Below are 65,079 nucleotides of genomic sequence, written 5' to 3' on the forward strand. Positions count from 1 at the left end.
TAACAATTTGTGGAGCTGGTCAAAACATTAAATTTACTAATCAGTTTATAGAATTAAGTTATATGTATGAAGTTTATTAATGTAAAAAAAATTTTTAATTCTCTAATTTTCAATTTTCTTACATGGACAATACAACACTTAGCCACAATACATTTATCAACTTAGTACAAAATAAAATGACAACTAATAAAGCAATTAATGTAACTTAATTGCATTTATAAGGTCATAATGATAATGGAAAATTCCTTTATTTAAAAAAAAAAAGGCCTCTCCGTGAAAGTAGGGTAAAATGACTGTTTAGAAAAATGGGAGGGATGCTAAAATTAATACATTTCATTAAAATTAAACCCTCTATATGAAAGTTGAAATTGAATCTGGAACCCAGAAGTACTCGGATTCAAGAATCTGAAAATCATTAAAATGGGTTGACGACCTATAAAGAGAGGTTAAGATGATAGCAGGGAAAATTTAGGCAGTCACAGTGACATCCCCAGTGGGCCTTAAGTTAAATTCCTAACAATGGTTATTAGCAGCCCCAAATAAACCAAACCAAAATAAAACCTTTCACATTTCATATAAAATTAGAAAAAAATGTAACAAATAAATATACTAACGTTAAGAATTTCACTTATTTTTAGCTTACATGGCTGAAGTAAGTTTATGATACAACAAAGTCCTAATTTATGTTAACGAGGCATTATGAAGATTAAAGTTCTAGGAGCAAAATTAAGTTTCTTCTGTTCTGACCTTAAGAATTTAAAAACTGCTTTATCATTAAGGCTCCCCCCACAAATGCTATCAATTTCATGGGTTGATATTTTTTAAGACACTTAAAGGGATCGTATGTAGTAGACTATCATAGAAGTCAAAAACAAATGGGTGAAGCCCTCTTTTGGTTGGTTACCCATTAGAAAGTGCTTCTTCATAAAGCAAATACTGCTTTGACTACACAAACTATGTATCACCTGGTATTTTTCAATTAGCATAGTTTACCAATCTACAAATGTGTGTACTGGTTAGTTTAATACTTATGGGTCTACTAGCCACGTATAAAGGAACAAATTACATTTTTATTCAACTGCAGCAGTGACTTTTTGCATACCTTCTGATTTTCTGTTTTGCAGGCATGCCAAGACTATTCAAAGAGAATTTCTAAAATATCCAATAAATTGATCACAAAATAAAAAATATATATAGAAAATTAAAGTGATTAATGACTTTAAAAATGCCACGGTTTTAGTTTCATGTATCACCAGGTTTCATCAGTCAATTCCTATTATATTTTCACGGCCTCTGAGAAGTATAAGCTTACCAGTTTCATCACTTATCTATTACAGTGTATACTAGGTTTATATCTCTGCTCAGAAGGGCAGTTTGAACCAAGACTGTTGTGTAACACAGGTGCTAGCCCTCTTTCACTCTGAGATATTTCATGATCATTACAAAAGTCACCGCTTTCTGGAACACAGAGCTTGGGTCTCTGATGGTATTTCAGTCTGTATGTATCAGTCATGCAGCTATCAACTGAAAAATAGGTAGTTAATGAAATGGTCTCATTTGGACAGATAGAACTAGAGTCTATTTCTGGTTGGCAAAATGTATCAACAACTGTACCCAAGTCTGCCTGAAAATCTTTAGTTGAAAAGCTTGACAGGTAGTTTGGTGTGTTGCCAACATGCTCTTTTATTTGAAATGTTTCCTTAAGTCTTTGATCATTCATATATGTACCTACTTCTGAACCTGGTTCTGAATCCAAATTTAAACTGTGCTTTGGAAGACTAGAAGAATTAGCTTTAAACATCTCTGTAAGTTTTACATTAGGTGTGGGATCATTTTTCTCTGACTGTGGCACACTGGTTATAGCATATTTCTTTGGTGGCAAAGGAGGTGGTGGATTATGGCTAACAAGTTTCGGCATCTGACAACCATCAGACCTGCAGGTTGACTGAACGATATGTTCCCTGGACAGAGAGTTCTCAGAGCAACATTGTTCCATCATAGTTTGCTGCTGGATGAGGGGAGAAGTTTCTGGCTTTACCCCAAGAGATCTCATGTGTGAAGACCACAATGAAGATGATGAGACTACTTCATTACTGTTCATTCTCTTTCCAGGAGAATTATCATCATGAAAAAATAACCCTGTTCTCTCAGAATTTTCTGTATTAAGCCACTCAGAAAATTTGCATTCACTTGGGGTTTCAAGTTTCTGTTCACCTGACTGGTGGATATGCTCTTTTGCTGCATTGTCCTTGAGTATCTGTGGACCTGATGAAGGGAATAACTTTCCATTGGTTTCACGTATCTGTGACCTGCAGCATAAAAACAAGAACAAAGCTAAAAGGCAAAACTGGAGGAAAAACAAACATTTGTCCGTAGTTTAACTTCTCAATATATACCTGATATTATTTTTGTAACATAACAAATGGGAAGATATTTGTAACCATTATCATTTTATACTGACTCCAAAATGTATGCCAAAATACATGAATGCCAGAAACACCTGTCATTACCAAAATTAGATCTTTAATAATTAGAAGCATAATTAAAATTCATTTCAACTTACAAACACTGAAATTACATTTATTTGTAATAAAAAGTAGCATAGACTTAAAATGTTATAAGCAAACACTTCAATACCCTAAAACACTTCTTGACCAACATTACAAATCTTATACCAATAGAGACAACTTTGATATACAATGCTATAAGGATGGTATACAAATTAAAAATAATTTAATCAAGATTACCTTTTTTAGGTAATAATTAACTTCTGAGATGAAGATAAATCATCACATTGCAAATTATTTTTGTCATGAAAATTATTTTTCTCACATGAATTGCATGGAATTCAATTAGAGTGAAATGATGAAAAGAGTAGAGGCTTTGCTAGGTAGATAAGAGCTGCATTCAAATTTCAGCTCCACTGCTTTGAGCAAATTACTTAATAAAAGCCCCTAATTTTCTCTTATTAAATACCACCCACCTCATAAGAATGCTATGAGGATTATAACCATCATGTACTGTACCTGGTACTCTGTAGGCCCTCTATCCTTAGGCCTATATCCTTTTAATGATCCCCGATAATACAGGCATCATAACATTGTAGGCCCATTGTTTTCAGAGTAGTAATATGGATTTTTAGCCTGATAAAGAGTTCCCATAATACATGCATTTAATATGAAAGATTTTAGTGTTTCTAAATATCTTCGATTACCTTTTCATCAAAGGATTTTTTATTTGTAGATGTGACTCTGGGTGGAACTCATGAGATTTATAGCCTACTTCCAAATTCTTCAGTTCTTTTCTAAAGCCTGAGGCTAGGAGAGAGAAAAAATTATTTAAATGATCTTTTTTAATTTACTGCGCATATACTTCTCCATAATTTACGTTTCCTACAAATAGGTAATTCTCTTACAACTAACAAAATTAATTCTTCAAGATTCAGCTCAAATAATATGTCTTTTCTGAATACTTCATACAAAATAAATGGCTGTTTCTATCATTACTTGAAAACGTTAGCAATGTCCAAATAACGCTATTGATGTTTGACTGTGGGGAGCTATGTGTTTCCCCTGTCATATAAGACATAGTCTTTGCTGACAAAATGGTGGGGAAATCCTGCATTTGAAGACAGATGGCTTGGGTTGAAGTCTGGATTCACTACTTATTGGCTAGTAGCTTTAAGCAAACCTCTCAATTCCTTATAATCTCAGTTTCCTCATTTATATGAGGTAATGACACCTATTTTACCTTCCTCACAGGAACATTAGGAACGTCAACTGAATTAAAACATGTGGGAAGGTATTATGATTAACATGTAAAATGTTAAGATCATCACTCTGTAGCTACCATTTTCTGATTGCTGACTCAAGTTGTAAGAGGTTCATAATAATTATTTCATTAACATTATTTTTTACTTGAAAGATAACAGATAGATTCTGGTTATTCAGACTTGGGTATCTGGCAGAAATTTTCTTGAAAATTAAAAAAGTGAACCTGTCATTTCAAGGAAAACAACCAGAGTTATTTATTGCCACTGATAAAATTCAAATTTTTAGATGAAAATAAGAATTTTGGAAAACTTGTATCCACCACCATGAGTTTTAGCTTCCCCAAAATTATAAAGGCTTTCTGCTAATATTTATGGTAATATTAACAAAGGTTTTTTTTAAAAAAACAATATAAAGAAATGTATCAACATTTGGAAGACTTGCATAATTTAGCAAACCAATATTTTCCAAATAAGGATATACTGATGTTAGAAAATCATGCATAAGTAAATCATTCTTTAAATGAATAAATTTTCCATTTTAAAGACTAATACAGTAATTATTAACATATATAGCCCATCAAAACAAAAACTCTTTGAAGTCCTCAATATTTTTTAAAAGTATAAAGATATCCTGAGGTCAAAGCACTGCTTCAGTTGACTGAAAACAGTCTTTAAAAAATCTCAGTCACAACTGTTCTGTGAAATAATTTTCCTTTTTCTATCCAAGGAAGTTGGGTGACCCAAGTGATGCTATATAACTGGGTAACTGACAGCATTTAAACCAGTCCAGAGCTAACTCCAAAGCCGGTGCTCTTTCCACTACCTGCAAGCTCTCTTTCTCATACGCCACTAAAATCCTAGATCGTCATACTGAATCTCCTCCTGACGAAACTAGGCCCACAGAAGATATCAAAATATATGGCTTTAGCTTGAATATTCAATTCCCCATGCTTCTGTAAAATTCTAGTAAGTTTTCAGTATCCTCCCTTGTTTTTAGATGGCATTTTCATCATGTTCATTTACATTTCCTTTCATTCTCATGCTTCTGACTGTACTCCAAGTCTATGAATTGAAGATTGCAAAGAAAACAAAAAGTTATTAAAGCAGGAACTTTATTTTTTAAACAATAACAAAGAACTTTATCTTTGATGGCTTTTATCCCTAAATTGATCTTCTGGGTACATTTTTAAAAACTACTCTGTCAGTCAAAATTCAACTGGAATCTATAGTTGATCTAAAATCTAAATATTATCCTGTGAAAAATCTATATTCGATTATCATCAGCCTCTGCAAGTTAAATCTTGAATTTCCAAGAAACAGTTGTATAATACATAAGAGAATTTAATACCCTATATGCAATATTGCTTACACAGTAAATGTTACCTTCTAATAAAAGCCTAAGATAGTAGAATGAGGGGAACTATAAGTCTGGCATTTATTTGCTTAGGATTTCACACTCCTACATCACTAGATTGCAGTAAGCTCTTTCTATTGGACAGTATGTCCCCTTTTTGTTATTGTTTCCCCTTGCACAACATCTAGCACATAAAAGACATTCAATGAAAGTCTAGAGAATGAATAAGCAATCACATGGAAAACCTAACTGTTTTTCTTCTTTTAAATCATCCCACCCTGTCCACCATGTTCCCAACTCACAGAACCAGGACTAGATAAGTATAAACTGAGACAAATTCTTCTTATCTTTCCCCCTGACCTATCTTGAGTCTATCAAGTGCCACACTTACACAAATCTTAAAAATAAAAGGCAGTATAATTTATTCCAGAGAGTGTTAGTTGCTTGTAAGCCTGACCCACTGCTGAGGTTCAAAAACAGCCTCTCTCTTCAACAGCTACTTTATGATGGGGGGGGGATTAAAAAAAAGTAATGTCAACAAAAAGAACTTTAATAATTTTTCAGCCTGAAAATTTCGGGTTTATTATTCACAAACACCAGAAAAAACACTTAATTCTTAAAAAACTCTTCACTATTATTAACGTATCCAAGAACAGACAGCAGGAGGCAGCAGAGGTCTTATAAACATGTTTGAAATTTTAATAGCACTATGGCAGGCGTTCAACCAAGTGGTTTGACTTCAGAATTCCAACTAACTTAAAAATAGATGTGTTATTTTTCTCTTCTGCTGACATAGACATCTATGTATCTTTACTGGGAATTTTGGCTCCAGGTTCTTTGCAAATCTAAAATAGTCTCATTTTTACACTTGGCACAGAAGACACCTTCACATCAGGCAAGAAGCTTTAATTAATAATGCTAATTTTGATACTTTATTTTTTTAAAAAAAGCCCAACAGTCAAGAAATCAAAACATATATTTCATCTGAAAAGATGACCTATGTTTAAAATAGGCTTAGGTAGCAATAAAACCAAACTGCTGGTCTAGACAATGTAATCTTCACTCTTGTTGTATAGGGAGATTTCAAAATATAACGGTAAAACTACAGTTACAAAGCTTAAACATTCAAGAGCAGTAATCTAATCAATGATCTGATTTACAATAAAATAATTGCTTTTAATAAAATTTGAATACTTGGGAAAAATCACAAAACTTTAACTGGCCTCTTTACCTTCTTTGTTTCATTTTCCTTCTACCTCCGGAGATCTTACTTCATCAATTACTATTCTGTTCTAGTCTTATCTTAGCACCTTTCTCTTGCCCTGTACATCATTAGTTCCTTACCCTCTGTAACATAAATACAAAACTAAGCTCTTGGTTGCTTCTTTAAACAGACATTTCTTTACTTCTCTTTTATTAACTTTTTATTGTACTATAATTTTCTAAGACATTTTATTTGAAAATAATTTTAAAAAGTCCAGAAAAACTGAAAGATTAAAACTAGTACAAAGAATACCTGTATACCCTTTACCCAGATTCACCCATTAACATTTTTTCCTGAACCACTTTAAGTTACAAACATCATGGCCCTTCACTTCTAAATACTTCAGTCCTACCTCAAGCTTGCTTCATTTCTAATGTTCCTCTAACACTGCTTTTCCTCTATCACTAAAGACTTACTAACTGCTAAATCAAATTTTTAATCCTTAAAAAAAAATCCACATTTTTTATCCTTATTCTGCTCAATCTGTGGCAACTTGTCTTCTTGAAGCTCCCCATTTTCCTGGTTTCCCTGTGATAATCTTCTCTCCTTTTCTCATACTTTTTAGCTACTCCTCACACTTTCCCAAAGTTGCTCTTTCTATCCTTAGCTCATCTCTCTTACTCAGCAAACCCCAAGTTTTTTCCTTTGTCTCCAGTTTTCCTGAGTGATGCAGCCCACGTCTATGGCATTCAATTCCCATATATGCGACTGGTTATCAGATATATCATCTCTCCTGAGTTGTAGACATATGTCCTTAACTGCCTGAAAAATCTATTTACCTAGATGATAAACAAATCCAAAAATAAATTTGGCGTCTCCTCTCATCCCCCCAAAGTTGTTTCTTCTTCCTATATTCTTTGATTTGGTAAATGGTGTATCTACTTATGCCAGTCTTAGATAACAGCTATCCCCAGCTTCCTCCTTTTCCTCCCTTTTGTACATCTGTTATAAAAACTGACTCCACTGTCTACACATTCTTATAAATTCTCAAATCTTCTGTGATACTGGTACTGCCTTAGTTTATGCCCCCACTTTTTCTCTCCAGGCTGTTCAAATAGTCATCTAACTAATGTTTCTCTCATTGCTCCAAATTCACCCTCTAGATTGCCACCAGTCTTTCAAAAATGCCAACTGGAATATATTCCTCTCCTTGTCCTCTGGTGCCTTTCCACTTACTGTAGGATTTAAAAATAGCATAAAAGTTTCATCATAATTTGGCTTCTATCTCTACCCTCTATTATCTCACAATTTCCACAAACACACTCAGCCTTGCATAGACCAAACTACCTGTATTATTACAATATGTAATACTTTCTCCCAACCATGTACTTTTGAACATATAAAGTCTGTCCTGAATGTAATTCAAGGCATTTGAAATTCTCCTAATCAGTGACCCAATTTAAAAGAGAAGCTAAAATGATCTAAATGGCACTGTGAAATTTCAACAATGTTCCCAAATAATAGCTTTAGGCAGCAGAACCCATGACATAGGCAGAGAAATCTACGTAATATCTTTGTCAATGAAAAAATACCAAGAAATAATTACGATGGCACTACTATAGATTTTTCATTCTCTGACATAAAACAAATTTGTTTGGATTGTAGTAAAAACTCACTTAAATATCAAACAAAATATGAAAATAAAAAAATTTCTGAAGCTCCTTAACTTTCTAAATCTGTTAGCTACTTACAGAAAGTGATTCTTCAGGCCAATAATATAAGTGTGCCCCCATTTTACAAATAAGTAGGAGAAAATAAAGAAAGTCATCCCAAATCACAAAGAATTAAATTAAATTGTGCCTTACCGAAAACAAAAATCCACACAGGGTATGTTTTTGGCTTGGGAAAAAAAATTCCTATACTACTTTAACATGTTCTCAAAGTGTCGGGGAGGGGAATACATAGAGACACCATCAGGCAGGAACATTAACAAAGATTCTCAAACCAAATACCAGCTTAAAGAACTATGGTAGGCTTTGACATTAATTAAATAAGAAATAATTTTGACATAATGTAATTTATGTGGTTAAATAAGTGGGTTACATAAAACCACAGTAAGAAACCACTGCACACTTATTAGTGATTAGTGATGATAATTATCAAAACAAAACCCCAGAAAACACCAAGTGTTGGTGAAAATATGGAGAAGTTGGAACCCTTGTGCATTGCTGGTGGGAATGTAAAATAGTGTAGCAGCTGTTGAAAACAGTGTGGCGGTTCCTCAAAAAATTAAACACATAATTACCACAGAATCCCGCAATTGCACTTCTGGGTATATACTCAAAAGAAATGAAAGCAGGAATTCTCAGGTATTTGTACACCAATGTTCATAAGAGCATTACTCGCTATAGCCAAAAGACAGGAACCAACCCAAATGTCCATCAACAGATGAATGGATAAACAAAATGTGTTATATCATACAACATAACATTATTCAGCCTTAAAATTTAAGGAATGTAATTCTGACATATACCACAACGTGGATGAACTCTGAAGACATTATGTTAAGTGAAATAAGCCAGTCAAAAAAAACAAGTATTGTATGATTCCATTTATCTGAGGTACCCAGAGTAGTCAAATTCATAGAGACAGAAAGTAGAATGGTAGTTACCAGGGGCTGGGAGAGAGGAGGAAATAGAGAACTGTTTAATGGGCACAGAATTTCAGTCTGAGAAGTTGAAAGAGACCTGGAGGTGGATGGTAGTGATGGTTGTACAACAATGTGAATGTTCTTAATACCACTGAACTGTCACTCAAAAATGGTTAGAATGGCAAATTTTGTTATGTGTATTTTACCACAATAAAAAATGTTTCCACAATAAAAAAATATTTTTAAGTAGGTTACATACATACTCTTTCGTATTAAATGGGGAAAACCACTGCAAAGCTCTTATAGCAATGCATTCTTGACCATCAAAATCTCTATGACGTTGTGTTTTTATTACCATCAGGAAGCAAGCATCGTTTTGTAAAAAGCACTGAACTTGTGGTTATTGTTCAATTTCACCGACTTCTGCTGTTGATTTCTGGCCAGCCCTTTACTGTTTCCTGTAATACTTGCTTACCAGACTTTTATCAGATTTTTAAAAGAGGCAAGACATTTTATATAGGAAAGGAAGGTTATTTCCTTAATATAAGTGTTTCCTTCTGATATTATACCACTTGATAAAAACAAAATGATTTAACATTTAATCATATTCAAAGTCTGTAACCTTAAAATAATCTCCACAAAAGCCTTAAGAATGATAAAGATTAAAAACAAGCTTTAAAATTTGTTCTTCATGGCTTTTTATTATGAAAAATTGTATCTCTTCTAATCCTCTGAATTCTAACATGTGAAAATAATGGTTTTGATTGCAACCTCAATAATCCCCTTGTTCATCCTTTTCCTCGATCTTTCTCCCCCAGATCCTTCAGGTATATCCTCTCATTAGCAGCCCTGAATTCTATATACATTCAAACATCTAATTTTGTTTCTGGGCTGCTTTGTGTGGGTAGTGAATCACCTATAATAATGCCACCCCATTAATATATTTACTGTTTCCAAACTGAACTTTTCCAACAGGCTGCTTATCCATTTTTCTATTCTGTCCCTAACTCCTGTGGCAGACATCAGGACTGTCCACACACATTTCAGTTCACCTTCCAGGCACAGGAAAGACTGTACTTTTCCACACTCTTTGAAATTAGGCTTGTCTATAAGACTTGCCTCGGCCAATGAGATGTGAGTGGAAGTACATGTATCACTTCTGTGTTGAAGTTTTAAGTGACTGTTGTGTCCTCCCTCAATCTCCTCTCCCCACAACACTGCAAGGTTCAGAGAAGCATCTATGGAGATGGAGTCTCATTAGCCTGGGGCACTGAGTGATTTCTAGGAAGAGACTCCATGCGGGCCTCCACTGGTCATATATCATCAGCAAAAATCAAATGTGTGTTGACACACTGAGATTTTGAAGTTGTTACCACTGCGTAGCCTAGAACCTAGCCTATCCTGACTGACACTCCCCTCTCTGCCAGTTCCCTGAAGTAGCTATTCCCATCCTTTCAAAGCCTTTAAAAGCATGAACTCTCTTAACTCCCATCCTCATTACTCATAATCTTATCAGTAACAGGACTATTCCTAGCTTCTTTACTCTTATTACAATTTTTTTTTTAAAGATTTTATTTATTTATTTGAGAGAGAGAATGAGATAGAGAGCATGAGAGGGGGGAGGGTCAGAGGGAGAAGCAGACTCCCCGCTGAGCAGGGAGCCCGATGTGGGACTCGATCCTGGGACTCCAGGATCATGACCTGAGCCGAAGGCAGTCGCTTAACCAACTGAGCCACCCAGGCGCCCCTTATTACCACAATTTATTCTTTATAGCTACTATTATAATATATGTAAATAAAATTTTACCTTCTAAGTAGTTTTTGCTCTGTTGGGAGGAAGAGCTGACACATTCTATATTTAGGTTGTTTGTCTTTACCTGGTCACTAGAAAACAGAAGAAAACATACACCAAATACATCAGCTACTGTGAATTATTATTTTAGTTAGAATCTAAGAAAAAGAAAGGAAATAACATTTGTTAAGCAATTATATGACATGTGTTCTAGGGGATTAATGTGCATTATTTAATTTACATTGCCACAGCAACACTTAAAAGTAGTTATTATCCTCATTTTACAACAGGCTTATAAGGCTGTCAAAGTCAAATTAATTTGCCCAATACTTAAGATCCAAGTCTATCTGGTTGCAGAGTCCTGATCTTTCTACTACCGTAGGCTACCCCTTTCCAAGATGTGTTATGATATTATCCTGCCAAATAAAAGTTTTAAGTCTTTATTGCAATGACTATTTTAATAAAATACAAGCAGTTGATTTTTGCAAATCTGGCTTTTTAATAATGAATGTGATAAAATGCCAGCTAATAACAAATTAAGATGTTTTAGGTGGATTAAAAGCAGAAATTGTGACTAGACTGATGTAAGAAATCAGCCAATTAAGCTGTGGACATGCTTTAGAGGTTACACAGAAAAGGGCAAATGTACTGCTAACAGTAACATACAAATATATTCAGAATTAATTAAAAATTAATTGAACACAGACTTAGTTATTTGGCTGCGTTCTTTTATATTTGCTAAAGGAAAAAATCTCTTTTCAATGGAACTGGCTATGAAAGTAGAAAATATCCCCAGCTCTGAGTTACAGATGGGATAATGAACATTAAATAGACTGAAGAATTAAATAATTAGCTTAATGACTGAGACGCCACCAATTTAAATCGATGCTTTAAAACCTGTAGTATGCATTAATAGTTATCAGTGGCAACAATAACAATGTATTTCTGTACTTTTAAAATTTCCTAAAAATATTTTTGGATCAGGAAATAACTATTAAAAACAGAAACCTGAACTATCAACCTGCAATATCCCAGAGGTCTCTTCACTCTGAAGTCAAGCTCTTTCCATTACACTTAATTGACCCCAGACTTTGAAATTACTTCACATAACAGGAGAGAATGATGGGGGAAAATCATTCATTTAATTTGTGCATTACCTGCAGGATACTGTTTCTTTAACACCACTGATATCCGTTACTGTACCATTTCCATCGATAACAGGTGAATCCAAATTAGCAGATCCATTACTGACATGATCACTACTTTCGTATCCAGACTCGGTCCTTTGCATCTGCCAATTGTCACCATGAACTTTAGTCTCTTTGACGCCTTTATTTTTCTCTGCTCCTTTTCCATTAGATTCAAGGGAACTCCTGCTTCCTATTTCCTGCTTCCTATCATCTTCATATATGGTCATTAAACATTTTTGCTTTGGGTTTTCTTTTGGCCAGTTGTTAAAACTCTGATCTTTGCTACATTTAGGTTTGTTACTGATATTTGATTTATGTCTTGGACTATGCTGTCTTTTGTCACTTTCATTAAAAATACTATCAACATTTAACGTTTCTCTCATAGGTTTCCAACCTCGGGTCCGGCTTTTACTGCTGCCACTATAGCTGCTTCCTTTATCCCTAGAATCTTGGCTGCTGTCTGTATCATATCCAGTGCCACTGTCACTCTTAAGTTTGCCAGTTACTTTCTCTCCTGGGGCAAGAATCTGGGATTTACTTGAACTCAGTATTTGTGCAGAAGCTCGACTCTGATGGGCAACTCGGTCATGTTTACATGGTCCTTTTCCTTGACTATAATAGAGATGTGGGTTTCCATATTGTCTAAAGCCATTTGGGGCAGGAGGTGATCCAGACTTGAAATGTGGAAGGTCTTCATCAACCAAATCTTTAAATAATTAAATAAAGATACAAATGAATACTCTTCAGAGACATTTCTTAGTTACAAGCCAAATACCTTGTTTGAGAAATGTTAAGCAGTAATAAGTGAATAATAATTATAAGATTTATATTATATCACATAGTGATTTGACACTGAAAAGCGTTTTCCTCATTCTCTATGCTTAATGAGAGGCATTTATAAGGTAAGTAGTTATATACTGATTTTAGAAAATGACCTCTAAAGTAGATCATAATTAAAGCTTTAAAAAAAAAAGAAGCCAGTATTCTATCTCACTCATCATTAATGAAAGTCATAATAATAAAAGTATTTTCCATCTCTTATACTGGTAAGGATTTAAAGTTTGTTAAGCCACCTGCTGCTAAGAATGTGAAGAAGCAGACATCTAATCACAGTCAGTGGGAGTGCAGACTGGTTCAGTCTTTTAGGAGAGCAACTGAGCCACATCCATCAAAATTAAGAATAAACACCCCTCAACCCAGCAATTCTGAAATAATTTTATGCTCTGGCTATACACAAAAAAGGACACAAAGGTACATGTAAAAGGATATCACTGCAGCAAAAATCTTAAATCAAGTTTTAAAGTCTAGCAAGTATCATTTAAATTGTGGTATGTCCATAAAGAAGATAAAGCCATAAAGAGTAAGACATGCTCATAATGAACTGCACACTATTAACAGTGAAACAGAGGGAAGGTGAGGGGCTGCTCTTCTCACTTAATTTTATAACCTTCCTTCTTATTTGAATGTACCATATGGGTGAGTTGAATTTATAATTAAAAGGAAAGTTAAAACATTAGAACAAGCACAAGTATTCCACACCACAATTAAATAAGAACCAGAAAAGTTTTATATTTATAGATATAATAGGTGTATTAAAGAAATAATATTGAGATATATAACATAACATGTAAATAAATATATAATAAATATAAATTATATTAAGTTGTATTAAAGTTATAAAATTTAGTTTAAAAATAAGATTTTAGCAACTCCTTTTCAAATGAACACTATAAGCTCTAACTTACCTTTATGTCGGCCCAAATCTTTCCTTTGTCCCCTCTCCAAATCTTTCCTTTGTGAGGAAAGTAAGTTTCTCTGTTCAATGGCTTTTAAAGCACATTCTCTGGAAATGTCTTTTATTTTTTCCCTTTGATCACTGTGACTTAACTTAACTGTAAAAGAAATCATTCTTATAAATGATATAGATCATTTTTCAAATTGCTCAACAAAAGTACATATTGAACTATATAAAAATTTTAAGATGCTACGTATTAAAAACAAAATATAAAGTATACAATGAACTCATTTTTTTATGTTTAACCAAAAAACTCAATGTATTTATCCTGATTATCCTGACACTGGAGATGCATGTTGGCTTTTAAAACTTCTTGTATTGCTCCTAAAGCTAGTGTAAAAGGAAAAAAGAGATCTTGTATTGAAATAATAAAAGCTAAAGGTAACTGAGTGGTCACTATGTGTCAGACACTATTATAAGTCTTAACTCATTTAATTCTTTGAGGTGGGTACAATTACTGCCTCCATGTGGATTAGGAAGCTAAGGCACAGAGAAGTTGAAAACTTGCCCAAGTTCACAGAGCTTGTAAATGTAGAACCAGGATTATGAACCCAAGTTGTCTGGTTCTAATGTCTGTGTTTGTAATCACATACACAGTTGCTGGGCTTAAAAGTAGTTATCTTTTGACAAACAGCTTAATCTAAGAGTATGACAATACAGAGGGTAAAAGGTATAGTTCCATTAAGAACTTTTAAAAGCACTTATTGTAATTCTTTGTTGATGACAATTGTTAATTCTGGATCCTACCACCCTTGATTAAGTGGGTTTCTTTTATGGTTAGACATTATATCATTAATGCATTTTAAAGCCACTTATAAAATCATCCTGAACAACCACCTACTCAGAGTTCAATGTATTTCTAAACCATAACTATACACACCATGCTGCAATGTCTCATTTTGGATCCATGTCACAGAACTTGGTTTGTGAAAATTAAAGTTGTGAGATGACAATAACAAGACAGAGTTGAATAAAAATGAGGTTAAGTATAAAGTACAACTATAATAACTTTGAACTACTAATGTTGCATTAACTAATGGTAAATTTAAATTTAGCACATGTGCCAAATTATTAACTCATGTTTTTCCTCTCCAAGTTAATAATTAACTCCTAGAAGGCCATATTATGACTTTCTTTGGTTAACTGTCCAGATTGCCTCCAGCCTACTACAGCTCTGAGTGTATGGAGAAACCCAGACAGTAGTCGAGTCCAACTGTTCAGATCAAACTGTAAGTCTGCGAGAAATGCGTAAAAGATAAAATTTTGCTATCTAGTTGTTATTTTCTCTTCATGGCCAAGCAAATTTAGTTAAGCACCCTCCTTTTCTATGGTACTTACCAGAAACTGCAGATTCAGTAAAGAGGAAAGGGGGAAACGTAATCACTCAGGGACAATGTGAAAATAACAATTTAAACACATACCTGGTCCTCTACTGCCACTTGTTTGAATGTGGCTCCGATTAAATGATGAAATGTTATCTGTTTGAAATTTCTGATTTTCTCTCTGTTTTGCCTGATCACCAAATCCATTTTCTTTTGAATTATCTGACTTATAAATTGAGGGCTTTTCACATCCTTAAAAGACAAACAAAACTGTATTATTCCCATCCTCCTCCCCACCAGAAGAAAAGAAGTTTGAATCTTTTTTTTAAGCAATTTCTACACCCAATGTGGGGCTCGAGCTCAGAACCCTGAGATCGAGTCACATGTTCCACTGACGAAGCCAGCCAGGCTCCCCTGAATCATTTTTAGTATTGTGGATAACTGCTTATAAACTCGAAGGACTGACATTTTTAAAGGATTTCTATCTGCTTTGTAGTGCATCCAAAAATGGCCTGGCTCCTTTGGACTTTTTCAGTGTATAACTCACTTTAACTCTCAAATTTTTACTGTTAGAAAAGAGCTTCCAGTCAAGTATCCCCTTCTGTGCTTGTGTGACCACAGAAGTGGGTGGCTCCTGAAGGTGCTTTGGAGGCCACTGGTGGGGAAAGGCCTCTTTATAAAGATTAACTCCAAGTAAGAATTTTCCTGAACGCTGCTTTACTGAAATTGAATTTTGAAATTATCCTCAAAATTCATTTTATCTTTACTATATTAATACTTAGGATGACTATGATACTATAAAGAACACTAAAAAGAACTTTTAAAAATTACCCATATTTTCTGCAACGGATTTATAATGTGACCAGTTGATGACCTGCCTAAGTGCATCTTCAGTAGAAACTGCTGTGCCATCTGGGTTTGCGTAAAACAAAAGCAGTGGCTGGAAATGGCATCGGATACATTTGGAGACCACATCCTTCCATCTAGTCCCAACCTTTAAAAAAACCCACAGTGAATAAAAACAAAACAAAATCTTGTAATCAATGTGTTATATATTTGAACAGCAGAGACTAAATTAATTTGTATATTAAAAAGATTTAAAGAATTCAGACGCTAGCAGTTCAACTGTTCATATTATATGATTACTTTTGTCTTAAACTAGTCTAATAAACATCTTTTAAATGTTATCATTAAAAAATTGAGCAAAATCATACACTTACTATACCAAGATTTAGACTAACAAATTTTAAAAAGCTTTTCTACATACATGGTTGATTGATTTTTGACCAAGATTTAAAGGTTAATTTAATGGAGAAATATAAGATTCTATTCAACAAGGTGCTGGAACAACTGGATGGCCATACGAAAAAAATGAACTTTGACACCATTACACATAAAGCACAATTAAACCAGAATGAGTCACACAAAAACTTAAAGCTTATAGGAAAAAACAAGAGAAAATCTTAACAACCTTGGCGAAGGTAAAGATTTCTTAGGACATCAAACGGGGGCGATTGGAGAGCTCAGTTGGTTGAGAATCCAACTCTTGGTTTTGGCTCAGGTTGTGACCTGGGGATCATGGGGTCAAGGGCTCCGCAATGAGTGTGGAGCCTGCTTGAGACTCTTTCTCCCTTTCCTTCTGTCCCTCCCCCCACTTTTGCATGCAAACACACACTCTCAGAAAAATAAAAAAAGGACATCAAACAAACCACAGAAGAAAAAAGTTGTAAAATGGGCTTCAGATCAAAATAAATTAATAACTTCTGCTCTTTAAAGGTTACCCATTAAGAAAATGAAAAAAACAAGCCACAAACATCTAATAAAGAACTGCTGTGCAGAATAAAGAATTCCTGCAATTCATTAATAAGATGATTCAATTTAAAATGGGCAAAACATCTAAAGACACTTCACCAAAAAAATAAAAGAATGGCCAATTAGCACACAAAAAGGTACTCAAAACATTATTAACCATAAGGAAAATGCAAATTAAAACCACACTGAGATAACACTATACATTCATTAAAAGGGCTAAAATTAAAGACTAACAACATAAAACATTGCTGAGAATGTGGAGCAACTGGAACTCTCATACACTAATAGGAATGTGAATTGGTATAATCACTTTGAAGATCATTTTACCAGTTCCCTATAAAGTTTAACTATACTTATCATACAACCCAGAAGTTCCACTTCTGAGTATCTTTTATATATATATTTATATATTTTTTTTAATTGGGGGGAAGGACAGAGGGAAAGAGAGAATCTTAAGCAGGTTCCACATCCTGTGCAGAGCCCAATGTGGGGCTTGATCTCACGAACCTGAGATCATGATGTGAGCCAAAATCAAGAATCTGACGCTTAACTGACTGAGCCACCCAGGTGCCCCCATTTCTGAGTATTAGCTAAGAGCAATGGGGAAAAAAATCATGTTCACACAAAAACTATCCATAATTCAAAAGGTAAATGGATAAATTGTTATATAGCCATGTAATGGAACACAACAATAAAAATGAAGCACTGATAGAACATGAATGAGTCTTAAAAGGCATTATGCTTGACAAAGGAAACCAAACACAGAGAATTGAGACTATGAGACACCATTCTTACAAAACTGTAGAAAGAGCAAGACTAATCTATAGTGAGATCAGTGATTTCCTGGGGCCAAGGGTAGGGTGGGGGGGGGTATTAGCAGTTAAACGGACATGACAGAACTTTCTGGGGGATGAAAGTGTTCTGTATAATAATTGTGTAGGTTACATAGGTATGTACACATTTGTCCATACCTATGTTATGGGTGCATTTTAATGTTTGTAAATTATACCTCTATAAAACTGATTTAAAACAACACAAAACAAAACCCAACCAAATAAAAAACAAATCATTCTAGAATACTGGCTTTGGGGGAGAAGGAAGGGATCTTTAAAAGTGCTAAGGAGCTTTTTCAAACCACACATATTTAGCTGTTTACCCTTCTTACCTTGGAATCTGAGATACTTGAGGAACTAGAGTAATCTCAAAACAAAACAAACCTAAAACTCAGAGTGACTCAAAATTCTTCCTTCAAATTTTGACCATTTAAACTATGTGGACAGAAAGGAGTGCCAAAATGTTACCACACACTGATTCAACATGGAATTTGTTGATAAACTGCTATATAAAAGTACTACATAATTTTAGCAAAGTGTTTATTTTAGAATATAAATACCCCAACTTTTTCATTGGCTTTATTGAGTATAATTTACATGAAATAAAACTACCCAGTTACAGTACACCAATGAATTCTGCCAAATATATACATACAATCATGTATCTTCCCCAATAAACTTCCTTTGTACCCCCTTTGCAGTGACTGACAAGCAATGATTTACTTTCTGTCACTGTTTTTTCCTTTTCATGAATTTTAGATAAGCAGAATCATAGTTTCTTATGTCTCACTTCCTTCATTTACCATATTGCTTTTCAGATTTTTCCACAGTGTTTTCCACAATGTTGCTTTTCAGATTTTTCCACAATGTTCCACAATGTTCATTACTCTTTACTGCTGAGTATTATATTCCTATTATATTCCATTGAATGGTTATACCACAGTTTATCCATTCACCTGTTGATGGACATTTGAGTTGTTGCCAGTTTTGGTTATTATGAACAAAACTACTATAAACATTCAAGTACAAGTTTTGTGTGTACATAATGTTTTTACAGGAGTGGAATTACTAGTATCTATGGAAGTACATGTTTAAATTTGTAAGAATTTGATAAACAGTTTTCTAAAGTGACTGTTCATTTTGCATTTCCATCAGTCTTCTGTGAGAAATCTAGCTATTCCACATCTTCACCAACTCTTGGTATGGTCAGTCTTTTTAATTTTAGCTATCCTACACATAAGTAATAGAATCTCATTGTGAACTGAATTTGTATTTACTTTATACCTAATAATTTACTGAGTATCATTTTTTAAGGGCAGGGACTCAGCTTCCTATGGTTTTCCACTCTTGGATTCTTGCACACTGAGCCCACAGATTTTTTTTTTAAATTCCCAAATTTTTATTTAATAGAAAACTAAACATTTTAGTTATGCCAAAAAAAAAAAAAAAAGCAATTACAACTAATAATGCATGCACACAAAAACCTTGCAATTCTTTTTTTTTTTTCATTTCGTTCTTTCCTTCTTTCACACCTATGGCTGGATTCTCTTTCATCCCAAACTCCAAAAAGACCTTGTTTGACAAACTCAAAGTTGGAAGGCTCTCGTGTCTCTCACCCTCCTCTTCTTTCCATGCTGCTCTCTTCCTATGGTCAGTAGCTGTTTGCCTTCTGCTAGCTGCTTTGGCTACTCAGTTCCTGATGTGTATTATAAAGGTTCACAAACTGCACTTCGTATGACAGGAGAAAGGCGAGGCCCCTGAGGGGATTCTCCTGACTGAGTGAAGCAAGAATGATACTGGGAGTACTCTCTCACCTTGTCAGGCCAGCCCTCCAGACTGCCCTTCATGCATTCCTTATTCACTTAGGATAATACTCTCTAGCTCCATCCATGTCATTGCAAATGGCAAGATTTCATTTTTTATGGCTGAGTAATATTCCATTGCATGCATGCATATCTCTACCCCACTTCTTCTTTGTCCATTCATCAGTCGATGGACATTTGGGCTGTTCCCATAATTTGGCTATTGTTGATAATGCTGCTACAAACATTGTGGTGCATGTATCCCTTTGAATTAGTATTTTTGTATTCTTTGGCTAAATACCTAGTAGTGCGATTGCTGGATCATAGGGTAGTTCTATTTTTAACTTTTTGAGGAACCTCCACACTTTTCCAGAGTGGATGTACCAGTTTGCATTACCACCAACAGTGCAAGAGGGTTCCCCTTTTTCCACATCCTCACCAACATCTGTTGTTTCCTATGTTGTTGATTTTAGCCATTCTGACATGTGGGGGGTGATATCTCATTGTAGTTTTGATTTGTATTTCCCTGCTGATCAGTGATGTTGAGCATCTCTTCATGTGTCTACTGATCATCTGTATGACTTCTTTGGAGAAATGCTCATGTCTTCTGCCCATTTTTTAATTGGATTATTCATTTTTTCAGGTGGTAAGTTTTATAAATTCTTCATACATTTTGGATATTAACCCATTATCAGATATGTCATTTGCAAATATCTTCTCCCATTCTGTAGGCTGCCTTTTAGTTTTATTGACCATTTCCTTTGCTGTACAGCTTTTTATTTATATGAAGTCCCAATAGTTTTGCTTTTGTTTCCCTTGCCTCAGGAGACATATGTAGAAGGAAGTTGCTTTGACTGATGTCAAAGAGGTTACTGCCTGTGTTTTCCTCTAGGATTTTTATGCCTTCAAGTCTATTTAGGTCTTTAATCCATTTTTAATTTTTGTATGGTATAAGTGGTCCAGTTTCATTCTTCTGTATGTTGCTGTCCACTTCTCCCAACACCATTTGTTAAAGAGACTTTTTCCGATTGCATATTCTTTCCTGCTCTGTCAAAGATTAAGCATATAGTTGTGAGTTCCCTTCCAAAGTTTCTATCATGTTGCAGTGATCTATGTCTATTTTTGTGCCAGTACCATATTGTTTTGACCACCACAGCTTTGTAATATAACTTCAAGTATTATAACTTGAAGTCCAGAATTGTGATGTGTCTACTTTGCTTTTCTTTTTCAAAGTTGCTTTGGCTATTTGGGGTCTTTTGTGGTTCCATACAAATTTTAGGATTGTTTATTACAGCTCTGTGAAAAATGCTGGTGGTATTTTGATAGGGATTGCATTAAATGTGTAGATTGCTTTGGGTAGTATGGACATTTTAACAATATTGTCTTTCCATGAGCATGGAATGTTTTTCCATTTCTGTCATCTTCTTTAATTTCTTTCATGTGTGTTTTATAGTTTTCAGAGTACAGGTCTTTCATCTCTTTGCTTATGTTTATTCCTATATATCTTATTGTTTTGGGTGCAATTGTAAATGGGATTGATTTCTTGATTTCCCTTTCTGCTGCTTCATTATTGGTAAGTAGAAATACTACAGATTTCTGTACATTTTGTATCCTGTGACTTTACTGAATTTGTGTATCAGTTCAGGCAATTTTTTTGGTGGAGTCTTTTAGATTTTCTATATAGAGTATCATGTCGTCTACAAATAGTGAAAGTTTTCTTCTTCCTTACCAATTTGGAGGCCTTTATTTCTTTTTGTTGTCTGATTGCTGTGGCTTGGACTTCCAGTACTATGTTAAATTAACAGTGATGAGAGTGAACATCCCTGTTATGTTCCTGACTGTAAAAGCTCTTTTTTTCCCTACTATGATGTTAGTTGTGGGTTTTTTATATATGGCTTTTCTTATGTTGAGGTATGTTCCCTCTAAACCTATTTTGTTGAGGATTTTTATCATTAATGGATGTTGTGCTTTGTTAAATGCTTTTTCTGCATCTACTGAAAAGATCATGGGATTCTTATCCTTTCTTTTATATTAATGTGGTGTATCATGTCGATTCACTTGTGAATACTAAATCACCCTCGCAAACCCAGGAATAAATCCCACTTGACTGTGGTGAATTTTTTTTTTTAATGTATTGCTGGATTCAGTTTGTTAGTATTAAGTCCTACTGGTTGTAAGAACTCGCAGAATTTGGCCCTTCTAGTTTTCAAAGCCAAATGTTATAGGGATTTGTTTTCCCAGTGTGATAGTCTGTTTCTCTCCCTTCTCCTCACCTTACAAGTCCCTCCCTTCTGCAGACAGCCTGTGATTTGTTTAGCTCCACCATGTCTGCCCTTCCTACCCTCTTTGAGGTGGCCTCTTCTCTACCTTTAGTTGTGGAGTTTGTTCTGCCAGTCTTCAGGCAGTTTTCTGGATTATTTACATTGATGTGAGTGTTATCTAATTGGATCCATGAAACGAGGTGAGCGTAGGGTCCTCCTACTCCACTATCTTTCCCTATTATCTTTTTTGCCCATTTTTAATCGATTTGTCTTTCTTTATTGAGTCGTAAGAGTCTTTATATACTCTGGATATAGCCTTTATTAGATATATGCTTGACAAATATTCTGCCCCAGTCTATGGCTTGCCTTTTTATTCTCCTAACAGTATCTTACTGAAGAGCAAAAGTTCTGATGAAATCCAATTTATTGATTATTTTTATGGTCCATATTTATTGACTGTTATCCAATAACTCTCTCCACACTGAAACAGAAGTTGTAACATTGTCTGATACTTCCATCTCTGCCATTTTGTCTTTTTTTTTTTTTTAATGATTCAATATTCGAGCTGGCCTGGACATGACCTTGGAGGTCACCTGATTATTACCCAGAACCCTCTTTTTTGAGGGTAGGAATGGTGAAGTTGATGAAGTTCCTGAGAGAATAGAAGGTGTGCTTCATTTCTCTACCTTGCTTCCTCACCCCCGTATCATGTGATTGGAAGAAATGGAGTGGTGGAATGGGTCTGTTTCTATTAATATGGGTATGGGTCACATTTTCCTACTTCACATATTTGGTAATTTTTTATTGAATACTATCTTGAAATGGCATATTGAAATTTAATTGAAATTTATATTTTTGGGCGAATTTTGTTGTGTTCCTTTAAAAAGTACTGGACTTCATTCTGGCATTTGTTAAGTTATGTAGGATCATCTTGGTCCTTTGAAGACTTCATTTTAAGCTTTTTATGCCAGGTCCAGAGCAGTATTCAGTCTATGTATAATTTAGCCCCATTATTAAGGTGGTACTTTTCTGAGGATTCTATTTGTTGCTCTATGCATTACAACATCTTTCCACTCTTGCTGGTGTGGATGCAAACTATTCCTAGCCCTGTATGAATTTTGAAAATCACCTGACCTTCTGTTTTCCAGTAATTCTTTCCCCCACCTTGTGCAGGTTTGCTCCACACATCAGATCACTATTCAGCCAAAGATTAAAGGGGACCCATCTACCAATCTCCAGAACTTTCCCTCTGTGCAGCATTCTTTCTGGTAATCTGTCCAGTGAATTTTAGCCATCTTAGCCTTCCTGAACTCCAGTCTCAGTTTCCTCAACTCAGTGAGACTTCTAGGCTTTGTCTGAGTTCCGCTTCCCTGCAGTGTAAAAACTACCTGTAGGCAGTAAATGGGAATAATAGGGCTCATCTTATTTGTTTCCTTTTTTCTGTTCAACTGCCTGCTATCCAATGTCTAAAAAAGTTGTTTCATCTATTTGGTTTTCTAATTTTTAATACTGGAGGGGCTACTTCCATAGCAGTTCATCCTTCACAGAAACAATTAGAAATCCACTAAATACTGAATATTTGAACTTCTCCTGACTTAGTAATTCATAATGCTGATAAATGGCCCTTTCTTCTATATTAAAATGAAAGCAAATGGAATTGTACATCATTTGCTTATAACAATGAAATAACTTGTACTTTAAATCCATTTACTGCTTAATAATAGGATTCTCAAAGCCAATAGGCCGAGGCATAGTATTGACAAGATCAACAGTTTTCAAATGTGGAAAAATCTGAATCTCCTATAGAACTTTTTAAAAAAAATCAGGTATTGGCTTCTACACCTCTGAATTGAGAATTTAAGAGTGCAGGCAGGTACCAGTCTTTTCAAAAGTTCCAAAGGTGATTCTCATACATACTCCTTACTACAAACTATTATTCACTAGTTTTCTAGATATTATAGTATTTGAATAAGTTATTTACCAAAAGATATAATAAGCATATCTAATTCTGAATACCATATACAAAGTTTGAAAGGGCAGTCATAATAATTTTAAAAACAAGCAGATTTTCATCACTAATTATACAAAGCAACTGCGAATCATTCACAAAGAAATACACAGAGCAACTATGTATCAGACAAAATGTATCAGACATATGGATCACTGACAGTTACATATTTGCATTCTAACATTTATTAGTCACTTTTTTAATATTCTGGAAATGGACTGGCTTAAAAGTTGGCTTTAAAATAAACCAGATTTCAAAAATTAAAAGGAAGTATGAACTTAACAATACTATTATCATTAAGGTTATTATTTTATATAAGAAATGTTTACATACAATCATTTTTTACATAATATTATGTAATACATATTTTATATATTATTTCATTTATTCCTAAAAAGTAAAAGTCACAATAATTATCCCAGTTAGTGAAAGTGTCACTTACCTCTTTCACATTTGCATCATCAAAAAATACCCATTTGGAACTCTTGGTATGAAAAGCAAAGGCACAATAATGTCGGCTGGTGTAGCAGATCATACCAACTAGGTGAAGTTCACTATTTTTGGCATTTTCATCAGTAACTCTATAAAAAAGCTGTTTAAAAAATAACCATGTATATTTAATACTGTATCTTTTTAAAAATGAGGAACAATAATTTGATGAGTTATGTATTTAACTATCTATGAAAAAATTTCTTATGCAAGCTTCCCTAATTCAATAGTATATTAGTACAGAAGGTATCACTCAGATTGTACTGAGTAGAATTACTATTAACTATTACTTACTATTAACTATAACTATTACTTTTCCTCCAATAAAATGAATTCACTACAATTTAGTTCAGTAACCCAGTATCTTGACACTTTATATACATAAACTGGAAATGTGGGATAAATTACACAATTCCTAATAATTTCTGATTGAATCACATATTTGAACATACATGAAACATATTATCTAAAAGTTTAATTGTAATATAAACCAATTCAAAATATATTAAAAATGTTAATAAGCATATTAAGAGATCAGTGCTGTAGATGATTTTTGAATCTTAAACCTTTCTAGGTTAATATTTATACTTGTCATTACCATACACACACACACACACACACACACACACGCACACACACACGGACACTCATCATTATCATCATTCTAGTGTGATACAGAATTAGAGCATGAGACAGTTTATAATTGAAAGCTATTCCTAGTCTATGCAAGAAAGACATTTCAGTTAGCCTGATCTGATGAACTTTATCAGCATTATATCTGAATGTTATTTCCTTTAGAAAGTTTAGTTCTGAAAAACAAGTGTATTATAAAACATGAATATGTTTTAAAAGAATTTAAAAACAAAAACGAAGAGAATGAAAACAGCTGAGATACCCCAGGAAGATAAAGATGTGTTGCTAGATTCCGAACAACATCTTCGGTCAAGTCAGAATGCTCAGAATCCCATACTAAACCAATTGTAACAATCTCTGGGCAATTCATTAAAACACGGCGAATTTTTATTTTTTGGCCACAGTTACTCTGAAGAAAAACACAAAAGGCAAATTTTGAAATTACTGAAATAGATATACCATAGGTAATGCCTTATACAGTTTGCATTAACAGTAACAATCTTTACATATATCAGAAAATTATTTGTTCGGCATACTAAAATTCACTTTTATCAAATTATTTGTCTAATTACTGATTAAAAGTAAGTTTATTTTAAATCAAAGTACTTTTCTTTGGTATTTTTTAAATCTGTTAAAACAAGAATTCAGTCTAAAAAGATGAGAAATAGAACAATGAAGTCATTAATAATATTACATTAGAAAAGAATGGTACCATTTGTAATGTTTAAATGAAAATAAACTTTCTCTTTAGTCAAACAATAGATTTCAGAACTTAAAAAAATTAATCAGGGGGCACCTGGGTGACTCAGTCACTTAAGCACCCGACTCTTGATTTCAGCTCAGGTCATGATCTCAGGGTTATGAGATCAAGCCTCACCTAGGGCTCCATGCTCAGCAGGGAGTCTGCTTAAGATTCTCTCTCTCCTCTCCCTCTGCCCCTCCCCTCCACACCTGCTTGCTCGCTCGCTCTCTCTCAAAAAAAAAAATTAATCAGCATACACTAACTTAAATCCTTCACAAAGAGTTTTTAAAGAAATAGTGCTCAAATAAATAACTCACATGGTATAAAGAGTTGCCTAAAATAACACTGAAAAAATAAATTCTTAAAATCAAGTTCCATGTATAATTAGTATTTACATGGTAATTTCTGAGAATCTATTTTCAAATTTACAAACATAGAAGCACACTAATATTCTCCAAATTATACTTACAGGACATTTCCTATAGTCATCAGTCGTATTTGCTGCTTGCAGCAATTCTGCAAACATTTCAGGCTTAAAACGTTCATGCCTTTCCATCATTCTTTCTACCTCATTGCTACAAAAGAAAGAAGCAGTTTCAAATGTGTCCTATGAACTTTAAAAAGATCTAACAAATTATGCATGAAAAATACCAAGTTATCAATATGGGTATGGTTGCTTTTTCTGTCTTAAAACAGGTTCTGTTTGAGAAATTAATCATAAAGTAAATTTCCATACAATGAAAAATTATGAGATTTGGCAGGTGTATGATGAAAAAAATTAGGTCAAGAATAGAATAACACTAAATTTTACCACTGTCTGGAACTACATGAACGAGGTGATAAGATGATCCATCTGGAGGTAGTTCTAAGTCAAATGTTTCTATTATTATTTAACAAGTAGGGACTTGAGTTTAAACTTTGGCCTAACAAGAACAACAAATTGTTGGAAAGGCTTCCTCTCTGGCCTAAAGTTCTCAGAAACAAAGGTATCATTTTCAGCTAACAGAGGGGTCCTTTGCTGATGAACGCAGAAGTCAAAACCAAAACTATTTAGGCCAGGCTTGTGCCTTATGAGTGCTAACCATTTCAGCAGAGCCTAGGCAGGATATCTGTGCCACTTTTTGTTTAGTCTACTTTAGAATCAAATTTTTATATATCAAGGTATTATCTTTAAATAACTATTTAAACATTTCCAAAAACAAACGTAATAAAAGCTCAAATATCCTTACTACTTTCCATTCTAGATGCTCTGGTTCTGCTTAGTGGTAATATTAACTGTCTTAGAGCTGGATATATTTTACAGTTCCATGGTTTAATATACAGTATTCAATAACAACTAAAAGCACCTATTCTTCTAAAGCACTTCACAAGTATATTAGAAAGCACTAAATCTGATAGGCCTATTCAAATTGTACATTCAAAATAGTGTTTTTGTTAACATTAAAAGTGATTTATGTAAAGCCTGGAATTCTGTAATTGGTATCCAATACAAAGAAGATGATTATAGTTGACACTTAAACATGAGGTAAGGGGCGCCCGACCCTCAAACAATCCAAAATTACCATATAACTTTTGACACCCCCTCAAAGTTAACTACTAAAAGCCTACTATTAACCAGAAGCCTTACCAATAATAGTCAGTCAATTAACACACACTTTGTGTTATATGTATCATATACTATATTCTTCCAAAAAACTGGAGAAAAGGAAATGTTATTAAGAAAATCCTAAAGGGGGCACCTGGGTGGCTCAGTTGGTTGAGTGTCAGACTCTTGATCTTGGCACAGGTCTTGATCTCAGGGTTATGAGATCGAGCCCTGGGTTGGGCTCCACAAACAGCAGGGAGTCTGCCTGAGATTCTCTCTCTCCCTCTCTCTCTGCCCCTCCCTCTGCTTGCGCGTGCACGCTCTCTCTCTCTCTCTCTCAAATAAATAAATCTTAAGAAAAAAAAGAAAATCTAAGGAAGAGACAATACATTTACAGTACTGTACATATATTTATTGAGAAAAATCTGCATCTAAGTGGACCTGTGCAGTTCAAACCTGTGTTATTTGAAGGGTCAACCATAATTAGAGTTCAAAGTCTGGTTTCTTGCAATTGGTGGTGTGGACCAGGGACAGACTAATGGAGCTCCAACTCTTGTTACGTAAGATACTGAATCAGAGCACTGTCATTTTATATAAGAGTTTCAGAGTAGACTTAAAAGTTTTATGGTTTTTAATGTGTGGCCTATCCTTGTTCAAACACCATCCTACTTTTCATAAAAAGTGAAAAAAAATGAATCTGTAAGTGACTGAAGTTTAGGGAATGCTTCCCTAAAACAATGCTCCCCAACTCTGTATATACTAAGACACTAAACACACTCAAATAATCAAATTGCTATTATTCAATAATCTTCAAGAAATATTGTGTCATATCCAAAAAGGCCAGGAAGTTTAATAATGAAACAGATAAACACCTGAATTTCATTTTGCACAATGACAAAAATATTGGTAGTTAACTTTTGTACTAATGTACTGATAATTATTGATCCATGTTTTGTTTTTTGTATCAAAATACCTAAAAATATTTATGATTTTATTCAATGTTTATCATATATGAAATATTTATATTTTCTAATACCTGTTAGAAAGTGTTTAAAACTACTCTTATTATGTAAAGTCTAGGGATCATTTTGGATCCCTAACTCACTAATGTTTCATGGGCAGGAAGGGAGGGGACAGGCAAGCATGGCAAATTTTTATTTCAGGTGAATGTTGAGGCCTTAAATGAAATAAATCTAATGGAGAATTAATTTCACCTTTTTCTTTCTTCTCTTCTTACCCTGGCTTCCATCACCATGAAGGGACATGGAGGTGACAGGAAACACTGTTACTACAAAGATAACACCTTAGTAAAAATAAAGAAATCTCGTGCAGCTCCATTTACCACTGAACTTGTCATTTCAAGGTCTCCTTTACAATTCCCAAAACTTGCTATAAATATAAAGAGATACAAATTTTGACTAATATTTGGAAATTTCATCAAGTGTACGGTTTCTGGCCAAATCAGAAACAGCTAGCTGAGACAGACATCACTTAGTACCTCTGATGGTTGTATATTTTCAGGTCTAAGACCGAGAATAGATACTCACATATGTTATGGTTTTATAAAATAAATGCTCAATGTGCTTAAATGTGTTATTAACATCTTTGGTAAACATGCTTTAGTAGGTTCTTACCACAGGGCTGTTGTAGAAATGTACCGCACAAATTCTGTAAAAGGTAGAGGATCTGATGATGCTCCACAGCTGCGACATACACACTACAGGTAAAAACATATGTTTATCAACCATAAAACATAAATATAAAACATGTTACACATATATTTAAATATGTAATATATATGTATAAATGTATGCAAATATAATAGTAACAAACAGAATAACTAATAAAGTGGTTAAGCCATCTCACCTGTTCATACAGAGTCATAGCAAACTTCTGGTGAGTGATACAAGACTTAGAGGTACACATGTCTGCATCTCTGCTTGGCACTATATGAAAATGAATCCTCTCCAATATATTTTCCTAATTTAAAAAATTAAAAGACAAACGAGTTGTGAATCTTACAGATGACACTATACAATATAACTCTTTTTAACTTTACAAATTTTAAAAATCTTTTTAAGATTTTCCAATTTGAACAGTGCCATACATACTGTCAGCTTTCCTCTTTAATCAACCCTTCAAATGCTGTTCAATTATTCACCCTTTGTAGTATTAGCTTTTAAAAAAAATTAATGAAAGAAACATTATAATGTAACATATGATTTTAATAAATATTTTAAAAATCCTTTAAAAAATCAATTCATGGTGGTTAACATCTAGAATTTAATATTAGAAAACGTAAGTTTCCTATGTTTCCAGCATTCGCACATTAGGGAAAAGCAGTTAATCTTTCAAAAATCCTACTTGGAACATTTTTATAGTTTCTATAACTCACATTAAAATAGCAATGATAAAGGTTTACAATACCTACACTAACATCCTAATGCAAGGAATCTGCCCTGCAAACAAATTTCAAATTTGTAATACAGGTCAATAAGGAGTATTTATTTCTTTAACAAAGAAGCCTTCTTTTTAGCAAAGCTTATCCAATGGATTCTTTTAATTAGCTAACTTACCTCTCTCCTCTGCCCTAGGAAGTTTAAAAGCATTCAATTATTTAAACCTAAATTTCTAGGTATTCTATGAATTATCCTATCACGTATTAGTACATTTCATTTAAGTGAAAATAAACTACAAAGTTTGGTATTGTACAAAATATATTTATATTTTAAGTAATGGATCAATTAGGAACATGAGAAATATGTAAAGCATATTTTATGACTGTGTGCTGTTTTTGACACATTTTAATCAACATGGAAAGTATGCTATGCAGTGCACTAGTCAAAAAGCTTTCCATCTGTCCAAGGAAACAGTAAAGAGGAAATAACAGGGGCACCTGAGTTGCTCGGTCAGGTAAGTGGCTGACTGCTGGTATCAAATCAGGTCGCGATCTCAGGGTCCTGGCATTAATCCCTGCATTGGGCTCCACACGCAGTGGGGAGTCTGCTTGTGGATTTTCTCTCTCCCTGTGCCTCAGCCTCTCCCCCCACTTGTGTCTGTGTGCACGTGCACACACGCATGCAAGTGCACGCGTTCTCTAATAAATAAATCTTTAAAAAAACAATAACATACAAATGCCAAATGAATTCTATAGATAATAAATTCTACAGAAATCCAGTGAATTTAAAAGACATACTTGAGGAATAGACCCACCTCATAGGAGGGAAAATTCCAGGAGGAAATAAAGAGGTAAACTGGAGTTTAACTGTAAATGGCCTTAAATGTCAGGAGAGAGTCCAGATTTGAATCACAAGAATATCTGAAGGGCAAAGATTAACCTGAAGAAAATTTTATTAATCTGTTGGCTATTAAAAAACACTGTAAGGGGATAGGCTGAAAGGATACAAATGAGGAGGCTTAAATAATGCTGAGAATAGGGGCCTGAACTAGTAAGTGGTTTCAGGAAAATAATGTGTCAAGGAAAACCTTAAAAGGTTTTCTGATGAAAGAATGTACAGAATTTACTAAATAGATATAAGACTATGAAAAAAATGGCTACCTCTTTAAATGTAGGTAACATCTATAACACTAACACATTTAATAATCAACATACATTTTAGAAAGTATGTAAGGTTTAGTTACTATTCAAAGGAATGTTCTACTTATCAATATTGTGGTAACACAGAACATCAACCCGTCATGATTCTCAACCCAGAGTGAGAGGTGTATCAGAACTGCTGCCCCTGATAGCTGCCCACTAAGAACTTCTCTCCCAAAGAATCACTGCATGTAATGAGAAATGCTACTGCTGGGAATGCGTTGCACATCTAAACCCTGTGGAGGCAGGACACTGACTTAAGTGACATAATTTATATTTAATAAATGTTTTCTCCAATAAATAAATTTTAAAATATTTCAGTACTCTAATACCCAATAAAAATGACAGCAGCACAATAACCAAAATCAAAAGTCATAAGACACAGATGGACTTAAACTGAGCTCTGAATTCAGGGCAGGTAAGGCATGGATCCAATGAGTAGTTATGATTTGTTTCCATTGTTAAGAATTTATGTTTCATTCGTCTCGAAATTCGTATCATTTAAGGAAAACAAGCTAGTATTCTGATTTAAGGATTATCAAAACTACTTACAAAGCACTCTGCAGCATCATCCATAAGGCCCAACTGAAATCGCTGCTCATCTTTGAAGCTCTCTGCTAGAGCATGCCTTATGTTATCCGAGGGAAGTGCTTTTTCTCGACTGTGTTGAAACTGTGCAAATATTGTCTGGGGATCAACAAGTACATCAGTAAGTTTAAAGCCAACGACTAAAGAAACATGTCAGTAATTTCATCATAAAAGAGTGAAACTCACAACACTATACCCACAAACTAATAGTCTTTTGCTCCAAAATTCCATCTAAAGATTATTTGTATCAGTAATGCATAGAAATGGTTGCCCCAGCCTCGAAATCAAATGTTAGTGTGCACAGAATTAAGTAAGTGCTGAGTTCCCATCTTCAGGGAATCTAATTGAGTATGCTGAAGTGAGGGCAAGTTTTAAACTGTTCCCCAGCTAATTCTGATCCAAACTGTTTAAGGAAGAGTTCTGAGATAAATTGCCATAAATCTAAAAGTATGCTATAGGAATTAAAATTGTGTTAACCAAAAATAAATATATAATCACACAAAAATTAGTAGGAACTCACCAGTCTTTTAAAAAAGTAGCTTGGGGCGCCTGGGTGGCTCAGCTGGTTAAGCATCTGCCTGTCTGCCTTTAGCTCAGGTCGTGATCTCATGGTCCTGGGATCGAACCCGGCATCAGGCTCCCTGCTCTGCAGGGAGTCAGCTTCTCCCTCTCCCATTACCCCTCCCCTGGCTTCTCTCTCTCAAATAAATAAATAAAATCTTTAAAAAAAGTAGCTTAAATGAACTTCTACAATTTTTTTGTTTCTTCCTAAATAAACCTCAGAAAATGACAAACTCTGGTTTAAAAGTAAACAAAAATTAAATAACTTCAATGCAATGAAAATTTTCCACTATTTAAATTTGCCTTTAAAAACTGACACTGTACAATCTGCATGAAGTCTGAAAAGATGATTACTTTTTTTTTTAAAGACTTTTTAATTTATTTATTCATGAGAGACAGAAAGAGAGAGAGAGGCAGAGGGAGAAGCAGGCTCCCAAGGAGCAGGGAGCCCGATGCGGGACCCGATCCCAGGACTCTGGGATCATGACCTGAGCTGAAGGCAGACGCTCAACCATCTGAGCCACCCAGGCGCCCAAGAGGATTACTTTTAATTTTTAAAGAAAATTTTTTCTTCAAATTATCAGTTTTCCTCTCTTAGAGCATTATTTCTAACCTAAGCCGAAGAAATAGTGGAGGGGCGCCTGGGTGGCTCAGTTGGTTAAGCGACTGCCTTCGGCTCAGGTCATGATTCCGGGGTCCTGGGATCGAGCCCCGCATCAGGCTCCCTGCTCGGTTGGAAGCCTGCTTCTCCCTCTCCCACTCCCCCTGCTTGTGTTCCCTCTCACGCTCTCTCTCTCTCTCTCTCTCTCTCTGTCAAATAAATAAATAAAATCTTTAAAAAAAAAAGAAATACTGGAAACATTCAAGAACAAGTGATTTATAGGTGTTAATCTGGTTTTCCATTTTCCTTATTGAATTTAAATAAGAAAAACTTTTTAATAAGTTCCAGTTTTATGACAATCATCCTAATTGGGGGAAAGTGGGGGGAAAAAAAGTTTTCCGTGACAACCCACCGAATAAGGATTGACCATATTAAACTTTTAATTAGCTCAAGGGGTATGTCATCTCAAAAACATTTTTTTTTTTTTCAGATCAATATATGGTAGGCTAGGAAAATATTTCAAAAATCTGTTCCATTACTGCAAGAAAATCTAATTTATAAATAAATTTAAAAATTGAAGAATAAAGATGCCAAATGATATTAGATATCCAGAACTATCATATTTTAGCTATAATTACAAATATGAAAAAATAAAAAATATTTTCATATGTCATTTCTTATTTAATTAACTTTTCAAGATAATGCTTAAGATATTAATCCTACACCTGAGTTTCAATCATTTGTTATCTGTTTTTTTTGACTGCTTAGTATATGTGAGGCATCTTCACTAGAAAACAAACAAAAACCCTGCCCTCATGGGGCACACATTCTAGTTATAGTCAGGAGAAAGCAAGTAAGTAATCATATATAGTATATCAGAATGTGGTAAACACAATAGAGAAAAACAAAGAAATAAAATACAAGAGAGAAAAATAAAGTATTATAAATAGAAATAGAGATACTGAGAGTAGGAAAGAGGTTAACTGTTACCTAGGGTAGTCAGGGAGGGTCTTACTGATGTCCTCATTTGAGGATTGGCATAAAGGAAACAGGGTGTTAGCCACAAAAACATCTAGAAGAAAAGCATTCTAGACAAAAGGAGTAACAATGAAAAGAGTCAGAGATGGAAGCCAGCTCTGAGAAATTGCAAGATGCAGCCAGTCTGGCTAAAGTGCAGTACCTGAGACAGAGAGAGAGAGAGAGTGAGAAAGAGAGAGTGTTTGGGGTAGCTGGTGGGGAGGCAGGCAGGTGATTGTGTAAGGCTATGAAAGATTCAGGCTAGAAATTTTAACTATACTCGTTTTACAATTGGACAAAATATCCAAAATTGTGGCGTAAATAAAATGTGATACTGTAATTTGATCTAAGTTCATTCTTTTTTTTTTTTTTTTTAAGATTTCTTATTTATTTGACAGAGAGAGACACAGCGAGAGAGGGAACACAAGCAGGGGGAGTGGGAGAGGGAGAAGCAGACTCCTGCTGAGCAGGGAGCCCGATGCGGGGCTCGATCCCAGGACCCTGGGACCATGACCTGAGCCGAAGGCAGACGCTTAACGACTGAGCCACCCAGGCGCCCCTAAGTTCATTCTTCATCCCCTAACAATAACCCTATTTTGCCATGTTCTAAGAAAGAGAATATAAAATTGCCTTCTTTGGTGATTTATATTCAGGAGTATAAATCAAAATAAAGCAGGAAAATGGCTCTTCATTTTCTTGCATGTATGTGTGTGTGTAAGAATATTCAAGAATGTAAAAGAATGAAATGTTTATCTCTGAAACGTGTTAATAAAACCTTAAATTCTTGGGCAAATTTCAATGACATAAATGAGATGCTAACTCATTGCGACTCCCTGTTTCTGCCTTTGTCTCCCTTCTATTTATTCTCATCCAAGTAGCCAAAGAGATCTAGTCCAAACATTCTATCTAGTTAAAACAGATTATAGCACTCTTCCACTTGAAACAATCCAGAGACTTCCTAAATCACTCAAGAGAAAAAGCCAAGGTCCTCACAAAAGCCTAGAAGGGCCTACACAATATGGACTCCTGTTCCAGTTATTTATTGCTGCATAACAAACGACCGCAAAACTTATTTACTAAAAATAACATTTATTATGATTACAAATCATTAATTTGGTAAGGACAGCTCAACTCTGCTCCACTGGGAGTTATCTAGGACAGTTTGAATGCTGGGACCTAGAACCATTTGAAGGTTGCTCACTTACATTGAGCAGTTGATGCTGGTTGTTGGTGCTGCCTGTCTGCTTAGACTTCTGCTTTAGCTGTGGCCAACTTGGCTTCCTCACCCTATGACAGCTCACTCCCAAGAATGACAGACAGCCCAACAGAAAGAGCCAGATGGAAATTTTATCACCTTTTCTAATCTAACCTAACCTCAGATGTCTGCTGTGTCATTTCTGCCATTCTATTTGGTGGGGATGAATCATTAAGGTCAGTCCATATTCAAAGAACTAGACTCCACCTTTTGATAGGAAGAGTGCAGAAGAGGGGCACATGGGTGGCACAGGTGGTTAGCTGTCTGGCTCTAGATTTCAGCTCAGGTCATGAGCTCAGGGCTGTGAGATCAAGCCCTGTGTTGGGCTCCGCCCTGGGCATGAGAGCCTGCCCAGGATTCTCTCTCTCCCTCTCTCTCTCTCTGCCCCTCCCCTGCTCATGCTCTCTCTCTTTCTAAAAAAAACAAAAAACAAAAAAACTGCAGAAGAATTTGCAGACATGTTTTATTTTATTTTTAAAGATTTTATCTATTTATTTATTTATTTATTTAGAGTCCACAGGAGTGGGGGGAGGGAGAGCAGGAGAGAGAGAATCTCAAGCAGCTCCCCGCTGAGCATGGAGCCCAAGGTGAGGCTCCTCGATGTCATGACACTGAGATCATGACCCCAGCCAAAATCAAGAGTCTGACGCTTAACCAACTGAGTCACCCACACACCCCTGCAGACATGTTTTAAAATCACCACAACTCACCTTACTTCTGAGCTCACCTCTTATCACTCTCCCACTTGCTCACAAAGCTTCTGACACCCAGGTTTCCTTGAATCACTCATACTCACCTCAGGGCCTTTGCAGTTACTGTTTCCCTGTTTGCCTGGAAAGCTTCACTCTATCACCTTTTCCAGGTAATGGTTTAAACTGTCCCAGTGAGGCTTTCCTGACTATTCAACACTATTCCCTTTCCCTGATTTATTTTCCCCCTTTGTAGTTATTACCATCTAACATACTTTATATGTTGCTTACTTATTTTCTCCTCCCCTACAAGAACATAAGCTCCATGAGAACAGAGGTTTTATCACCTTGTTCACTGCTGTATCATCAGTAACTACAACAGTGCACAAAACCCAGTAGTAGTTCAAAATCCATCTCATAAAATGAATAATTTTTCCAAAATAATGAAAAATGTAATGTTCCTACACTATTTAGAATATTAATTTTAACTGTCCATACATAAAAGTGGGAAAAAATCCATAAACTTGAATAAATCACACTTTAAGAATTCACCTCAAAGCTCTAAGTCACTTGACAATGAATTTTAACTTCAAGTAAACTGATCCAACTATCAAAATTAAATTTTTGGCAAAACAATTAATAGTAATTTTTCAGTACTATTAAAAGGTTACCTTCAATGCACAAAATATGCAGGCATCTCCCTGACAAACATGTCCAGTTAGAACCCGCAAGCTTCTTCGGAATATATCCAATTGCCATAAGACCTAAAAAATTGTAAGAAAGAAACACTGAAAAAAAAATATAGTAAAATTTTTCTCCCTATGATAAAAGACAGATTTGATTTAAATTGCAGAAGGCTAATAACTTCTTTTAATCTCTTGTGGACAATCAGACATATATAAGCACTGAAACTAACGGCAAGGATGAAACTGCTATATACATGTAGTGAATATATAAAAGAGGGATTTAGAAGATATTCCTATTGATTCACATGTAAAAACTGACAGGCAGAGAGTTAAGAAAAAACTAATTCCTCAGTTAAGGATTTTATATGAGCAGGAAACATGGGACACTGAACAGAGGACTTGGCAGTGACATGAAAGAGGAAGTGATTATAATACTTGGAACAGACTGAACTTTAGGAAGGAAATATAATTGGAGTTGAAAGCCAGGGTGTATCAAATAAGGGTCAGTATGTAACAGCCAGAAAAAAAGGTGAGCTGATGAGGCCTGTGGCCTTGTATACTGAATGACAAAGCAGCCAGCTGTGTGGTAACAGAGGACAGTAAGGTAAAAACCATCAGTTAAGGAATAATATGAATATATTTGCTGCAATTATCCATTCATCATTTGCTACTAAAAGAAAAAAAACAAAAAAACACTAATTGTTTAAATAAAATCAGCCTATTTAAAATCATTCTAAAAAAAATCTAAAAACTATAAAGTGGGGATAATTTTGCCTGCCTCATGGCATTCTTGTAAGGATTAAACAGTATGTATTAACATATAAAGTGCTTAGAGGAGCGCCCAGTACATAACTGGAATGCAATGAATGTCAGCTCCTATTTATTGCTGTAATTACTATTACAACAGATCTCCAAGTTTCCCTATATTGTTCAGTCATTTCCTCAAACAATGTAACTTAGAAAATCCATTCATGATCTCTCATTTCTCCCAATTAGAAACAAAGATTAAGAAAAATAAATGATTTTAATAAATATCCTATATTTTCAATTACTTAATAACTAAAGGCCATTTCAGAATTTCCCTTTGACAGTTGCTTTTTCTTAAAGAAAATAGGATCCATTTAAGTATCACAAATAATTCAGTGTTTTTGCAAAGCACTTGAAAATGTCTAATAATTTTCTTGCATATCATACATATCTGATCACACCATAAAATACATGACATTGGAATTCATTCATCTATCAAGATGAAGAACAGGACAGCACAACCTTGGGAAGTAGCATAGCACTGTGCTTAGTAATAAATGTTTGAAGGCAGACTGCCTAGGTATTAATTCTGGATTTAATGCTTGCCAGCTCTTGGGTTGGCTTGAGCAAAATATTTTCTAAAACTCAATTTTCTCATCAGTAAAATGAAGATTAAAACAGTACTTACCTCTTAGGATTGTTGTAAGAATTAGATTAGAGAGAACATATAGTGTTCAGGTAAGTACCAACATTAAGTAAGAACACAATAAATGCTAGCTATTAAATAACTTTGCTTTTAACTTGGAGAATTTAAAACCACAGCTTATGTCATACTACTTATATGTCAGATAAAATTCGAAAATATTCAGTCAAAAGCGAATACCCTCCATAATCTGTTTATAAGGCCAGTGAAGTGACTCTTCAAATGTAACTGGAATGTTTTCTTTTTTTTAAAATTTTTAAATTTTTTTTATTTTTAAAGATTTTATTTATTTATTTGACAGAGAGAGACACAGCGAGAGAGGGAACACAAGCAGGGGGAGTGGGAGAAGGAAAAGCAGGCTTCCTGCTGAGCAGGGAGCCCAATGTGGGGCTGGATCCCAGGACTCTGGGTCATGACCTGAGCCGAAAGCAGACGCTTAATGACTGAGCCACCCAGGCACCCCTGGAATGTTTTCTAGATGAGCAAAATGTTAAGTTATACTGGATCCAAACTACAGAAAAAATATTTGTGACTTCTCTATACATTATTCAGTATAACAGTTTATCCCCTCTTTTAACAAATCCATATCAAAAGTTGTTCTAATTGTTAATCCTTATCCTACTTCATTTTAAAATGTTGATTATAAACAACCAATAGGTAGACAAAGAAATCGAAGAAAAAAATTTAAGTATAATCTTGCCAACAGGGGTGGAACTAGAGGGCATAATGCTGAGTGAAATAAGTCAAAGGAAGACAAATATCATATGATTTCATTCATATGTGGAATTTAGGAAACAAATGAACAAGAAAAAAAAGAGCCAAACTAAAAAAAAAGACTCTTAAGTAGTCTGGGGGATGGGTTTGATAAAGGGGAAGAGTATACTTACCTTGATGAACACTGAGAAATGTACAGAACTGTTCAATCACTATATTATACACCTGAAACTAATATAACACTACATGTTATGCACTTGAATAATAAAAAGACAGGGGGGAAAAAGTGCTTAGAAATGTGAAGGGGGAGGGGAACAACTTGGGATAAATGACCCTTGGGATAAATGAAAATGGAAATACAACTTCCCAAAATCTATTGGATGCAGCAAAAGCAGTTCTAAGAAGGAAGTTCATGGCAATACAGGACTACTTTAAGAAATAAGAGAAGTCCAAATAAACAAACTAACTTTACATCTAAAGACTCTAAAAAAAGAAGAACAAAGCCCAAAGTTAGTAGAAGGAAGGAAATAATAAAGATCAGAGTAGAAATAAATGAGAGACTTAAAAAAAGAAAATTAGAGAAGAACAGTGAAACTAAAAGCTGGTTTTTTGAAAAGATAAAATCAATAAACCTCTCACCAGACTCATCAGGAAAAAAAGAGACAACCCAAATAAAATCAGAAATGCAGAAGTTACAACTGACACCACAGAAATACAAAGGATATAAAAGATTACTACAAATAATAACAGGCCAACAAACTGAAAAACCTAGAAGAAATGGATAAATTCCTAGAAAAAAACAACTTTCTAAGATCAAACCAGAAAGAAATGGGAAATCTGAACAGAATGATTACAAGTAATGAAACTGAATCAGTAATTTAAAAACTTCTCCCAAACAAAAGTCCAGGATCAAACAGTTTCACAGGTGAATTTTACTAATCATTTAAAGAGTTGGTAATCCAAAGATACAAATGTAGAGATCTGAAGGTGTACATGCACCCCAATGTTTATAGCAGCAATGTCCACAACAGCCAAACTATGGAAAGAGCCAAGATGTCCATCAGCAGATGAATGGATAAAGAAGATGAGGTGTATATATATATACAATGGAATATTATGCAGCCACCAAAAAAAGAAATCTTGCCATTTGCAACAACGTGGATGGAACTAGAGGTATTATGCTAAGCGAAATAAGTCAATCAGAGACAAGTATCATATGATCTCACTGATATGAGGAATTTGAGAAACAAGACAGGATCATAGGGGAAGGGAGGAAAAAATGAAACAAGATGAAACCAGAGAGGGAGACAAACCATAAGAGACTCTTAATCTCAGGAAATAAACTGAGAGTTGCTGGAGTGGTGTGGGGTGGGAGGATGGGGGAGCTGGGTGATGGACACTGGGGAGGGTGTGTGCTATGCTGTGAATTACATAAGACTGATGAATTACAGACCTGTACCTCTGAAACAAATAATACATTATATGTTAAAAAAAAAAAAATAGTAGGAAGGGAAATATGAAGGGGGGGGGAATCGGAGGGGCAGATGAACCATGAGAGACTATGGACTCTGAGAAACAAACTGAGGGTTTTAGAGGGGAGGGGGGTAGGGGATGGGTTAGCCCAGGGATGGGTATTAAGGAGGGCACGTATTGCATGGAACACTGGGTGTTATATGCAAACAATGAATCATGGAACACTACATCAAAAACTAATGATGTAATGTATGGTGACTAACATAGTAAAATAAAATTAATAAAAAAATAATAATAATAAAAAAATAAAGAGGTGGTAATTATCCTTCTCAAATTATTCCAAAAAATTAAAGAGGAAGAAACACTTCCAAACTCATTTTACAGGGCCAATATTACCCTATCAAAACCAAACAGAAAGAAAGAAAGAAAGACAAAAGGAGAGAGAATATAACAGGCCAATATCCCCAATGAACATAGATACAAAAATCCTCAACAAAATATTAGCAAATGAAATTCAACAGTACATGAAGAGGATCAGATGCCATTATTAAGTGAGATTTGTTCCACGGATGCAAGGGTTCAACATCTGTAAATCAATCAACATATTACACCACATTAACAAAACAAAGAACAAAAATCATATAATGATCTTTATAAGAGAAACAGCATTTGACAAAAATTCAACATCATTTATGATAAAAACTCTCAACAAAGTGAGTATAAAAGAAACATACCTCAACATAATAAAGGTCATATATGACAAACCCCTAGCTAATATCATACTCAACAGTGAAAGGCTGAAAGCTTTTCCTCTAAAATCAGAAACAAAAGTACTCACTCTCATCACTGTTATTCAAGAAGTTCTAGCCACAGCAATTAGGCAAGAAAAAGAAATAAAAGGCATCCAAATTGAAAAGAAGTGTCATTTGCAGATAACTTGATCCTATATATAGAAAACCCTAAAGACTCCACCAAAAAACTATTAGGATGAATTCAGTAAGGTCACAGAATACAAAATTAACATACAGAAATAAGTTGTATTTCTATATACTAATAATGAGCTATCAGAAAGAGAAATTAAGAAAATAATCCCATTTACAGTTACATCAAAAAGAATAAAATACCTATGAATAAATTTAACAAAGGAGGTGAAAGACTTGTACAGTCATACCTCTGAGATATTGCAGGTTCAATTTTAGGCCATCACAATAAAGCTAATATTGCAGTTAGTCAGTCAAATAAAATTTTTAGTTTTCCAGTGCATATAAAGTTATGTTTACACTATACTGTTGTCTATTAACTGTGCAATAGCATTATGACTAGAAAACAATGTACATACCTTAACTTAAAAATATTTTATTGCTAAAAATGTTAGCCATCACCTGAGCTTTCAGAGAGTTATAATCATTTTGTTGGTAGAGGGTCCTGCCTTGATACTGATGGCTGCTGACTGATCAGGGTGGCGGTTGTGGAAAGCTGGGGTGGCTGTCATAATTTCTTAAAATAAGACAATAATGAAGTTCGCCACATCAATTCACTCTTCCTTTCACCAACTATTTTTCTATAGCATGCAATGTTGTTTAATAGAATTTTACCCACAGAACTTTCAAAATTGGACTCAATCCTCTCAAACTCTGCAGCTGCTTTATCAACTAAGTTTATGTAATATTCTAAATCCTATGTTGTCATTTCAACAATGTATACAGCATCTTCACAAGGGTAGATTCCATCTCAAGAAACCACTTTCTTGGCTCATCCACAAGATGTTCTTACCCATTAAAGTTTCATCATGGGATTGCAACAATTCAGTCACATCTTCAGGCTCTACTTCTAATTCTAGTTCTCGTACTTTTTCCACCACATCTGCAGTTACTTCCTCTACTGAAATCTTAAAACCCTCAAAGTCATCCATGAAGGTTGGAATCGACTTCTTCCAAACTTCTATCAATGTTTATATTTTGACCTCTTCCCATGAATCATGAATGTTTCTAGTAACATCTAGATTTGTAGTCTTGAAGAATGTTTTCAATTTACTTTGTCCAGGTCCATCAGAGGAATCACTACTTATGGAAGTTAGGCCTTATGAAAACTATAGCTTTATGAAATTTCTTAAATAACAAAACTTGGAAGTGAAAATTACTCCTTGATCCATGAGCTGCAGAATGGATATTGTGTTAGCAGGCATAAAAACACTACTCTCATTGTCCATCTCCATCAGAGCTCTTGGGTGACCAGGTACATTGTCAATAAGCAGTAATATTTTGAGAGGATTCTTTTTTTCTGAACAGTAAGTCTCATCAGCAGGATGATTCAGTAAACCATGTTGTAAACAATGTGCTGTCATCCAGGCTTTGCTGTTACATTTATAGAGCATGGGCAGAGTAGATTTAGCATAATTTTTAAGGGCCCTAGAAATTTCAAAATGGCAAATAAGTACTGGCTTCAATTTAAAGTCACCACCTATATTAGTCCATAACAAGAGAGCCAGCCTGTCCTTTGAAGCTTTGAAGCCAGGCATTGATTTCTCCTCTCTAGCTATGAAAGTCCCAGATGGTATCTTCTTTCAATAGAAGGCTGTTTTGTCTACATTGAAAATCTGTTGTTTAGTGTAGCCACCTTCATGAATTATCTTAGATCTTCTGGATGGCATGCTGAAGCTTCTATATCAGCACTTCCTGCTTCGCCTTGCACTTTCTGTTACAGAGATGGCTTCTTTCCTTAAATCTCGTGAACAAACCTCTGCTAGCTTTGAACCTCTCTTCTGCAGCTTCCTCACCTTCCTCAGTCCTCATAGAATTGAAGAGTGAGGGCCTTGCTCTGGATTAGGCTTTGACTTAAGGGAATATTGTGGCTGGTTTGATCTTCTATCCAGACCACTAAAACTTTTTCCATATCAGCAAGAAGGCTGTTTCACTTTCTTATTGTTTGTGTTTTCACTGGACTAGCACTTTTCATTTCCTTCAAGAACTTTTTCTTTGTATTCACTATTTGGCTAACTGATTGGCACAAGAGGCCTCATTTTCAGCCTATCTCAACTTTTGATATGCTTTCCTCATTAAGCTTAATCATTTGTAGCTTTTGCTTTAAAGTGAGAGTATAGGGGTGCCTGGGTGGCTGAGTTAGTTGGCATCCGACTCGATTTCGGCTCAGTTCGTGGTCTGAGTTGTGTGAGATCAAGCCCCATGTTAGGCTCCATGCTCAGCTCAGAGTCTGCTTGAGATTCTCACCCTCTTCCTCTCCCTTTGCCCCTTCCCCCGACTTGTGTTCGCTCTCTCTCAAATAATAAATAAATAAATAAAATCTTTTAAAAAATATAAATGAAGTAAGAGGACATGAACTCTTCCTTTCACTTGAACACTTAGAGAGCACTATGGGGTTATTAACTGGCCTAATTTCAATGTTGTTGTGTCTCAGGGAATAGGGAGGTCCAAGGAGAAAGAGAGAGATGAGAGAACAGCTGGTCAATGGAGCAGTCAGAACACACAACATTTATCAATTAAGTTTGCCATCTTATACAGGGGTAGTTTGTGGTGCCCCAAAACAATTACAATAGTAACATCAAGATCAGTGATCACAGATCACCATAACAAATATAGTAACAATAAAAGAGTTTGAAATACTGCAAGAATTACAAAAATATGACAAAGCCACACAAAGTGAACAACTGCTATTGGAAAAATGGTATCCACTGACATGTTTGATGTAGGGTTGCCACAAACCTTTAATTGGTAAAAAGTGCAGTATCTGCAAAGTGTAGTAAGGTGAAACACAATAAAACAAGGTCTGACTGTATTCTGAAAACTATAAGACATTGTTGAAAGAAATCAAAACTGACACAAATGGAAAGATATTCCATGTTCATGGATTGGAAGAATTAATATTGTTAAAATATCGATACTACCCAAAGCAATCTACAGATTCAATGCAATGCTCATCAAAATAGCAATGACATCTTTCACAGAAGTAGAAAAAATGATCCCAAAATTTGTATGGAGCCACAGAAGACCCTAAATAGCCAAAGTAATCTTGAGAAGGAAGAACACAGCTGGAGGCATCATGCCTCCTGATTTCAAACTATACTACAAAGCTATAGTAATCAAAATGGTATGGTACTGGCAGGAAAAGAGACACATAAGTCAATGGAACAGAAGAGAGCCCAGAAATAAACCCAGGCTTATATGGTCAATTTATGTATAACAAAGGAAGCCGAGATTATACAATGGAGAAAATACTGGAGTCTCTTCAACAAATGGTGTTGGGAAAACTGGATGGCTACATGTGAAAAAATGAAACTAAACCACATTTACATGACATATAAAAATAACTTCAAAATGGATTAGAGACTTGAATGTAAAACCTGAAACCATAAAATTCCTAGAAGAAACACAGTAAGCTCTCTGACATGTCTTAGTAATACACACACACACACACACACACACACACACACACACACACACACACACACACATATATTTTGACCAGTCTCTTTGGCTAAGGGCAAAAAAGCTAAAACAAACAAATGGGATTACATTAAACTAAAAGCGTTTGGACAGCAAAGGAAACGATCAACAAAACAAAAAGGCGACGTACTTACTAGAAGAAGATATTTGCAACTCATACACACAATAAGGGGTTGTTATCCAAAATATATAAAGGACTTATAGAACTTAATATCAACCACATCAACAACCTGATTAAAAAATGGGCAGAGGACTTCAATAGACATTTTTCCAAGGAAGACATACAGAGACCCAACAGACACCTGAAAATATGTTCAACGGGGAAATGCAAATCAAAACCACAATAAGATATCACTTCACACCTATCAGATTGGCTATTGTCAAAAAAGAAAAGAAACAAGTGTTGGTGAGGATATGGAGAGAGGGGAACCCTCAGGCACTGTTGGTGGGAATGCAAAGTAGCGCAGCTACTACTGCAAACAGTACATTTTAATAAGGTACACTTTTAATAATTTCTTACAAGACATATTCCACTATTTCTTAGCAGTTTTAAAAACTATGCATCGAACTGCATAATAATATTTACAGTCTGCATTTTAAAAAATGAAGTCAGGCTTTTTCTACCAGAAAATTTATATCTGAATACCTGTTTTATTAGTGAAGATTGGCTTTGCAGATTAGTTTAGATGGCAGACATCTTAACATCTGGGCCAACAGATCTCCTGAATTGAAGAGATAGAGGTGGAAGTTCAGGGACTCTAAAACAGCTAGAGTTGGCAAGGCAGAGTGCTACAGAGAAGAGAGCCGCACACAGACTGAATACCACAGCTCTACAGAGGGTCCCCCCTGAGTATTCAGGCAAATACTGTGAGGAAACTACCTGAGGCTGAGGACAGAAACACCCCCCAAAATTACAGAGACTAGTGCCCAGAGCTCATACCCGCCTAGGATATAGGATAGTGCCTGCTCCTAAGAGCCAATGTAGAATGCTTCATAATCCACAGAGCACTGGCTAAAGAAGGAAGGGTCTTACCCAGGAGTAGACAAAGTAATCCTGGAATAAACACAACTCTGGGACTGCCTAACAAAGCTTAAAAGTAAAATGATCAAACTGTTTCCAAATAAAGGAACCCTATCCCAGAACAAAGTTCAAGAATATTTCTAAGAATATAAAAATATCTATCACCAGTAAGATAAAACTCAAAATGTCTGACACCCAATCAAAAATTACCAGGCATTAAAATAAACAAGAAAATATATTCCCAAATGAGGAAAAAAAATCAGTTGAAACCCAGAATGTGTAGAATGACAGAATTCGTAGACAAGTACATTAAAAAAATTATTATAACTGTATTTCATATGTTCAAGATGCTATAGAAGAGACTGAACATGTTAAGTACAGACTTGAAAGAGATTTTTAAAAGACCCAGATCAAACTTCTAGAGGTTAAAATTACAATGTCTGAAATTAAAATATACACGGATTAATAACAGATTAAACACTGTAAAGGAGAAGATTAATGAAGTTGAAAACACAGTAATAGAGAGCATAAAAAAATGAAACAGAGAGAAAGAAAAAAAGACTGAGAATGAAAATTAAGAGAGCATCAGTGAGCTGAGGGACAACCTCAGACAACCAACTATATATAATTGCAGTCCTTCAAAGGAGGAGACAGAAAAATTTGAAGAAATAATGGTCAAAGACTTTCCAAATTTGATTAAAATTATAAATCCACAGATCTAAGATGCTCAATAAACCTAAACACAAGAAACAGGAAGAAAACTATGTCAAGGCACATCAATATCAAACTGCTTTAAAGTAATGAGAAAAGAGAAATCTTAGAAGGAGCGAGAAGAAAGGACCACTACATACAGAAGACAGGATGACAACAGTTTCCACTAGAAATAATGCAAGCTAGAAGTCAAAGGACCGAAACCTTTAAGGTACTGAAAGGGAAAAACTGCCAACTTGGACTTCTTTAATGAGTAAAAATATCTTTCAAAAACAAAAGTGAAATAGAATTTTTTCCAGAAACACAAAAGCTGAAAGAACTAACAACAGACCTGACCTACAAGAAATGTTAAAAGAGGTCCTTTAAGAAGAATAAGTGATACCGATGGAATGCTGGCTCTACATAAAGGAGTGATGAGCAGCAGAAATGTTAATAAATAACCTTCATGGTAAAGATCAATGGAATGTTCATTAAAACATATAGATAGATATACATATAGATATAGATCATCATTGGAATACGTCTCCATTTTCTTTACCATATAAGTGTCCTTACTTAGAATTTTCTGTTATAACATGCTTTTTGTCTAACTACACACAGATTTTGTTAGTCAAAGAAAAGGACAGAAATAGAGGGAAATATATAAACATAAAAAAAAGAACTGGAAAAGGGTTAACAGAAAAAGATTTAAAGTGACAGAAGCCCTTTCTCACAGCCTGATTTAAACAAAAGCATTTAATTCCAAGTCTTTTGGTATACAGTATTTCCCTATATCCAGTGCTGTTCAATAAATGTTTTCTTGCACTTCTCATAGCACTTAATATCAGTAGGATCTTTTGGCCATGGCAGAACAGTGACTTCCATTTAAGGGTCGCAATGTATATTAGAATGCCAATTAGATTTCTTTCCCTGGGTGAATTACAGAACTTTCAAGTTTGACATCTGTCTCAGGCAGAGGACAATTGAGAAAACAAGTCTGAGTCAGATGTCTGAGCATGTGACACATTCTAGAGATGTTCATTTATCATATGAGTTAATTAACCAATATTTCTCTTTCTACTCTGTTTTCAGGAGGGGAAAAAAGGCAATGGAAAATATGTAAGAACTGATTTATTTTAAATAAATTCTTTTAAGGTATATTCTACAGTCGATAGAATAACATTCCAATATTCTAAATCTTCCTCATCTTTACTACTACACAGTCAATGGTCAGAAGGACATACGATCCTGCAAAATCTAGAACTACTGAATAAAAACCACATCTTACATAAGAAAGGATATTTATCTAAAGAAGAAAAGCAGGTTAGCACATGCTTGTTAATTAAAAGAATTTCAACAAGGATTGGAGCAAAATGGATTAATCTTCAATTCCACTAAAACAGTGGTGTCCAAATATGATTCCAGAGAAGCGATTTAAGGCCACAGTGGAGGCTGAAAGGAGTTTGAGTCCTGAGAATTAAAACTGCATTCTCATTTCAACCCAAGCTATCTATGGGGATTCTACTAGATTCCTTTAAAAAAAAAGGGGGGGTAGAAGGGGGTAGGTTAGCTGGTTCAAAGAAATTATTTTATGTATTTTAGAAACATAATTTTAATTTACTAAATAAACATTTTAAGTCAAAATATTTTATATCATAGTAATACATTATTCTGTTGCAAAAGCCATTCCCATTTATATTAAATAAATAATATCTATTTCTGTTTATAATAAAAAAACAAAATTCCAAGCCAAAATATTTTTGATACCATTAAAAGTGATATTAAAAAGTCATTCCAGGCAATAATAACTTTATTCTTACACTATAAGAAACATTAAACAAAGGATTTCCTGATAAGCACTTTTATAAATTTAATAAGAAATTATGGCCTCACCTGTACAGCACTATTAAGAAAGCAGCTGTTTTGTCCTGGTTCATTTAATAAGCCTTTGGTAGGGGCTAGGGATAGCATACTTCCAGGTTGATAAGTTTTTCCAAGATTGCCGCCAGGTTTCCGTAAGAATTTTACCCATGCCATTTTCAAGAAAATTTGTGTACATTAAAGGTAAGAATTATATATTTATGTGATATTTCTGATGATAAATGGGATGATGTCTTGAATTGTCCACTTAAATTCACTGTAGTCAATTACAGTAACATAAGTTTCCAAGTCCATATCTTTCCTGATGCTGTAAATTTTTGACGACTTTGTCAAGCAAAAGTAGGGTACATAAACACTGAAGTTCTAAAAAAGAAATCTTAAAGATTTTTATATGCATTAAATTTTGTAAGAGAATTGTACAATTAAAGTAAAAAATATTTTTTTTAAACTGCTAAAAACAATGTCGATGAACAAATAATTTTCTTTAAAGCACAAGCCATAGGTCTTGATGGTTTAAAAAACAGATGATACAAAAAGATGTTGAGTTCCCATCTGGCATGATTCCTTTGGTCATTTGTTTTCCTTATGTTTTTTTAGTAAGAAAGAAGACTCTCTCTTTCACAGGTGAAGTTATCAAAGGTGGTTCCATATTTCTTATCAATGTGACCTCAAAGCAAATCTACAAGAAAGAAAATAAATGTTTAAATAAAAGCAAAGGCTAATCAAGAATGGCTAAAGAAGAAAATTCCTACTTTACTATTTGAACACAAATACTGAATATATAATCATAAAAGGATTATAACTAACAATGTTCTAAAATACAAAAAAGAAAACATTATTCTTCATTAAAAAATTTTAAAAATATCAATGTGACATCAATCACTACCTATTTGAAGATTTCAGTGGTCATTGATTTCATAAGGAAAATATTCTAGAGAACACTGTAATTAAATTAGATCTCAGGTAGTATTTTCAAAAGTACTAACTTTGTTGTCAACACTAAATTGCTTTGTTTATTAAAACAAATACACGTACAGATACTCTATGTTGTTACCTGTCTTGCACAGAATCATATTATTTTTCCAAAAAACTCTGTAGATTTTACATAAATTGGTATACACTAAAACTCAGAAGAAACCTTAAATTGATAAACAAATCTTAGTGAACTTAGTGAAGTAAATTTCTACACTATTCACTAATGCATTCTCCTGAGTAAAAGGACTTTAAACTTCATTAAAAACAAGTATTACTAACAAAGTCTTGCTTAACTAATTAAATTTCCTTCCTATGTTCATTCACTCAACAAACATTTACTGAGCCAAGTACTGTGCCAGGCAGTGGACTAATTTAATAATGAGGAAAGGCATACATTAATACAATAAATAACAAATTGTAACTGTACTAGAAGAGTTACGTGCTGAGTGCTAACAGAAAAACAATGCAAGGAAAGAGGATGGGAAATGCATATAATGTGAGGGAGCTTGCACTTTTAAATAGGATAGTCATGGAAAGTCTAATTGAGCAGGTTACCTTTGCACAAATATTTGAAGGAGGTGAAGATGTCACCTGGGAGAAGGCGTTTCTAGCAGAGTGAACAGCATGCTTGGCATGTTGGAAAAATAGTAAGCAGCCCATTGTGGCATGAGAAATATAAACAAAGAGGAAAAGATGAAAAGGAGGGATGGGAAACAGATCATGTGGGGGTACTGAAAGCCCTCTCTAAGGACTTTAGCTTTAAACTCTTTTAAAGTCATGAGCTTCATTTTCACAGCACAGAAAGATAAGACAGAATGGCACAGATCGGTTCAATACCATTGGTCAAATACCCACGAAAACAGGAGAGCACCGAGGAATAAAGAAGCATCTTATCTAAAGAATTAAAGTCAGGGCTTGTTCCCAACCCCACATATTAGCTCATCACTTATCAGCTGCTTAGTCTTAGATAAATCCTTGTCCTCTCTGATTTATAGTATCTTCATCTATAAAATGGGGACAGCAATAATAGCCCTGATCAACATAGGTTAAATGTTTCAGGAGTTCTAAAACACTATACTATGTTAGTTGTTTTCTTTTTATTTTAACTCTGTGGGTTGCAACCTTCTCTAAAGTGATCTAAATGATTCCCAAACCTTTCATACAAATTAAGTTTTTAATAAATGCATAATTTTACAACATTAAGGGAGCTCTGTGTTGGTAGTAAATTTGTATTTTTAATAAAAGAATCCTTTTGAAATGACATTCTTTCATCATTTACTAGGCACCATGTTTGCACCATGAACTGTCCTAAGGTACATGAAATAATCCCTACCTTTACTGAGCTTAGTTCGGTGAGAGGCAAAGACACGAACAGATAATTTAAAAATACTGTGGCTTCCATTCTTGTGCAAGACGTCGAACTAGTATATGCTTCTCTGGCTCCCGACCTCCAGCCCAAGTCTGGAGATTACAGGAAGGAAACCTGAAGGACACCAAAAGTAACTGGCTTCTAAAGTGGGAGGGAAACGGTAGCTAAGATAAAGAGAGGGCCAAGTGTTACATACTAGAAAAGATCTTTCTAGTTAAGACCTTTTCCATTCCCCACATTTCTCTGGGCAGAGAATTCCCACCTCACACAATGCAATGAAACAGGAAGTTCAGCTACCACCCTACTGCCATCTGGAGGGTAAGGGAGATCATAACAGCAGAAAAGCACTAGATCACGGGGAGTTTGGGAATGGTTAACAAGTACGCGCAAGGACCCTGGGTATTCTTCCCTCACCCGTACTTCTCAAATAGAACAGAGGACAGTAGGATCTGGGGGAAATATCACGCTGCTAGGCACAGAAACAAAGTTCTTTTTGGAACCAATGCTCAAGCTGCATCACTCCAAATCAATGCCCCTCTATTCACTCCCACCTCTACTCACTGAAATCATCTGAAGAAACACAAATGAGAGGGGAGTGCTTTCACCCTTTTCATGTAAATATCATTAGTTTGTAACTTGGTACTCCAAGAAAAAGAGAAACAGACACTTGAGGGGGACCAGCACTGAAACAAAGGCAACAAGCTGAACATTCTATAACAGAGAAAACAGAGAGAAAAGACCAAAGGGAACACAAATTTAAAATAAACTAAATAAATATCCACCAATTGAATATGGCAATTTTTTAAAAAACTACTGAAATTTTGTAAAAGAATGAGTTAACTAGGGGCGCCTGGGTGGCTCAATCGTTGAGCGTCTGCCTTCGGCTCAGGTCACGATCCCAGGGTCCTGAGATGGAGCCCCGCACTGGGCTCCCTGCTTGGCGGGAAGCCTGCTTCTCCCTCTCCCGCTCCCCCCCTGCTTGTGTTCCCTCTCTCGTGTTCTCTCTCTGTCAAATAAATAAAATAAAATCTTAAAAAAAAATGAATTAACTAGCAAAATGAATAGAAGCAAAAACCATATTAATGAGCAGTAAGTTCAGGTCAGGAAATTTTCCTACAAAGCACTAAAAAAGGAATAAAGAAGTGGAAAATATAAACATTTTGAAAAAACTAAAAGGCATGGATGAAATCAATACTATCTAAAAAGATTCCCAGAAAGAGGATAAAGTAAATTGAGTAAATACTTTTAGAAATGACTAAGATTTTTCCAGGATTAAAGACCAAATATCTCAGAGAGATATAGAAAATGATAACTTAAAAAATCCAAACATGATGTGGGGAAGGAAATAGGATGAAAATTACGAAGGCTTAAACTGAAAAGCGAGAGAGAAAAAGAGATTTTCAAGCCCATTTATAGGCAAACAATAGAAAGAAAAAATAAATCCAAAAGTAAACTTTTGTAAAAACTAATATAACATAAAATCTTCACAAGCCTGATTAAAGAAAGGAAAAGAGGTATATAAACACCAAAGAGATTGATAAATAAGAAATGACCACACATACATAAGCAACCAAAAGACTGTTAAGAGTATGGCTTAAGGGGCGCCTGGGTGGCTCAGTCGTTAAGCATCTGCCTTCGGCTCACGTCATGATCCCAGGGTCCTGGGATCGAGTCCCACATCGAGTCCCACATCGGGCTCCCTGCTCGGCAGGAAGCCTGCTTCTCCCTCTGACCCTCCCCCCTGCTTGTGTTCCTGCTCTGTCTCCCTCTCTGTCAAATAAATAAATAAAATCTTTAAAAAAAAAAAAAGAGTATGACTTAAGTCTTAGGGCAATAACTTTTAAAATCTAAAGGAATAGGTAATTTCCCAGCAAAATACAAATTAACAAAATTAACCCAATTCTTAAGTAGAAAACATTTTTAAAATCTAGAATAATATGGAAACAAAAGTTCTCCCACTGAAAAAGGCATCTGGATCAGATGGATTCAAAATTCAATTTTACCTAAACATTAAAGAACTGTTAATTCTAACATATTACTGCAGACCAGAGGGAAAATAATATACAAAGTATCCCAAATCATTGCATGAAGCTAACATAACCTTATTACCAAAACATGATAAACCTCAGACTAATGTGACTTGGATACAAAACTTGTATATAAAACACTAGCAAACATAATTTATCAACGTGTCAAAAGAATAATGTACACTTTTTAAAAGACTAATAATCAAGGAGAGTTTATTCCAGGAATGCAAATGTCATTCTATATTTATTCTTTCAATAAATACTTGGGAGGTTATGGAGAAAAGAGCTAACACAGCAATGTTTGTAACAGCTGAAAGGTGGAAACATGCCAAATGTTTATCAACTAATGAATGGATAAACAACATACGGTATGAGTATGTGTGTATACATAATCATAAAATGGAATATTATTCAGCCATAAAAAGAAATGAAGTACTTTTACATGCTACAATATGGATGAACATTGAAAACATTCTAAGTGAAAGCAGTCAGGAAGGACCACATGTTACGATTGATTCCATTCATACAAAATGTCCAGAACAGAGAAATCTACAGAGACAGCCAGGAGATTAGTGGTTGCTTGGACTGGAGAAGTGGGGCTATAGAGATGAGACGGGAAGAGTGTGAACTAAAGGGTACAAGGATTCTTTTTGAGGTGATGAAAATGTCCTAAAATTGTGTTAAGTTTACCTTCCTGTAAATACACTAAAAACCACTGAATTGTACTCTTTCAATGAGTGAACTGTCTGACAAGAAAAAAGAAAGGACCACATAGCAGACCAGAGATTGCTATCCTTAGAAAGCCTGCTTCCAAGGTTTTAGGCTTTTAGAATTTAAATTTTTGGGAGGATTCCACCACAGTAACTAGTGAGAGTTGGTCACTGTATCTAAACTGTGCAAACAATGTGGTTTATCCTGAACACCTGCTTTCCTTCTGGAAGTCTGGAATTCTGGTAACATTTGAGGTAGAGGATACCATGTGACCCCTTCCCAATAAAAAATTCTAAGGACTGAGTCTCTACACAGCTTTCTGGTAGACTGCATTTTACCAATGTCACAATTTGTTGCTGGAGGAATTTGTGCATTTCATGTGACTCCACTGGAAGAAAACTAGGAGAAACTTGGGTCTGATTTCCACCAGACTTCACCCCATGATCCTTCTCCATTTGCTGATTTTGCTTTATTTCCTTTTGCTATAATTAAAAAAGCATAGGAATAAGTACAATTATATGCTGAATGCTCAAAATTCTGCAAAAGCACCAAACTTAGGAATGTCAGGAATCTTGGAGACCTCAACACAGAAGCATTATGAAAGTAATTAAGAGGTAATTTCTTTCTTCACATCAGCTGGCAAAAACTTAAAAGAAACACTGTTGGTGGAGCTAAAGGGAAAGAGGTACTTACCCTTATTGTTGACTAATAAAAAAATGTAATTATACTATAATACCCTTGTAGCAATATTATATCAATCTGGCAACAACTGTTAAAATTAAAAACACACTTCAATCTAAAAACCCCAATACTGAGAATCTATGCCTCCCCCCAAAAGTACTACCTTATTGAGATATAGCTGATAGGTGCAATAAATAAGAAAAGAAACAAAATGAATGTCCATAAATAGGGACATAATTATATAACAGGGTGTTTTTGAATGACAAAGGCAAAATGCAGAAATGTAATATAATCCTGGGGCACCTGAGTGGCTCAGTCATTAAGCGTCAGCCTTTGGCTCAGGTCATGATCCCAGGGTCCTGGAATTGAGCCCCTCATTGGTTCCCTGCTCCGTGGGGAGTCTGCTTCTCCCTCTCCTACTCCCCCTGCTTGTGTTCCCTCTCTTGCTGTGTCTCTCTCTGTCAAATAAATAAATAAAATCTTAAAAAAAAAAAAAGAAATGTAATATAATCCTATTTTGGTAAAATAATATATGTGAAAAAATACATATACTTTATATGAACATCTGAACAAAGAGAAGTGTGTATATGTCTTGTTAAAATGGGGATGGACAGCCAAGTTTGAAAATAAAAGTGAAAAAAAAAAAAAGCCTGTACTAAAAAAAACTACAGTATGTATATTAGTTACATTTATGCATTATATAAGTTATATATGTGTATATACACACAAATATAAAATTAAAATGATGTATCAGAAAACTATAAACCAAAAGAAATTTGATGTAGCAATTTTAGGGTCAGATAAAATTGAATAAAAATGCAACTATCTCCATATGTTGATTTTGTATCCTGCAACTTTACTGAATTCGAGTATTAGTTCTTTTTTTTTTTTTTTAAGATTTTGTTTATTTATTTGACAGAGAGAGACACAGAGAGAGAGGGAACACAAGCAGGGGGAGTGGGAGAGGGAGAAGCAGGCTTCCCTTGGAGCAGGGAGCCCGATGTGGGGCTTGATCCCAGGACCCCTTGGACCATGACCTGAGCTGAAGGCAGACACTTAATGACTGAGCCACCCAGGCGCCCCTCGAGTATTAGTTCTAACAGGTTTTGGTGGAGTCTTTGGGTTTTCCACATATAATATAATGTCATCTGCAAATAGTGATAATTTTACTTCTTCATTTCCTATTTGGATACCATTTATTTTTCTTGACTAATTACACTGTCTAGGACTTCCAGTGCTATATCGAATAGGTGTAGTGAGAGTGGGCAACCATTTTGTTTCTGATACTAGAGGAAAAGCTTTTGACTTTTCACAGCTGAGAATGATGTTAGCTGTGGGCTTGTCATATATGGCTTTTATTATATTGAGACACATTCCCTCTATACCCACTTTGTTGAGAATTTTTACACTGAAAGGATATTGAGTTTTGTCAAATGCTTCTTCTGCATCTAATCTTTCCTTCTCTTAATGTGGTATATGACATTTATTGATTTGCAAATGTTGAACCATCCTTGCAACGCCAGGGATAAATCCCACTTGATCATGGTATATGATCCTTTCAGTGTGCTACTGAATTTGGTTTGCTAATATTTTGTTGAGAACTTTTCCATCTATATTCATCAGGGATATTGGCCTATGTTTTCTTTTCTTGTAGTGTCCTTATTTATCTTTGGTATCAGGGTAAAGCTGGCCTCATAAAATGAGTTTGGAAGTGCTCCCTTCTCTTTGATTTAAAAGTAAACATTAAGCTACAAAACAAGTTGAATTATGTTCACCAAATGGTATATTAGACTCCTAACCTCCAGTGCCTGTGAACATTTGGGGAAATAGGGCTTTTACAGATGTAATTAGGTTAAGATGAGGTCATTAGGGTGAGCCCTAATCCAATAAGACTAGCAGTTATCATTAGAAGAAGAGACAGCAACACACAGAGAGAATACTGTTTAATGACAGACAGGGGTTGGAGTGATACAGCTACAAGTCAGGGAACACCAAGGATTGACAGCCACCACCATGAGCTAGAAAGGGGAAAGGAAGGCTTCTGCTCAGAGCTCTTGAAAGAAACCAACTCTGCCAAACCTTGATTTTGGACTTCTAAGCCTGCAGAGCTCTGAGAAAATAAATTTCTATTGTTTTATGCCATCCAGTTGGTTGTACTTCATTATAGCAGCCCTAGAAAACTAATATAATGGCTGATAAAGCTACGAAACTTTGTTCTTTTACATTTATTGGGTTTTGTTTTGGTTGTAAAATAAAATATTATTAGATTTTTGAAACAACATAGAAGTACTACATAAAGAAAATTAGAAATACCCATAATCCTACAGAAGTATAGAACTGCTGCTAATAAAGCTATGGAAATATATTCTGGCCTAGTCATCAAACTGTAAAGTAAAATTCCATTTTAATATCTTTTCACCAGTAAGAAATAGAGCAACGCAAGGATACCCTGAAGACTTTTTACCAGATATACTACAATTCATCTAACTAGTAAAAGTGTTTAAGGTTTCATTTTCGATAACTAGATAACAAGGTACAGATGCATAGCAGTTGAAGCAATTAAAAATCTAATTCATTATACGGGCGCCTGGGTGGCTCAGATGGTTAAGCGTCTGCCTTCGGCTCAGGTAATGATCCCAGGGTCCTGGGATCGAGTCCCACATCGGGCTCCCTGCTCCTTGGGAGCCTGCTTCTCCCTCTGCCTCTCTCTCTCTCTCTCTCTCTCTCTGTCTGTCTCTCATGAATAAATAAATAAAATCTTTAAAAAAAAATCTAATTCATTATAGAAGTATCTTCACTTTTATAAGTTGAAGGATAAAAGAAGATATAATTGAAGAATAAATGTCCTTTGATGTACAAAGCCACTGTTACTCTACAAATGGAGGTACTGGAGAAGAGTGTACTAGAAAATTCATTAAACAAAGACAGAAAATGAGATTAAAATAATAAGAAAATACTGTACCGCCACCAACAAAAACAGCAAATTTTAAATAATTTTCAATGTTCTGCACTTTTTTGCTCTATTTCTTTTTGTCCAAAAAAGAACTACGTTTATCTCTTATGGCTCTTACCTACTCACTAGTTCCCACTGGTAGCTAACTAGAGAAAGACGCGTTCCTATGTGTCCAGAATATAGAGTATGAACATTAAGGACAGTGGATTATAGCAATCTGCTTTAGGATAACATCTCCAGAAGAGAACTATGCCAAAGCAGGCATAACCTAACTTTTCTTTTCCTTGACAAAGCCCAAACTGAACTCCTATTTTATGTATACTTCCTTCCCCATCTCAGTTTATGGTAACTTCGTCTTTCCAGTTGCTCAAAACAAATATACTGGAACGGTCTTTGGGTCCTCTTCTTTCTCACACATCTTCAAACCTTGCCTGGATTGCTAGAACAGCCTCCTAACTGCCTCCTCGCTTCTGCCCTCACCCTTCAAAATCTATCCTCAAGGACAGACAAAAAGATCCTTCTAAAATAAAATCATAATGTCATCCCTCTTCTTACAACCTTTTAATGAGTCTTTATTAAATTCAGATTAAAACCCCAAACGTCTTTACAATGGCCTGCAAGGCCCTGTACTGCCTGCTGAAGTAAAAACCATTTTCTTCTATACTCTCACAGCACTTGAGACCACATGTGTTTTTCCACAAGCCATGCTTCAATTCTCAGTGGACTCCAACAGGGTGTCCTACAATTTAACTCAATTTTGACACTATCTACCTGAAGTTAGTGTCAGATCTCAAGTCACGGGCTCAGTCCCACAAGACCGTCCCACTTCAGACACTGATCACATGACCCAAGCTGTCACTTGTACTTCTGGTCAATCTCCTATAATTTGGAGGTTCCCACAACCTTTTCCACAGATGACTAATTTGATTAATTTGCTAGCACAGCTCACAGTTTACTGACTAGACTTTGGGTTTATTATAAAAAGATACTCAGAAACAGCCAGGTGGAAGAGATGCATTAGGCAAGGTATGTGGGAAGGGGCATGGAATGTCCATGCCCTCTCCAGACATACCACCCTCTCAGCACCTCCACGTGTTCACCAATCCAAAAGCTCTCCAAACCCCTTCAGTTAGGATTTTTTTAAAAAGACTGTATTTATTTATTTGACAGGGAGAGAGAGAGAGCATGCACAAGCAGGGGGAGCTGCAGGCAGAGGGAGAGGGAGAAGCAGGCTCCCTGCTGTGCAGACAGTCAGACATGGCGCTAGATCCCAGGACCCTGGGACCATGACTTGGGCGAAAGGCAGATGCTCAACCGACTGAGCCACCCAGGCGCCCCCAGTTAGGATTTTTTATGGAGGCTTCATTACATAGGCACAACTGATTAAATCACTGGCCATTCCTGATTAGCTCAACTTCCACCACACTCCCCTCCCTGGAGGTGGAGGAAGGTAGGCAAGAGGAAAGTTCAATTCCTCTAATCACAGAGTTGGTTCCCCTGGCAACCAGTCCCCAATCTAAGGCTATCCAGGATCCCCCAACCAGCATTCATCTCATTAGCATGCATGAAAAAAAAATCACTTCCAGAGATGCTCCAAGGGTTTTAGGAGCTGTATGTCAGGAAATGGGGCCAGAGACCAAATTTCTTATTATGTCACAACTGCCCATCCCCTCACCTTCATCTCTGACTACTTTCCCTTCACTTTCTCTATTGCCATTGTATCAGCCTCCTTCTTATTTCTGAATACACCCTGCAAACACCTGCTTTAAAGCCCTTACTCTGGCTATTCTTCTGACTGCAATACACTTCCCCTTGATGCACACATGGCTTCTCCCTGGCACCCTTCATGATTGCTTTCCTCAAAAATCACCTTCTAAATGAGGACTATATGGATTTAAAATTGCAACCTGGGGCACCTGGATGGCTCAGTTGTTAAGCGTCTGCCTTGGGCTCAGGTCATGACCCCAGGGAGCTGGGATGGAGCCCCACATCCAGCTCCCTGCTCAGCGGGAAGTCTGCTTCTCTCTCTCCCACTCCCCCTACTTGTGTTCCCTCTCTCGCTGTGTCTCTCTCTGTCAAATAAATAAATAAAATCTTTAAGAAAAAAAAAAACTGCAACCCATCACAACCTCCACTCCACACTCCCAATCCCCCTAAACATGCTCTACCTTTTCTTTTCTCCTTGGCATTCTTCACCATCTTATATGCAATATAATTGACTTATTAGGATTATTATTGTTTCTCCTCCCAATCATCTTAGAATGTTAAGTGAATCCCAGGCATGTAAACCAGTACCAAATACATGGTAAGTACCCATTAAATACTTATTGAAGGAAGCTCAGGAAATAAAATAAAACCTTAATGAACAAATCAGTGTTCCTAACAAAGATGACCTAGGCAATCAGAGTTCAGGACAATTTCCTGCCATTTGGCAGCTAGGTCAAGGAGGTAGGATTATTTCAGGCCTATACCGCATACATTATAGAAGGAAAAATCTTTTAGGGTTCAAACAGCCTGCTTGCCTAAAAACAGGGAAGGCCACCATGAGAGGGGCAAGAGTTTATTGTGCAGGCTAAGAAGTTTCAAAGATGCCAAAGCATAAAGCACCTGGTGGACAAATAATGCCCTCATAGGTTCTTGACAAGGATGGAATCTATGGTCTGATACTGACCTCATGTGCCCCACAATTATTTCTTCTATCTCTTATGAAGTTTTCAGTAGCACAGAACATTACTCAACTATTCAATTATTAAAATTGTATCAGTTACATAATCTATAATCATAATTACATAAAAAGGTCATAGTTATAAGTATCACAAACCATGTATAAAATACCTAATATATGCCCAAAATATAGCAGGCATTCAGTAAATGTAAGCTAATTATAATGATAGCAACACTATCTTTGAAGTAAAATTATTTTTAATAATATAAACATTTGAATAGAAAGTAAAAGCTGTATATTTTATATCTCATTTTCCTATCTTTCTCCATTTCCTTAAACTGATTTATCAATCTTGATTATAACCTTAGTTAGATCAGATATACTGTACAATAAAGTATCAATTTCTAAATTGTAATATCGGTTAATAAGTCATTCTTAGTAAAAAATAAGCGATTTCATTTACAGAGATATCCTACTTTAAGAAAATTTAACATGAAAAATTCTAATTTACAAGAAAATGTTTGGGAATGCTTCACTTTACAAGCGGATTCATCACAGTGTTAAGCATTCACCTACAAACTTTTGGACTAGAGAAAGAGAAACTGAGGTAAAACATTAGAAATCAATGGAAAGCAACTCTGAAATAATAAAGTAAACAACAGAGATTTAGAAAAATTCAACCTATGTACCATTTTTCAGAAATGTAACTACAAACTCCCTCAACGACAATTTTGATTCATAAATAACATGATCCACCCAGCCATAAAAAATAACTAGAGCACCCAAACCGTACGACATTGCTCTCATGCTGTCTCTGGGTCCCCTAGAAAGCTCCTCTGCCTGCCTACCATCCTTTGTGCTGTCCCTATAGTACTCTCCTTACACTTAAGATGAGAGTACACATAACATCATCTCCAGATTCCCTTATTCTGTCTTCCCTCTACAGCAACACAGTATAGATCTTTGTACGATACAGATCAAAGTACAGTGGTAACACAAAAATGAAGTGATAATCTATTGTCTTTTGATGGATTAGAAAATACTTCACAGGTGTGGTATGGGTGATCGGGAAGTTGAAAGGGGAATGGGAAGAGGAGAAGCAGCATCTTGCAAACGCAAGGGTATAAGAAAAAAAGACTTATTTTATCTTTGGAAACTCAGTTCAGTTGGGGGGAGGACTGGGAACAGCCAGAGATAAGGCTCTGAAAAGGAAGAACTCAAATTTTTGACTACTTTAATGTTGTCTTATTAATTTTTGAATCTCTGGTGTCTAGCATAATAGGTCAATAAATGTTCATTGAGTAAATCTGCTAAATCAGAAAATCACAAAAAGTAAAAAAGTTTCCAAATTCCAAAGGACCAGTATTTCTTCAAACTGCTTTTTGCAGATCAATATTTACAAAATAGAAGTAAATAGAAGTTACATTTACAAAATGTATTCAACAATACCAAACAGATTAAAAAATGCCACGACAACTCAGATGACTGAAATGATAACTAAGATATTGAAATACGGTTTACATTGCATTATAGTTTATTTTCTGATGAATTACAAATATGAATATATGCAGCAAATTTTCTGAAGTGACTTACCTAAAACAAAAATTCTTCAACCAGATGAAATGGTTTGTAGCATTTTTGCGAATGTCAGAGACACTTTTGGTGGCCTAATGAGGTCTATGGGCTCCTTGGAATGATGTTTGTAAATGCATAAAATAAAATTCATAGTATTGAAAGAAAGAAAAAAAAATCGTATCACAAAGAAAACCTATTAAAATTCAGTTCTAACCACAGACCACAGTTCTAATCATGGACCCTACTTTAAGAACTCCTGGTAGAGGATATGGGTTAACTTGGAAGAGCAAAGACTAGATACTTCTTACCTAAATAGTCTATAGATAGATACATAGATATAACAATATAATATTCCTATTATCTTAAAAGAAACTCATAACTTGCCAAGATTAGGATATTATATAAAGTTATTTAAAGTTTAAATAACCTTTGAAGATTTTATCTGTGGTAGAACAGGTTGAATCCATTTCTTGTTCCTGCTATGTGCATCTTTTGTATTGCAAAATTTTCTAAAATCATTACATCTTTACAAAATTAAAAATAATATACTAATGCTACATTTGTATCATCAGGAATTTCTAGTTAGTTCTCCAAAGATGACATAAATTAGTACACGTCTTTCCTTAATCCAAGAGCTCATGAGAACCAGTAGGCTTGACAATTTGGGGGGCCCTAACATACCTAGCACACACTGTATTCAAAATACTTTCAGACACACTACATAAACGACCTTGTTGTAGGTTGTGTTTGGGGTCTGTAATTAAGAAACACCTTATAGTTAAAGCTGTCAAATTACAAGATCTGCTAAGTATTGTAATAAGTAAATGTCTTTGTAGGATAGCCTAATCTACCACTTTATAGATTTCAAACATACTTTTGGAAAATTGTAGGGTAAAGCAACATCCTCCCTAGCATGGTAGGTGAGTGAATTCCAAACAGTTTCAACAGGAAAAATAACCCTGATTTTGACTTTTTAATGTGTACATCACCTTAAATCAGAATTTTCATTTTTTAACTCTGTTTTGTTAAAATTGGGTTCTAAACCATAATTCCAAAATTATATTTGAGACTAAAAGAAACATTTGACACTAAATAATATAGATTTTGAATCACAGTGCATACTAAAATTATAAGAGTTTTTGAAAAGAGATTTTCTTAAGGAAAAGAACAAACTAGGTGGAAAAGGGTATCCCTCTCACATTAAAATAGCTATCTTTTAAAAAACTACTTTTTGTATCTTCTAGAGAAAATAATATTAATGGAGTGACTATTAGTGTTCCATGAACACTATGCATTTATAAAAAGTTTTTAAATAGAGAAAAAAAGACCTATTCTTGGTCACTTATTTTTACACTATAGGAAAAAATACACATAACTACCAATGAGTTTAATTTATGAACAAATTTAAATAAATCACTTCCATGGTTTATCACCACTAATCACGAACCTAGGCAAACTGTCCAAAAAGCTCATTTTAAGAGCCTCTAAAATGTAAAACAAAAACAAAAACTGTGTTTTTTCCAGACTACGGTTAACTCTTACCTACAGTGAGTGTGTCTATTTGGAATTCTCACGACAATGGTAGAGAAATCCTAAATCACTTTTGCTAAATAAGTTTTTATTTTTTTAATTTCTTTCACAGGATGAAGGAGCTTTGCCTAGGCCATCATCAGGAAACTTAAAATAGAAAATTAAACTAACAAGAAAGTATCAATTTGGCCAAAAGTACATTCAATTAGAATTTTGTTAGCACTTGCTACTCCTTTTAAACACAGAATTAGCAATGCTTTTCTTTAAAGAACAGAATTAAAAGCGACTCAGACCCTAATCACAAAGAACTTCCTAAGTTTAAACATCCCTCACAAATAGCCTTGAAAATCCCTTGCAAAAATACATATATTTTTCCAGATAAGGAAACATTTTGGCATACTCTGCTGTCTAACAAATAAAGCCTTGCAGTACATTTTGCAAGCATTAATCAGACCTTGCACTGATACAGAAAACCCCATAGCAGGATAACAAACCTCAGAACACGCTCAGATTGCAGGCTTTAGAGAGCCTCCCTAGTACACCTGTGCAAGTACTTCCTGTTCTCCAACGATGTTTTAAAAGTAGTTTGTTAAACGCCCCGTAAGTCGCCGTTTAGAAGCTAAACATTAACTTTATAAATTACTACTATCACCCAGAAACCACCAGCCCAAAGATTCTCACGAATCCTGTCATCTCTCTTCTCCAAGGAGCGCAACATAACCATCCGGACCCCTTTAAAAAGGGGCTGCTCGGGAGAGGCAGTGGCTGCTCCGCAAGTGAGGGGCAGGGACCAAGTAAGCGTAATATTCATAAGCCGAACGCACTAAGCGACCCAGCTGGACTCCAGGTTCTGCCTCGTGTCCGCCCTCAAACACAGCAGCAATGAACAACCACGACCCAGTAAATACAGCACCTCCTCCCGCGCGCCTCCAGCCTGGCCAGACGCATCTCCTCCAGGGCCGGGACCGGGCGGGGAGGAGGAGGGACGGCTGCGTGACCTCGGATGCCTGAACCCCGGCAAAGAGTCCGCGGAGCGGGGGCGAAGGATGTCGCAGGGCTGCTAGGGGAGAAGCAAGGTCTGACCCTGGAACGAGGGTCTCCCACTCAGGCCCGGGGCGGGGGTCGCAAGTCGTTGGATCTCTATCCAGAGACTAGTTTCGGAGACTTACCTTGAGCTCTGCCTTCCTAACGAGAGGGAGAGTGCTGTCCAGGTAAAGAAATACGGGCCTTCCACTTCCACAGGACTACCTCCCGCTGGCCCAGCTCCGCCTCACGCCGACACCCGTCTGACACTAACAGCGGCCACCTTAGCCGAGGTTCACTGGGAACTGAAGCAGAGGCGTCTGGTCTCGCCGCCCAGAGCCCGACCCTGCGCATGGAGCATGCGCACACGCCCCAAAACCAAGGGCCAGTCAGGGCAGTGACACCTGCGATCAACAGGTCCCGGGAGACCCGTCCCACTCTCCGCCTCGTGCCGGCCCCGCCTCCTCGGGAAAGGCCCCGCCTTCACGCTCCTCGAGCTAACCCCGCCCCGCACTCGATTTCCCGGCTTTCCGGACCTGGCGAACTGTATTCCCGCGGGGGTTCGACTGGGCGCGCGATCCAGTTGACTTACTCCAAGGCGCGAGATCCCGCGAGAGCAGGAACTTGAACATTTCCCCTCAGGCAAGAGTGGAGCATTAGGGCTTAGCTGTTGAGGAAGGTGCGTGCAGTTTGGCTGTGTGGTGTAAAAGGAAGAAGGGGATAGTTCTCCTCAAGCGGAGGTGATTATTCCCGCGCTCTTGGTCAATATATTCGGTATTTTCTAAGCTCAGGAACGCGAATCCACGAAGGACTGGGTTAAGTATTGTTACCTGAGAGAAAACAGCCCGTACTGCCTGGCTTCAAAACTGCATGTGGGTATGCAATTCCTTTTAGCTTTCTGTGAATCATGATTTGTTTACAGTTAAATAGCTTCCATTGGCATGAATGTATATTCCCCAACTGGTTGTTTCGTGACTATTAATAAAATGAAAGCTTTAATAAACATGTTGACTCGGTTAATAGTTAATTGTGGTAAGAAAAATTTGGCTGCCTCCTTACTCTGCGTTAGAACAAGTTTTAAGTTAGAAGCTACTGCTTCGGAATTGGGCTAAACTTTGTTTTGTAATTTTTTTTAATAGAAGTTTAAAAAAAAACCCACTGCCATCTTTAGTATTAAAGATCCCTCTCAATAAGTAATAAACAAAATTTTGAAACTCATTTCAAAGCTGATGCAGGTAGAACATACAGGTTATAAAAATTGATTTAAGTAAACTCTTAGGTAACTAAAAGTTTATTTGAAGAATTAGAATGAAGAAACATTTTACATTGATATAGGTGCATTTTGCTTGAGACTGAATGTGAATTTATTGAGAATTTACTATATTTCCTTCACTGAATTAAGCACTAAAGGAAATATAGTGAAAGTTAAGACATAGTTCCTGCCTTCAAGAAATTTAAAACTTATGGAGGAGTAGGAAAAAAAATTTCATTAAAAAATAACACTATTAACTCTCCTTTTGGTTTCCCTAGTACCACTATTGGTTGTGCAACTACATTTCTGATACACTTTAAATATTTTTCTTAAGGCCCTCTGTGTTCTCAAGCTCTCCATTTTCTTTTCTTGTCTACCTTACTCCTCTCA

At 35.5% G+C, this 65,079-nt stretch overlaps 1 protein-coding gene across 2 annotated transcripts; it reads right to left on the reverse strand.

Moving 5' to 3' along the window:
- Positions 1 to 214: 214 nt before the first annotated feature.
- Positions 215 to 48,084, reverse strand: USP53 (ubiquitin specific peptidase 53). 2 transcript variants are annotated; one of them, XM_028087401.2, is made up of 15 exons: positions 47,941 to 48,084; positions 36,225 to 36,317; positions 31,395 to 31,529; positions 29,111 to 29,224; positions 28,879 to 28,961; positions 26,129 to 26,234; positions 25,180 to 25,326; positions 24,238 to 24,387; positions 15,911 to 16,073; positions 15,179 to 15,331; positions 13,708 to 13,854; positions 11,930 to 12,668; positions 10,788 to 10,864; positions 3,215 to 3,311; positions 215 to 2,309 (listed from the first exon to the last, which is right to left on the reverse strand). In XM_028087401.2, exons 1-15 carry the CDS (start codon positions 48,082 to 48,084, stop codon positions 1,325 to 1,327), a joined length of 3,333 nt encoding a protein of 1,110 aa, XP_027943202.1. In that variant the 3' UTR covers positions 215 to 1,324. The 2 variants fall into 2 exon arrangements, with proteins under 2 accessions (XP_027943202.1, XP_027943201.1); XM_028087400.2 differs by having other exon boundaries at positions 3,215 to 3,317.
- Positions 48,085 to 65,079: the final 16,995 nt, after the last annotated feature.

Source organism: Eumetopias jubatus, unplaced genomic scaffold (assembly GCF_037043125.1).
Source record: "Eumetopias jubatus isolate StellerSeaLion01/CBP00866 unplaced genomic scaffold, mEumJub1_p1.0 scaffold_2, whole genome shotgun sequence".
Taxonomy (NCBI): domain Eukaryota; kingdom Metazoa; phylum Chordata; class Mammalia; order Carnivora; family Otariidae; genus Eumetopias; species Eumetopias jubatus.

Excerpts from the sequence above, each read along its gene's own strand:
- USP53 (XM_028087400.2), bottom strand. The coding sequence starts at position 48,084 with ATGGCATGGGTAAAATTCTTACGGAAACCTGGCGGCAATCTTGGAAAA. Across the intron at positions 29,225-31,394 it reads ATGATGCTGCAGAGTGCTTT|GAAAATATATTGGAGAGGAT; the intron begins GTAAGTAGTTTT and ends TTTTTAAATTAG. Across the intron at positions 16,074-24,237 it reads ATGATGCAAATGTGAAAGAG|GTTGGGACTAGATGGAAGGA; the intron begins GTAAGTGACACT and ends GTTTTTTTAAAG.